This window comes from Panthera onca, chromosome F1 (genome assembly GCF_046562875.1).
Source record: "Panthera onca isolate mPanOnc1 chromosome F1, mPanOnc1 haplotype 2, whole genome shotgun sequence".
Lineage (NCBI taxonomy): Eukaryota > Metazoa > Chordata > Mammalia > Carnivora > Felidae > Panthera > Panthera onca.
The window spans coordinates 48,348,245-48,420,333 of NC_138355.1; the positions used below are offsets into that span (position 1 = coordinate 48,348,245).

At 35.0% G+C, this 72,089-nt stretch overlaps 1 long non-coding RNA gene across 1 annotated transcript; it reads right to left on the minus strand.

Moving 5' to 3' along the window:
- Positions 1-38,930: 38,930 nt before the first annotated feature.
- Positions 38,931-51,895, minus strand: LOC132686495 (uncharacterized). Its single transcript, XR_009613696.2, has 3 exons — positions 51,741-51,895; positions 51,028-51,085; positions 38,931-39,617 (listed from the first exon to the last, which is right to left on the minus strand). It is a non-coding gene; the product is annotated as an uncharacterized LOC132686495 (long non-coding RNA).
- Positions 51,896-72,089: the final 20,194 nt, after the last annotated feature.

Sequence of the window (72,089 nt, forward strand, 5' to 3'; positions counted from 1 at the left end):
CCCTTCAAAAATTCAGCAACCTAGCTTTTCATTTTTCTTTTACTTTGTTTTTGTTTTTGACTTCAAAGCAAAATTTAATATCTTTTTATAAGAACGTTAGAATATTTTTCAGAAGTGACAGGATTGTATGCTACAATAGCTTGGCATGAGAAAGTAACTTAGAAAATAAATTTAGGAGTGTGATTTTTTTTTTTCCAATTACATAAATTGGGGAATCGATGTGGCAGGGTAGTGAGTAGATATCTGTATAGATTGTTTATAATACTATCAGTTAGATGTACTATGTAAAGTCAAGCACTGCCCTGTTTAAATACATTTATAATGTGGTTACACATTTATTTTTAATACTACTGGATTTGGATTTAACCACTGCATAAATATTGGACAATGTGAGCCATCGTTTATTCAGGTTGTTTATTAGAAAAGAAAATGATTTGAAGAAAGGGGAAGGGATGAAAATCGTACATGTTCTAACAATGATCCACAAAGCTTCTTTAATCTTCTTAAATATTTAAAGTAGTCCATTGTAAGAATCTGTACTGATGGTTTTTCTTAGATATATATCCTTAAATCTTGTAAATCAAGATATATTACTTATGCTGATATATAAAATCCATCCCGCTTTCAAATTAGTGTATAATAATGAATCAAAGTATGCTTCTTATAGAACAGTGGTCTCCTTAGTGATTCTTTATACAGATTTTTGATATGACCTGTTTATTTTCTTAAATGAGGAAAAGAGAAGCAAAGCCAATAATTGATTCTCACCCATTACAAATTCATTTTTAGAAAGCATCATCATTCTCAATTTTTTTGTTTTCCATTTGCGAATTATTGAAAGTAATAACAAAAGCTTTCTGTATACATGTTTACTATCTGGTACATTTATTACTAAATGTATACATGTATACATTTGGGGGGAAGGCTCACTGAATTACTCTATGTATGTATGCAACGTCAATGTTAGTTCTGTTTCCCAAGAAAAGTCCCTAAACAATATCTGTTTTTCAACCTTATGGAACTAATTTGGTCTCACCTAGAGAACTTATATTTCTTGTTTTCATGCCCTCCTTTAGTCCAGCTATCTAAGTACCAAGCATTTTTCACCTCCCCGGAACTTGGAAGTCATTCCCAAATTCATAGCAGACCTATGATTTCACATTTATTTTCTTTCTAATTTGTTAAGGACTATTTTTAGTAGGTTCTTAAAAATATTCATTGGATGAAGTTTTGAATATTGAGTAACTTAAGAACTCTTTATGAGACATATATTTACTTATACCAACATTTTAAGATTTATACAAAGAGTGAAATTTATACAAAATGATAGAAATGAATTAGATGACTTAAAGTGACTTACATTAATGAAATTCTAGAAAACGTTAAATATAAATTCGATCTTCATTTCTGGGCTCACCCTATTAATGAATATGGGAACAAGGACAGAAGTAAAGCTATCATTTGGAGAAACTATGACTTACAATGTAAAGGCTTATTTAATATATTTTGCAAACATTTATAGACTTCTCTTGGTTTGAAATAATTTCTCTTATTCCTTTTGTTAGAATGCTAATTTTTATTTCTACTTCTTACACATTTTATTAGTTGGGGTCAAAAATATGTATGGGGAAAATTGGCTTATTTAATTAATGGATGATTCATTTGACTAATTCTCATTTTGCTACTGCCAATCTCATTTCAGAGATAACATTACTTTTCTCATCATTTACTCCTGACTGGTTTCTATTATGTATAACAATCTCTCCCCTAACATTATCAATCTTTATTCTGCTCTATAGTGACATAATTTGAAAATTAACTATGATGCCTAAAATTATGTCAGAAAAAGATGAAAATATCATATATAGGGAAAATATTAAAAAAATATTTTAAAAATCCAATATACCGAGAAACTGTATGTGTGTCTAAAGTGATATGTATAGTCAAGGTTGTCCCTTAATTAAACTGAAGTATGACATTTGTTCTTGGTGCTTTTCTTTATTTTCTGTACTTTCTTCTACACTGTATTACAAAAGGTTTTACTTTCTCAGTTATGAGGCCGTTCCTCTTTTTTCTCTTCCTCCCTCCTTTTCTGCCTCCTTTCCTTTCTTCTCTCTTTTTTTCTTTCTCTCTAGGGTTATATCTTTTCTTATAGCCCATCAGGCTCTAGAAAACTTTTGAGGTAACTAATGATAAGATCACATGACTAAAACCCCTCTTTTTTGAAAACTACATTATATAAAAATTTATGATGGATACAAATTTATTTGGAGGATTAAGTATGAGAGCAGACTTATGTAAAACTAAAGGAATTTTTTTTATGCTCACCCAGTATAACAACAAAATCACATACTAAATAGGGGGATAATTAATTAGTAGTGTTTTATGGCTCATTAATTAGAATTGTTGGAAGTATACTGTTAGCTTTATTTATCATAGTCACATTTGACTAGTTTTTAGAAACTTTATTTCATACAGCTTTAATGTGATCAACTAAACTACTTTTGTTTGCTTTTCTAGAGGTTTGGTTTTTTTTTTTTTTAACATTTTCAATGTTAGATTTTTTATTTTAACTTTTACTTCATAATCATTCAGAATGGTTCAGAATGGCTAGCAAACAATAGGATCTTGATCAAAAATCTTCTCATATAAGATTCCCACATCTTCTGTGGGAAGTTATACGTAGGCAAATCCATGTATATCACAATTTTTCCTAAGGGAAATTTGTGATTGAGGAAGGATTCTTCTGTTACACAGCTTCTCAGTGCTGTAAACTGAAGTGTTCTTAGTATATTCCCTTTAAGCAACACAACATGCTCAGAATCTTTCTCACAGATTTCTTTACAGATTTATGACTTAACTTGATAAACTAATCCCATGTGAATTCCATCTCCATTACATAACACTCAGCCATAGGCCATCGTTTTTTCTTAGCACCCAGGATGAAACTTACATAGTTTTCAGGTTTGATTAGCAGAAGAAATTCTCTGATAGACATATTTGGGCAAAATAATTTGAGTGTGATCTTTGTTGACTTTCAAATCACATTACCAAATTGTATTCTTTATTTTTTCATTAGGGCCGTCTATCCACTATTGTTCCCAAAGATACAATGATACCACTGACTTCAAATTGAAAGTGATTGATCTCAGCCTGATAATGTCCTAACTTAATTTCAATTTTCATAAAAGGCCTAAATATTGTTTAAATAAGTAAAACTTATCTCCTAAATAGCATTGTGAAAATTAATGTTTTTTTAAAAAAGGGTAATTTAAATTCCATTAGAGGGATATCATTCATTCAGAAAGCATTTATTCCCTATCAGGTGAATTGCCACTTCTGCCTCTTTAGACAGCAACTAATTTCTTATAGATTTCAATTTATTATAGTTTTTATGTACCTGAGATATGGAAATTAAAATAATCAGGATGAAAACATTCTGTCCTCTCTAGGTAAAAAAAAAAAAAAAAAAAAAAAAAAAAACCAAAAAAAACAAAAAAAAAACCATCCAAATATAAATTAGGTATATATCCTTTTTTAAAAAAGTTTATTTATTTATTTTGAGAGAGAGAGTGATAGAGAGAGAATCTGAATTGCAGTGTAGAGCTTGATGCAGGGCTCAATCCTGCCAACCGTGAGATCATGACCTGAACCGAAATCAAGGGTCAGACGCTTAAGTGACTGAGTCACCCAGGTGCCTCTAAATTAGATATACATCCTATATAAAGCATGTTTATATGAAAAAAATCATATGCCAGCAACAGGTATGTGACTAAATATTTTATTGCTAGTTCCAATATGTCTTATATAAACCTTACATAGACTCTCAAACACACATACACACACACAAGAAAGAAATTTGTTCTACATGGGCCAATCTAGATTTAAATTGTAGTTGAATTTTACAATATAAGGGCAGTAGAATTTTGGATTGGCAGAAACATTTAACTATGTATTGTACTAATCCTTACTGATGAAATCCATTTGTATGCAGCCCTAAAGAACACTGAATGCAAATCTCATATTTAATCCTCTAAAAGAGCTCAAGGGTAATTGTACTGAAAAGAATACTTACTCTGAAGTATGACTCATTACTTGATTTTATTTTCTTCATTGTCTTGGGTACAAATTATATGTTGATTTCATATTCTTTCTCTTGTCATATATTTCACATGCTTTCTTTGCAGATGATGCTTTAAGAAAATTGAGCTTTAAAGTACTTGGATATGATTTGTATTTAAAAATATGACTGATATTAAAGCTGTGCCTCTTAAAGCCAAATTGTCATGTGCAAAATGATCTTTTAAAACATGAAATTGTCTTTGTGCCTTATGTGTATACCTAGATTTCTAATTGTGAACATAATTTTTCAGTTGTATATTATTTTTTGAGCATAACTGTAGTAGAATATCATAATTAGTTTTTCTATTTCTTAGAGTCACTTGAGGACTTTTTCAGAATTCTGAAATATTGGAAATGCAATTTGTCTACCAAATGAGTTACTAAGAATATAGTATTATTTTATATCTTTCCCAAACGTGAAATTCCATAGCAGTGAGGGCTACTTGACTTGGTGTATCAGCAAAGGTGATCTTGAAAAGAGTAGCACATGGTTACAAGTCATATGTCATATATCTGTATGTTTGTCAAGTGGTTTCAAAGCATCTTAACAAAAGAAGCATCTATTCAAAAATAAAGCAGTGATTCAGTTTTATTCATTATTTCCCCTACCTACAGAGTAGAGATCCATTTTATTATCTAGTATTCGAATAACAACCATTTAGCTGCTGATACTGAAATATGGGGACTACATAGTTCATGCTTGAGATAACATCTTGGTTCAATGGGAGCAACAGTGAGTCCAAGGGGGAAATGCTGGGCTGGATGAACTTGTAAGCCACTCTATTTGGGTAACTGAGAAGAAAGCCTATCAACAAATGCTGGTCACCTTTTATTACATGTTTTCAAGTTGTGCATTCCTAGAATTTTCTAGTCCTGGAAATAAAGACAATATAATAGTTTCATTTCTTAACCCTTGTTTTGCCCACTTTTTCTCAAAATATGGTCCACAGATAATATTTATCAGAATCACCTGGAATTTTTTGTCCATAATGATGTTTCCTGGAGCTTCACTGTACTGAATTATGGTACTCCAAATGTACTGAATTAGTAACTCTGAAGAAAGGAGCCAGGACTCTGAATTTTGAATTAACACCTCTGGTGATACCTATGCATAATTAAATTTTCAAACAACTGCTCCAATATATCAGTCCAGACACCTCCTGACTATCAAAATATACAGACTAATTTTAGACCTAGTGTGTGGGGATGAATTCCAAGAATTCCATGACTAATATCCATTTTTCTTTATCATTAGGAAAAGTCTTTTGACAATCTTTGACCCAGGTCGGAAAATTCTACACTATTCCTATGACCAGGTCTACATCTTATATTTAAATTCTGTCAGGAGGTCCTTGATTTACCCCTCAATTACCAAGTCCCTGGCTTATTCTTTTTATTCCTTTTGGGGAGCAGTGACAATCCTTAATCTTATGAATGTAGATCAATATGATTGATTATTTTTTCTACCTAATGCCTTATTATAGCATTTTTTATTAGCTGACTCTGAACGCTTATATATTTAATATTTCAAGAGTATTTGTTATTGTATTTCCCATGTCTGATAGGATGCATAGTTGTAAATCCTTACTGAATCTCCATTTTATTGACCATATATTGCATGGTGGACAACCTATTAACACTTACTCCTTTACTCTGGGGATATTGTACTCCACATTTCTAACTGGTCTTTCACTGACTGCAGCTCTCTCCGTGGACATATTGTACCCTATAGGATGCAGGTTTTCTTTAATGTTCAACCCTTCTCCCCTATTCCAATCATACAAATCCTCTAGCACACAAAGACACTACTTGCAGCCAAAAGAGACCTACCCAGACATACACCGTTATCTTGTAGGTTGGGTGATCATTTAACACTTCTATTAGATGTATTGCTTCCATGTATTAATACACACCTACTGTATAACTTTGTGTTCTCATCAGCTCCTTCCTGGATTAGAGCAATATCTGCTTCTTGTGTGCACCCTGTCTCCACAGTGGCTTCTCTAGCTTACCTACCTTTGCATAGGTTGATTGTTATCCTGGAATGATCCCTTTTAACAGAACACTCATCCTTATGGGCTAGTACTTTTAAAAAGAAAGGAAGTTGAAAAAAAAAGAAAAACTTGAGAAATAGAATTAACTATGACTATAAAAAAGGGTTGAGACAAAACCAGTGTGCCAACATACTTTTCTTAATCGGAATTTTATTCTGATGTTAGTTATTTATGTACCTTTGTCCTATGAAACTCTGAACAGCTGAGGACAAGGATTGTTTCTTACCTGCTTTTACATTTGCAAGTCCTCACTCAATGACTAAATCCTGAATGAATGCATTTTAGCATATAATATTCAGTAAAACCATTATTATTTATTAGTTTATAAGAACAAATACATAAAATCAATCAGATTTATTAACATTTTCTCTGCATCATTAATTTTCTTTCATCCCCAAATCCAACACTGTATCAATGATCTGATACTTGTGCTTTGCAAAATGAATATTCTGTTTAACCATACTTGGTTCAGATAGACATTCCCCCCATGATCATGGCATCTTGCCATTTTTCTAATCTTCACTGTTACATGATTATTTGGATATCCCACTATTGTAGACTCTCCAAGTACTTTTTTTTCTGGTTGGTTATTTCAATTTTTTAGATTTAGTTGTAACTAAAGACTTCTCATATTTTAAGTCTTATTTTTAAATACCAGTGTTCTCTGACTTCTTATAGAACCTGGGGTTCTATAATCCATAACTTTTTCTGAGAGAATCTTCTCTAACCATTAAATTCTAAATATGTAAATTAAAACACACCTTGTTGAATTAGAGTAAGGTGATACATTTATCACTTCTTCCTAAAATAATATTCAAAACCTGTTAACATGATGTTAATTTCCAACGTGAATAATTACATCATCCTTTAAAAAAAAAAGCCAAGCAAGAATTCCGTTTAATTGGAACTGTTTATTATTGAAATGAGTTTCCAGAGAACAAAAGGGGAAAAAATAAGCCACAGATAAGTAAACCAAGGCAGTTTATTAAATCTAAATGTTAGTTTTCAACAACCTTGGAAAGTACGATCAAGGAAGTATGGATATTACCTAAAAGGGTATTGAAAGTTGCATGTATGTGTCTGTCCTCAGTATTCATGTGACTAGGACCTAATGTCAGTGGACCTTTTGTTTCTCTGGCATGTTCCCTGTGGCGCTCATGTACCACTTGACAGTCACTGAGGTTCTGCGTCTTCAGCATCCTGTGTTGATTCCAGTTCTCCTGAGGCTCATTTGTGCTACCACCACCCTGCTTCATTTTAGAGCATCATCCTTCATGTGGCCCTTCCTGAACTTCTTTTGCAGAATACAGCTTTAGAATTTCATAACATAGTGCAAATCATATTCTAACTATCAAAAGTGATTCACTCTTTCAGTATTTCAGCCCCTTTCCATAAAGAAATGGGGACTTCCTCTTGATTTCTCTTGTTAATAGACCAGTAAAGATTTTAACTAAGTGGTCTGCTAATGAAATTTGCCTCTCTACATGTTATCCAGTCTGTCTGGAAAATGCTATAATTTTTCCTTTATATCCATTCTATATGAGTTTCTGACTAGTTAGGGAAGTACTTGGCAAGTTTGGCATAGTCTTTAAGATCTGACCTTGTTGTAGAAACCAGTCCCTGGCATTTTTGACTTTGCCCAGGGGACAGTGTTTTGTGGAGAGTCATTGAGAACTTATGTAAATATAAAGCTCTCAGCCTGCCTGATAATCAGGATATAGCAATAGCATATCTATAAGTTATTGCCCATTTTGTGGCCTTATTAATGAAGTCTGAGCCTTTAGGAGGCACAGAACAGATACTTAAAATAAAAATAAAGGAAAACTTGACAACGTGTCACCTTGAACTAAAAGTTGAACTTTGCTTTGGTATGATTTAGGATATCAGCATCTCTCACTTTTTGCAGTAGACTTTTAAATGTTTTTCTTCAATTATTCATTCGAGAAAAGATTACTGAATGCCAATTATATGCTAGATATTGTTCTATGCATTGGGAATACATTAGTGAACAAAAGAGATAAAATCATTTACTCATGAAGCTTACATAACTAGAGGGAGTAGAATGATGATATAAAATAAACATAACAAGTAAATTATACAACATTTTAGAGATCGAAATGAGATTAAAATAATAAAAGAGAACAGGGTACAATTCCTCCATTATGCTGGCTGGGAAAGAAGGCTGCAATGTTGAATAGAGTAGTTGGAATAGACCCTGAGAGAAGGTAAAATTGATCTAAGACTTGAAGAGGGAAAGAGTTTATACTTATGATGTCTGAGAAAAAAACAGTCCAATCAAAGGAAACAGCCGGTGAACAGGCCTGAAATACTGTATATTAAGGGATCCAGTATGGCTGGAGCACAGTAAGCAGGGAGGAGAGCAGTATGATTTGGGGAAAAAAGAGATAAAAGAATTAGAGACATTTTTGCAGAAGTTTACCACGGTGCTAATGATAACCAAAGGTGTTTAAATGATATCCATTATTAGAAAGAAACCCCTGGATGTTAGAGAGTATACCAGTTTTCTACGATGGTTGCAACAAATTACTACAGAATCAGTGGCTTTAAACAACAGATATTTATTTTTTCAGTGTTCTGTTGGCCACAGTCTGAAATCAGTGTCATGGGGCCTAAATCAAGGTGTCATCCTCTTTCCGTTTCTGTAGCTGCTGCCACTCCTTGGTTTGTGGCCACATCAGTCCAGTCTTCAGAGCCAGCCTCTGTCAAATTCCCTTATCTGTCTTCACATACATGGCTTCTCCTTTGTGTATGTCAGTCCTTCCCTCTTGTAAGGACACTTATGATGGCCTTCAGAGCCTACCCAGATAATCCAGAACAATCTTCCCATCTCAAACTCGTTAATTTAATCACATGTGGGAGATCTTTTTTCCATCTAAGATAACATTTACAAGTTCCATAGATTAGGGGTTATTCTTTTTAGTGGCCATGATTTAGCCTACTGTAAGGAGTTATGGAATCAAGCTATGCCTGCAATATTAAAAAGAAGAAAATTACCCTAAATTTCACCTATAAATGTACTGCGACTGCTTTGTTGTAACTAACCTGAAATCCTACTTGCCTTAAGGTAAATATTATCAGCCTTAAGAACCTCTAGTAATTTTATGTTTGATTGATCACATGGCATTGCTGCCTAATAAAGGGGATTAAACAACATTTAGCAGAAGACAAGCTTTGCTTTATAGAATCCCAAATTACCATGACTTCTAACCAGTTTGTCAGTGGTTCCTCCCCTGCTCATCAAAAAAAAAAAAAAAAAAAAAAAAAAAAAAAAAAAAAAAAAGCATGTGAAGTATAAGTTTATATTGGGAACACTTTTCAATAGATATAGTGAGGGAATTATGTATTTAACCTTTCTTGTTCTTGTAAACTCCTACAATTTAATCTTCCTTATCCAAGCATATGCATTGAAGAATTTAAGATTTTGCTAATTTTGTAGGCCTTGGGTTTAAAAGGCTTACATCCTAGGGCTTAGACCATATATACTACATATCCTTCCTCATGGACCCTACATCTGGAAGCATATGCTGTGATTTCATTTATTTTTAAGCAGAAATTATTCTAACTCAAATAAATACAGCATTATACAGATGAATGTGTTATGCAAACCATCCTGCTTTGAAGTACTTCTGAAATGAATGAACAAAGGAACAAACTTAGAAGGTACTGCTGATTCTATTTTTATATTGGACTTTCACAAGATTCCTCTCTTCTCAAGAAAGCCTAGCAATGTTCCAAGAAAAGCTTGATTATTCATGGAGACAGTCCAGAATTTAGAGCTACTACCAGAAGAAATTAGTGTTTTCTACTTTGGTAGGAACTTCAGTCTTCTGTCTTGACGTGGTACCTCCATGGCACCTATGCCCATATACAGGATATATAAGGTGTAGGCTATTGTGTTCACCAAGCCCCACCTGGAACCCTGAGGCCATCAATGACTTTGAAAGGTGTTTTCTGGAGATTAAGCTCTCTGGCCCCATGTCCTTGGCTCTGGAGCCATTAGTTCTCTATACTTTGCAAGCATGCACTCTGAGCACAGGCCTGTCCTTTCTGCTCGGCTTTCCAGAAACTTCACAGTGTAGCTAGTGGGCCACAGGAAGAAATTTTTCTCTGAACTTTAAAATTTTAAATGTAATATGTCATACTATTTAAATGTAGTATGTCGTATTATTCAATAACTGCGTTATTTTGATTGTAAAACTCTTGAAATGTTACTTCCTTCTGTAAGACTATATCTAAATTAAAAGGTGGTGGGAGCTAACTCTGATCCTCCTTACTATACTTATTATGAAATATGTTTCATTTTCTCCTTTATTAGTAAGTTACATCAATGCTTGCCTTTCTTTAATCATTTCAGCAGGTTTTTTAGGGGTAATGGGGGTTTAATTCTACATTTCTGCAATCTTGACAATTCTTACTGAGTTGTGTGTGTGTGACAAGAATATAGATATATTTCTTTTACATCATGCAGTTTCTAGCACAAAGGGACACTTAAAAAAATTGCTTCCTGATAACAGTGATTTTGCAAAGAAGCAGCTATTTGATTGAAGTACATGTAAATTCCACTTCAGTTATCAGAACTAGAGATTTAAATGTAATAATTTTAAATGAATACAAATTCTTGGAAAATTCAAAATAGAAAATGAATGACTAGTACTATCACATTGGAAAATTATGTGGTATAAAATTGATGTTTATGGCAGCTTTCAGAATATAATTGCAAAGTCAGTAGATGGCACTATTTGTTTTATTAATAACCACTGACCACTCCCTTTACTTTCATAAAAGGTATCAATGATACTTTAGGTTTAACTATTTTAACAGAATTCCAAAGTTGTTTTTATCTATCTTACCAAATGAATCATTTTGATTACCTATTATGATGGCTTTTTTTTTTTGCTTTAATTGTAGCATAGAACAGTTTTGAATAAGGGTGTGAACATTTTTTCCCCCAGTGCTACCACTTTTAACCTGAAATGAATTTTCAATCAGACAGAAACCAAGAAAAGGTTATTACAAACATATTTCTTTTATTAAAGAAACATATTTCTTCTATAAAAAATATTCTATTTTTTTTGCTATCTATAAGAGATGGTAAACTGAGAATCTGAGATAGATTATCTAACATGTTCTGATTTGACAGAATTCATTTCAACCTCAGAATCTGGACATTCACACAAAATCTGTATTGATTAAACAACAAAACAAAATACAACCCAAAATTTGGGCAAGTGCAATGATGGTGCACTTCATAAAAGACAACTCTGTAGAGGAATCAGAACAAATTGCTTTTATAAAGAGTAGAAGAGTGTGAGAAACCAGAGGACCCATCACATAATAAGCAAAATGCTGTTATTTTATATGAATGTAACAGTAACTGATGTAAATCTAACATATGATGGTTAATTTTATGTGTTAACTTGGTGAGGCTTTGGTCCTAGTTGTTTGGTCAAAAACTAGTCTAAATGCTGCTGTAAACATATTTTGTAGATGGGGTTAACATTTATAATCCGTTGACTTTAAGAAAATTCCCATCAGTAATAAGGACGGGCCTTATCCAACCACCTGAAGGCATTTAGAGCCAAAACTGAGGTTTCCCAGAGAAAAAGGAATTCTGACTTAAAACTGTAACATAGAAATGCTGCCTGGGTTCCCAGCTACCACACTCCCATATAGATTTCATACTTGCCTGTCCCCACAGCTGTGTGAGCAATTCCTTAAAATCAATCTCTCTATGTCTTTAATTATCTATTTTTATTGTTTCTGTTTCTCTGAAGAACCCTGATGGATACATAACATAAACAGAAATTTGTGTTAATTCAATTATAAAACTGAAGAAGACATTGTATCTACGAAATGAGAGCTGGTAATAGTAATGGGAAAAACTACCTGCTGGCCAAAAAAACAAAAAACAAAAAACCAAAAAAAAACCAAAAAAACAAATTGCTAAATTTGAAACAATAACAAAGGAAGAAAGCCACTCAATTATTAATAACACAAAAAGTCAAATCAGGGGGAAGAACAGGCATTAAAGTTTTCCTTAAAACTCATTAGAAATGGAAATGGAGGTTATAAAATTATTAAAAAAGGTGAGACACAGAGAGATCTAGGAGTTCCAGTGTGTGAGTGATAAGATTGTCAAAATGAAACAACTCATTGACTATCAAGAAAAAATTACGTTAGTGAAACCAGATCAAAAGATGGCCTAGAGTCAATGAGGAACAGAACATTATTTACCTGCAGTGGAACCAACAGCAAACAATCTCAGACCTCTCAACAATACTGAGTGCCCAAGGATAAGAAGAAAAACTGCAGAATATTAATGTGTAAAAGATAGTGGGGCCAAGAATTCTATAACCAAACAAAGTATCATTCATGTTCAAGAGCAAAGTAAAGATAGTCTCACCTATGCAAGGCACAGAAGAAGACCCTCAATTGATTCTTTTGTCACACCTGTTCTTTTGGGTATCCTTGCACTCTTGCTTGGTTTCTCCAATGAACCAGTGTTTCTCATCTGTTTCTTGAATTTGTGGTTATTGCTTCCTCTGTCTGGAACACTCTTCTTTCTTCCTCCACTTTGTATAGCCTTGCTATTTTCAGATCCCACGTTCAAAAAGAAAAAAAAAAAAAGAGTTTTGATTCCTGTTCACAGAAGCCTACTTCCTCTGAGCCTCTAAAACCAAATGAGCTATTCCTCTTCTGTGCTCCTCTCTATTTTTTCCCTTTTCATTTTTTTTTTACTGAGGTATAATTTATATACAGTAAATGGGCCCATTTGTGTAAGTTTTGAGAAATCGATATATTCAAGTGAATGTCATAACTATCAAAATACAGAACATTTCCATCACAACCCAAAATTTCCTTATGCCTGTACTCAGGTAATCCCTCACCCTCATTTAAGGCAATCACTGGTTTACTTTCCTTCACATAGATTAGCTTTATCTTTTCTAGACTTTCATGTAAATGGAAACACACAGCATGTATTCTTTTGTATCTGGCTTTTTTTGGCTCAGCTATGTTGTCTTATCAGTGGTACATTTCTTTTATTGCTGAGTAGTATTCCACTGAATGAATGTACCACGATATGTTTACACATTTACAAATGTTTATCCATTTACAAATCCATTTTGTTTGTTACGAATAAAGATCAGAAACATTTGCGTTTGTGTAGTCTTTTTTATGTACATGTACTCTCATTTCTTGTGAGTAGATAGTTAGGAGTGGAACTGTTGGTCTTATGGTTAAGTGTAGTTTTTCTTCTCTTTACTTACAGCTACCCTATGCCATTCTGTTTTAGATGTGTCTTGTAAATACTGTTGAGCAATATGGTTTTTAAAATATCAAATCTGAGGGGCGCCTAGGTGGCTCAGTCAGTCAAGTGGCCAACTCTTCGGTTTTAGCTCAGGTCATAATCTCACAGTTTGTGAGTTCGAGCCCTGCCTCAGACTCTGCTGGCAGTGCAGAGCCTGCTTGGGATTCTCTCTCTCTCTCTCTCTCTCTCTCTCTCTCATTCTCTCTCTGCCCCTCCCCAACTCACACTGTCTCTGCCTCTCTCAAAATAAATAAATAAACTTAAAAAATCTTTTAAAATATCACATCTGAGCACTTGTCATTTAACAAGAGAATTTAACTTAGTCATAGTCATTGAGACTGCTGTGTTTAAGTTTATTCCTACCATCTTATGTTCCTGTTTACCATCATTTTCTCTTCCCTCCCCCTTTCTGCATGTCTTTTCCTTTAAATTGTTTTTAAATTTACATACAGTGAAATATACAGATCTCCAAGATCTCTGGTAGCGCAGTTTAATATGTTTTGACAAACTCTGCTTTAAAAAAAAATTAGATTTCTCTTTTCCACTTCTCCCTGTTGGTTAAGGAGACATACATCCTATATTAGTAAGGATTAGGTCTGACTGAACAATGAAAGCAAAATCCATGTAGACTTTTCCAACGTGGTGGCAAATGTGGTTACTCAATTTTAAAGCTCATTTTACCTTAGTTCTCTCACAGGAGAATACATCAACTGCCCAGTAAAATCTCTGGTTAAGACTAATTGTCTTGACTTCCAACCACCCAGGTGAAAACTAACGACCATGGCAAAGGGAATAAGAATGTCCTGATTGGTCCAGCCAGGAGCATGTGTCCATCCATATTATGGATTGGGGAGGAGTGAGCGATAATCCAGTCCGATGACACTTATTTTCCCTAGAAGGAATTCTGTTACTAGAAAAAGAAAGGCATCGTTTTCAAACCTTCTATCCATTAATATATGAATATTCTTAGATAAACAATTATATGCTTTTGTGGTTTAAAACAGACTTCGTACTATACCTGTTTTTATAACTTTTCTTTCTCCTGGCAATATCTCCTAGAGTTATTCTCATGGAAATAATCCGGCTGTATCTCATTCTTTTTAACTGCTTATGACATGCCACAGACATAGTTCAAACCTTTTTGATGAATATATAGGTTGTTTTGATTTTTTTTTTTTTTTTTTTTTGTATCACAAATAGCACAATGAACACTCTTCCATACGCTTCCTTGGGTATAGGTGTGACTGCTTCTTTACACATTTCCATCACACTCTTCATGCTGAAGTATTTTAAAGTAAGTTACCTTAGGATGACTATACATAACCAAGAAATAGAAATGAGTTCGCAGAACATCTGTCATTTTTATTTTAATGAATCTTGCCAAACTGTGGTCTAAAATAGTTCTATCTATTTGTACTCCTGTGAGTATCACATGGATACCTATTTCCCCAAATCCTTGCCACTTCTTGTTATATATACTGGATAATCTTGTGCTCAGTCATTTGTCTTAATTTGGGTGGGCACTTTGCACAGAAATCCATGATTGTAGTATTTTCAAATTTACAAATCTTTTATGTTTTTGCATTCTGCTTCTTTTTTAAGGAAGCTTTCTCTATCTAAAAGTCATAAATAGTTGTTCTGTATTTTTTCCAAATACGTTCATATTTTTTTAAAAAGTTGAAGTTATTGATCCATTTGAAATATATTCTCATGAATGGTGAAAATTATGAATCTAAATATTTTTTAGATAAATAGCCAGCTTGTCATTATAATAGTATAGTAATCACCAATATTTACTGAACACCACTTGTGCTGTTCGCTTTTCAATTTAAACCCATCTTATTGGCCTTGTTTTTGCCCAATTCATATAGATATTAATTGGCAGATTCAGAATTCTATCCCTCATAGAATTACTATATACTATTTGACTTTCTCATCCAGTTTCCTCTTCCCACATATTTAAAGCACTATCTTTGTAATTTATCAATTCACCATAAATACATAGATTTGTTTATAGAATTTCTATTCTCTTTCAGCAATCTATTTGTCTACTCTCATACGTGTTTAAAAATTCTAATCTGATCATGTTATACACTCTGCTTACAATTTTAACAACTCCCTATGGGTCTCAAGATCAAGTAAATATCCTTTGCCATCCCTCCCTCCTCCTGCCTCTGGAATCTAAGATATGGGTATAGACTGCTTTTCTGTCTTCTAGTCATAAAAACCTTCTGGTGGCTATCTGAACAGAACAAGCACATTTATTCAATGAAACACTCATGTCTCCATGCCTTTGTTCAGGCAGCTTCTTATCCTTCATCTTTTATGCCTCATTTACTGTCCAAGCACCTATTAATTTTTAAACATTAATTCAAACATCGTTACCTCTAGCCTTTCTTCACTCTACATCCCAATCAAGTAGAAATATACCATTCTTTCCTCCTATGTATCCTCCACCTTCTCCTGAGTACTGTATTTATTCATTTACATACTTCTCTTCCCAACATAATGAGTGTCTTGAAGACAGGACTATATCTTACTGAGTACATAATAAGGACTGGATAAATATTGTTGAGTAGGTTAATATAAAACAAAGATCATCAAATTCTGTGAGCAATCATCAGAGCATCTGATTTGTAAAATGACACAGCAAATTTTCAAATGAAGCAAAATATCCTTTCAAACAGCATCAAGAAGTGAGTGAACTTAACCATACTCAATTAGCTCATGACAAAGCGAATGGGTGACTGGAATGATAATTCACACTGCAGCTTGTTTAATGAACTAGTAAAAAGAAAGTCAGTCAAAGGAACCAGACAACTTTATCTTGGAAGAATTGGAACCAAGGGGCTCTATTATCATCTGGCATTCACTTGATGCTGTTCCTATGTTTAGAAATGTACATGAAGGGACTCCAGAGATATTCCAGATTCTTCACTTAAGGTCCTGGTCCTGAGGTGACAATGTGACCCTTGTTCTGAGTCACCCTCTGTGTCAAGCATTCAACCTCATTGGTTCCTTTGTCCATGCACGATAATGATTTAGACCTTGGATCCATGGCAGCCCATAAAGGCGTTGATATTTCTTCCCTCTTCTCCTCAAGATCAGGCATTGTACAATCATATAAATGATGCAAGTATACAAGTCATAAGAATACAAGTGATATGCTTAGCATATAGACAATCCATTATTGACTGCACTAGTCCTGTTTGGCTTTGATGGAACAGTTGTGAAAGTTGATGTGAACTAGGACTAATATGATGTGAACTAATATTGGAAGAAAAAGCAGGAAGATTGTTGGGGGACTTTACTTTCACAGGGATCTTTATATCTCCCCATTTTAGGTTTTATTCTTAAGTATTTGCCTCATGGTCGTATACTTTCTTGCTACCTTTTTTTCCCACCTGTTTATGCCACACTCCTGTGTTTCTTCCAGACCTATAACATTTAAAATTATCCTACATTTTAGCAGTTAGCATGTTACATAGTAATTGACTTTTTTCCCTATTTCTTCAAGCCAGGGTAACCTTCTATTGTTGTATGCCTGGAAACTAGTGAAATAACTGTCACTCAACAGGTGTCTATCTGAATTAATTTACCTTATGAAAAACTGAATGTATGGAAGGTGATATAATCTTACTGGTTAATATTAGAATACAAAGAAAACCTTCACAAATGCAGATGCAATGTTACTAAAAACTTGGTAAGAAGAAGAGAATATAGGTATAGGCAAATTGCCATTAATATTATTAATAGGTTCATATCTATTTTTGTAGGGGTCAGAGTAAGAGACTGGATGTGAAGGTCTAGATGTGTTGTGTACACACTTAAGGCTGAACGCAGCCACCTTTGTGTTTTGTTCCAACATCTATAGTTTTCTATAAAGATTTTAAAAATCTATGTAGTTTCAGTTAGCCTCCTAGAAGAGTCCAGATCTTGTTACCATTACATGGTTTGTGATTCACCTATTCACTTCTGGAAGCCAAGGACAAGGTTGGACACAAGCAGTTGTCACGTATAGTGTATGACTTTGTTGTCTTTCAGATCACTCAACTATAGAAGCCTCAAAAGGAAACAAACAAACAAACAAACAAAAAACTAAATTGGTCAAGTATAGAGAAAAAAGGGCCATGTTTTTTTCTTTGTAAAGGGTTAAAAGCTAGATCCTAAAACCCTGTCTCTAGAGCTAAGAGCAAAGACAACATAGCATACTTTAAGAAGAGTAATTACAACAATTCGATAACTTTGGTCTTCCCATGTACTAGGTATGAGGAACTGTTTGATTTGTAATCACAGTAAGTCTGTAAGTACTGATAATATTCTCAGTTAACACATGAGAAAACACAGTCATCAAGTAAGTTAAACTCAGAGCATGTGACCATCACAAGTGGGGGCTAATGCTCATATTCAGGCACTTTCACCCCAAGACCACAAGATCAATAACCATGCATTATTGCTCTCCAAAAGTAAAGGTATATCATGGAAAATCCATGCTAACAAATAGAGAAGTGTACAGAATTACATTATTAATTCATGTGATGAATTACCAAAATTCATGATTTTTAGAATATGTCTAGACTATAGAAATAGAACTTAAATATAAAATCTACAACAGAATTGTCTAATTGTCTTTAAAAAGGTAGAAAAACAGTATGACAAGACTAGAAGATAAAATAAAAAGGCTGTTTTATATTTTAAAACTCTCTAAGCAGTTATAGTTTTAACAGAAGTTTCTTCAAAATATTCAGGGTTTTTTAACATTCAAGGTACAATTAATTTACTTGTTGTTGAAATTCTATCAGAGCAAATAAGACAAGTGAGAACTTCTAACTGAATTTCATAAAGTCAGCAAATGTGGCAATGATAGAGCATTAAAAAAACAACAACAAAATTTCCTATGGGAGAGAAGTGGAAGAGGCTTTAAGAAATATTTTTTAAAAAAGTAAAAAATTAATCTAGTTTGCTATCTCTCCTTTACTTCTTAAACACTTACCTTTTGCTCCTTGTACCTCGTTCCAACACTACTCCCCACTTAATTGGAGGGTTTCAATATCTGTGCTAAATTGTCTGTTGGGGTATAAGACAGCCCCCTTCTATCCTTTTATCACAAGGACTAAAAAGCCTGCTAACTGCATATCTGCCACTGACATGTAAGGTTGGAAAGGGAAAAGAAGCAGGAGCCAGTATGACTCCATTGGCAACAATGACTAGATTCCTGGCCTTTCAAAAATGGTAGACATAAACTTTTGCTTTTAGGACTGGATTATCTGCTTCAGGGCTGCAGCCACTGAGGTTTTTGGTGAAAATTTCCTGTGATTCTAGCACTTCTGGGCTTCTGAAATGGTCAAGCTCTTCCAACAGTTTTGTATGCTCCTAATTCTGTTTTAAATCAGTTCTAGCCTAAAATATCTAGAATGATTTTTTTTTATTGTTGTTGCTATACTCATGACTGTTATTTGCCCATGAAGTGGTCTTTGCTAAAAGATCTTAAAATATATTTTGAGAAGGTATATGATCTATTAATATTTGAAGGTAATAATGATCTCATCATTAGTCAGGAGTAAATATTGATAATCCATGACATGTTATATAAAAATAGCTCATTCAATTATTGGCTATATTTACCTGGAATAAAGTGTCAATTAAAGGCAAGGATTTTGAAGATAAATGCAATATTATTGGGGAAAAGACTACAAGAACTTGTGCATTGGCTGAAATTTCTCATTATACAAGAGACCTTACAGGAAATAAATAACATTCCTGGATCATACCCTGTATAATAAACTGTTAAGTGTAAGTAAAGAGTGTTTCTGGATTTTGTGATCCCTTCTAGCAAATTATCAGACTGGAGGAAGGCATCATGGGAATCTCAACTTATAGACAGTCAAAAATACAGGAGGTTCAAGAGTACTGAATGGTGTCTGAAGTGGGAGACAGTCTTTGGAGACTGAGACTTTTACCTGTAGGGTCTGCACTAACTCTGGGTAGTTAATGCCAGAATTAAATGGAATTTGTTGGACACCCAGTTGGTGTCTGGACAACTGGAGAATTGGTTGATGTGAGCAAAACAAAAAAGGCAATGACACAACCATTTGCTGTAAGAATTGTTGTGAGCAAAAACAGACTGAATTATATCTTATAAGATGTGTTCTATTCTCTGACCTGACTCTTAGAGGATGTTGCTTCTCCCATAGCTATGGACCTAGATAGAATAGCAGTAGCTCCCTCACAATTACACTAATATGTCACAAAATTTTGTGTTCCAATTTTGCAGTTTTGCTTACTACTAGTTTATCATCCTTGAGTGACAAGGGAAAGATAATTCCCTTTGGGGACATAATGGTTCCATTTGAGGGCAAGTTAAGCTTTTGTATGGATGTTTTATGCTTCTCATTCCTGTGAACAAATAGACCAAAAAGAAGATTAGGTTACTGAACAGGCTGAGATGACTATTCAGATAGTCCCTTATACCACATGGGTATACAGGGTTTTCAACCAAGAGTATTACTTCATAGCAAGTGTTCATTATTAATCACAGTCTATAGCAACCCAACACATCCAGGAATGTGTCAGAAGTTTCATGAACGTGTGGTATGATTTAAAAACATAATGAACTGTGGTGTCCATGGCAAAAGAACGATTGAATGAATGGTGGAAGTTATCAAATTCAACAGTAGCCTAGTGGCCAGTTGCAGAAACAAATACTGTAGTAGTTATGTATGTTTACCTGTGTTATTTCATTTGTAAATAACAAACTGACTTGTACACAATTGACTATTTTCCTCTTCTCCTACTATAACTGTTTCCTATCAAAGATGTTGCTTGTGAACAATCATACAATTAAGTCTTAAATTATACAATATTAAAAAATTGTGCCTAAAGAATGGTCATAACTCAGGTGGATATAATTACAAATGGAAGTGCTTTTCTTCCTTTTGTTCTATGTGAAGGGATTTGTTGTAACAAACATAGTTGTATCACACTATGTGGAAGTGTGATGCTGTAGTTTGGATTTAGTTTAGTATCATAGAGTGTAGTATTCTGGATATTTATTAGGAAAGATTTTTTGGATCAACATCTGTGGAAGAGAAAGGGAAGAAACAAGATGGGTCAGAGGGAAAAGTTGAGCTGCAATGGTCAGAGGTCAGCTCCCAATGGGAATTCTGGATCTGAATGGCCTATCAGGATCAATACAGGTTGGCTCACGATTGCCTGGACTTTCTATCTCTGTGACAAATCCCTGGGTGTGCACCATCCCTGGATGGACAAGATATTGAGTGAGGCAACTCTCTGCCACAGAGGCAATCCCTTGAAGGCCTTGCAACACTCCCAGCATCCCAGGGCAACAAAGTTTGCCTTTGAGGTGAAGGAGATCTGAGTAACATATCTCCACTCCACGTGCACCACATAGGCTGTTGCTGGTGTGGTTATTTAAATTTAAATATGGGTTCAAGGGTATGATGTAAACATTGCCAAAGAGGTAAACTGTACCTATTTTTCTATCGGCAACTTAGCACCATTTATTCTTCATGCTTTCTTATCTGTTGCTGGATCTGGAAGCTTAAGAACTACATTCTGCCAAGTTGGGAAAATTGTGTGAGAATTTGAATGTGGAAGAGAAGCAGAAGCAATCATAGCTTCTATGTCTGCAGCAGACAGATGGGTGGATTTTGTAGGATGTAAGGTTTTGCCAGTGGCTCCCAGCTATTTTCCTGAAAAATACCCACTTTTGTACAGCAGACGACTGAGAATATTGGTGAGAATTGCCTGTGATTCCTGACTTTTTTTGATTTCTTGATGCTTCCTTCCCCAATCCATCCCATAATGCTGCAAGTTCCTATTTCTCTGTATCTTCAAGTTTGCTTAAACTAGACCAGGTTTGCTTCCACCTGAGTGACTCATGTTTTGTCATCAACTGCAAACTTTCCACAGTATTAATACAAAGCAGCTCATTTTCTGACAACAAATTCCTCAATTTCCAGCTGTGTTCTTCTAGTTACAGTGCAGTGACTCCAACTAATCATTGAAGTAAACAGAATCTACAATCTCTGGTTTTACCACAACTCACTTATATCCTTACATTTTACTTAATTAGTTAAGAACACAGTCCATTGTTAGAAGCCTTCACTTGCTTTTGCCTTCAGCTCTCTCACTCCTCTCTTACTTAAAAATCCCAAACCTGATTGAATCTACTTCTTCTGGAGGAAATCCACATTAAATCAGATCAAATCCATGACCAATAGCCTCAAATATATTCTTACCATTACTGGTAAATCCTACTGCATTTCCCAATTTACTCTCTCAATCTTCTGTGCTATTATTTTATAATTTCTGTTCTTCCTTAGAATCTGACATCGTTTCTCATCTGTCCTCATTCTTCACAGAAAAGGTAGGCAGTTTAAAGAGAATTTTTCCACCTGCTTCCAACATCCCCCAGACACTGTGATCTGGGACCCTAAATACTTCCTATCCTCTGGTTACTATGGATGAACTGTTTATTTTATTTTATTTTTTTAAATTTTTTTTCAACGTTTTTAATTTATTTTTGGGACAGAGAGAGACAGAGCATGAACGGGGGAGGGGCAGAGAGAGAGGGAGACACAGAATCGGAAACAGGCTCCAGGCTCCGAGCCATCAGCCCAGAGCCTGACGCGGGGCTCGAACTCACGGACCGCGAGATCGTGACCTGGCTGAAGTCGGACGCTTAACCGACTGCGCCACCCAGGCGCCCCGAACTGTTTATTTTTTGATCAAAGGCAGGACATTTCATTTGTGCTCCAGATTCCATCTCTCCCACTTACTCATGACCATTGCTTCATAAAATTCACTGTCTCTGTTCTGTGTCATTGTTTTTCTCTTTATGAGAATGACACTCACAAGGATCATGCACAACAGCATGACAAATGGCTTTAATTTTTCCCATCATAAAAACACTAATACTCTTTACCTCTCTACAGTCTTCCTGGTCCCACTCCATTGTTCTGCTTCTATTGACAAAAACCCTCTTGTGTCTAATTCCTTTCCTCCTTTCAGCGAGGGAAGGGGGGGATGGTTGGGAGTTGAATGAGAGAGAAAGAGGTGGGGGTGAGAGAGAGAGAGAGAGACACAGAGAGAATGGTCACAAACAACTTCCATGTTGTTAAATCCAATGATCATTTCTCAGTCCTATTTATATTTGTCTTATCTGCTACAATTGCAACAATCAATTTATCCCTGTTCAGTGAAACACTGTCTATACTTGCCTTCTAGGAAACACTCTTCTCCCTACAGGAGGCTTTTTTTTTTTTTTTTTTAAATAAAGGCAGACTGCCACATGTAGCACCTCATTTGATTGTCTCCGGAGTCTTAGAAACTTGACTATCCTACCTTTTCCTACAAATGGACCTTCAGAGCTTGTTTGGACTTTCGAGCAGGGCAACACAGCTTCTTGTATATCTTTGATCAAACCACAGTCCTCCTCTTCCATTGAGTGTGCAACTTTGGGAGAGAAGCATGTGGAGTGGTGAGGGAGGAAGGGGACACCCGCCTAGCCAAACAGATCAGCCAAATCAAACCTGGCAATCCATTAGGTGACAGATGTCACAGCCAGATCGGCCTTACATGCTATGAGATTCTTTAAACATTCATAACTCCTGTATACCTACACTGTTACTGTGATGATGTCTTCAGATTTGAACACTGTCTATATGGAAATGACTCTCACATTTAAATCTCCTGCTCAGACCTCTTCCTTGAGCTGTGTCTAGCTGACCACAATGCATCTCCATTTGGATGAGAAGCTTCTCAAACTTATTTGTCCACAACTGAACTGATCCCCACCTGTGACAAACTTGCTTTTTCACCCTCCTTTCTTCCATTAGAGTAACTGTCAGCTGTATCCTATCTAGTTGCTCATGCCAAAAACTTAGTTTTCTTTGACTTCCTCTTTTTTTTCTTTCTTTCATGCAACACCAAGTACAATCTCTTGGCAAATTCTGTCAGTTTTATTTACAGAATGTATTTCTATCCTAACACTTCTCAACATCTCTACCTCCACCATCTCTGCCAAGACTTCGTCTCTTACTTGGATTATTGCAATGGCTTTGCCTTTGCTTCCCTTTCATCTCTTTCCAGCAATCTTTTAAAAATATAATGCAAATAAGGCCCTCGTTTAATCAAATTCCTATCAATGATTTTGAATCTATACAGCTTGTTCTTTATTTTAATTTTTTTTAATGTTTATTTATTTTTTAAGAGAGAGAGAGAGACAGAATGCAAGCAGGGGAGGTGCAGAAAAAGACGGAGGCACAGAATCAGAAGCAGGCTCCAGGCTCTGAGCGGTCAGCACAGAGCCTGGTACAAGGCTCAACTCACAGAGGACGTGATCATGACCTGAGCTGAAGTCAGACGCTTAATCGACTGCGCCACCCAGGTGCCCCCGAATCTATACAGCTTCTTAATGGGCTGTACTTGATAATCTACCCCCCCCCCGCCCCATTTTAAATTACTTCTTTTGACTTCATCTTTCACTCCCCTATTCTAACTCAGGGGCCTCTTTACTGTTCTCAGAATGAACCAGTACACATTATTTCCTTTTGTGCTTTCTCTGCTTGAGAGACATCTTTCCCAGTTCTTGTATGGCTCATTCTATCACCTCTACATGCAAATATTTCCTTCTCAGTCATATTCTCTCTGTACATTCCGTTTAAAACAAGGAAGCACATGCCACTTCTGGTAATTTCCATTTCTTTCCGCTCTTTTCTTCTTCTGCACAGCATTTAGTACCAGATGATCAACTATCATTTGACTTACTTATTGGTAGTATCACTCCCCTAGAATACAAGCAACATGAGGGCAGGGATTTTCATCTTTTTTCCCCCCACTGTTATATTCTTATCACACATATATTATTGCCTTTAACCATAATGAGTTCACAACAAATATTTACTAAATGAATGACTTTGTAAAATAAATATATCAAAGGATAAAACTACTAGATTATATTAATTTATTACCAAAAAACTCATTTTATGGCATTCAAAATATATTTTAATTTTGAAAAATAATCCCAAGCAAACTGAATAATAATAATCAATTCTAAGATACTGATAATACCTATCTCAAACTGATATGTAATGTAAAAAAGAAATAGACAATGTAAGTCAGTAGTTTATCACTTCTACTAACTTTGCTCCAAAAAATTCTCCCCAATTCAAAAGGAGAAAAATTAACTGAACTAAATACAAATAATGAAATGACAAAACAATCCCTGAATAATAAAGGAATAATCCTATTAACTTTGTAACAATTTACCTAGAAAAAGTGAGACTAGGAACCAAATTATTAATAAATAACACCCAAACAAAATATACAAATAGAATTTAAATCCAGGCATTTTTATTCTAAAGCCCAAACTTGTATTCACTACACAATATTCTCTTGCCCTTAGAACTTTTGAAAGGAACCTTAATACCCGGTGATAAGACCTCATTAAATGAGGTATTTAACTGTATTTATAAATAATATGATAAAAATAATCCTTTTAAAGAATAGGATATATAAGAAAATAAAAAGTGAAAATAGATTAGAAAAACATAATGTCAGTATGACCAAATTTGTTATAAAATAGTTGTTTAAGACTTGAAGAAATTATATGAGATATTAATAGCACTGTCCTCTGGTTGGTGAAGTTACTGTTAATTTTTGTATTTAATTTTTAAAATTAGGATTTTAAAATTTTCTAATATGAATAGTCATTATTTTTAACTTCAGAAATATAAATAGTACATTGTATTAGCCAAAATTTAAAGTTACTTTCTAAGCTCCCAGAAAACTTAGAGAAAAATCAGTTCCCAGATAATTCAATAATCTGTTCATCTCTCTGTAGATAGTTTTGTTTCTGTGTGGCAATAAATATAAAATTTTACAATATGCATTCAGATGTAAGTTGCTTTAGATTCTGTTAAGTGTGGTTAGGGGAAGATAAAATATAGACCATACTAATAGATATAACACTCTTGCTGGCCCTGCAATCATATCAACAGATTCATGTACCACCAATTGTGTGTTAAGCACATAAAAATTGTCGGCTCTGTGTCTTATCTATTGAAAGGGCTATTGCTAACCATACCACATATTTCCTGGACATCTTTCTTATCATCTAGATAGTGTGTACACAGAGAATGCAAACTAATTTTAATGTGCACTGAAGCAAAATATTACCCAGGAAGGTGAAGCTACTAAAATATATAGCATATAAATTGTTTGCAGGCATTCATGACTTTATGATTATCAGGCATTCTGGATGTTCCACGCTACTGCACCTTCCCATTAGTATAGATAACTGAGAGATGAGCATTATGTTGGTACAAAATAAAAAATAACTGACTTGTACTTCCATCTCATCGAAGCAATAGTTATACTTACTTCAAGGTATTCAGAAGGAAGAAAGTCCACTTTTTTTTAACGGATTCTACCACACACCTAGTGTATTTGACCATGACTATGCCTAAAATTGCATAAGTGCTCCCAAAGCACCCAGGAATTTCCCTATAATTTTTTTTAATATATATTTTCTCCCATGAGATTATAGGTTTATCTGCTTTGTATCTGAGGTCTCTGAGAAAATGCCACAGTGTTTGGAACAAAGAGTGCACAATAAATACATGTTGAAATATACCTCTCCACACTCATGTGCACATGTGCATACACACTCTCCAAGGTCATCATGTGTTTTACAGAATTATTCAAGAAGTTTATGTGCTTTTATTTTTTGAAACAAAAAAAAAAAACTGAACCACTTGTTTTTCTCTTTCTTTCTTTCTTTCTTTCTTCTTTTCATTCTTTATTGTTTTTTTTTTTTTCTCAGAGGGAGAGAGAATCCCAAGTGGGGCCCAACAAGGGGCTTGATCCCATGAACTTTGGATCATGATTTCAGCCAAAATCAAAGTTGGATGCTCAACCGATTGAGTCACCAGGTGCCACATTGAGCTACTTCTTTAGATATTTTAAATGTTTATTTATTTTTGAGAGAGAGAGAGACAGAGTGGGCACAGGGGGAGAGGCAGAGAGAAAGGGAAACACAGAACTCAAAGCAGGCTCCAGACTCTTGAGCTGTCAGCACAGTGGGGTTTAAACTCACAAACCTGAGATCATGACCTGAGTCAAAGTGGGTGGCTTAACCAACTGAGCCACCCAAGTACCCCTTCTTTAGTTTTTTTTTAAATTAATTAATTTTGAGAGAGAGAGGGAGCATGAGTGGGGGAGGGGCAGAGACAGAGGGAGAGAGAGAATCCCAGTCAGGCTTTGCACTATCAGTGAGGAGTCTGACGTGGGGCTTGAACTCACCAACTCACGTGAGACTATGACCTGAGCCGAAATCAAGGGTCAGTCGACTAAGGGACTGAGCCACCCAGACATCCTTAAACTACTTCTTAAAAATTGCTACCCTTGCTAAAATGTAGAACATAATAAAATGGTTTATATTAATATCATTGTTCTCTGAGGAGAGAATATTTTCCTTACCTCTTTAAAAACAATAATGTGGGATTCATGGAATGATTTTGTAATGCAAATAATCTGTATCTTAAACCAACCACTGATACCCTCAATAGCATTTCTAAAATAGAGCTAAATATCTTTTCCTTCAAAAGTAGTTCATGAATTAATGTTTCATTTGCTTAGCACTGAGTCCTGTATACAACCTTCCTTGGATTAAAGTAATTTTAAACCCTGGCCTGGGGACCATTGGATCAGGCAAAATGAAAACAATATTTGAGGTGGGAAGGATGTACACAGCAGTTGTAATGTGCATTCTTCCAAACCCTAACTTCCACTTTCCAATTTTAGAAGTTTACTAGCCAGTTTTCTGCCTTAGTTACTCTTGTATTCGGTTATAGTGTACTTGTTTAGCCTTAAAACCTTTTAACACTTACTTTGAGTAACAATTTTCTTGTTTGCCTACTTCAATTTGAAATGAGACCATTGCTCTGAGGGTGATAAGGACTATGGCATCAGTAGGTAATGCTTTTTTTCCTCGCCAATTTCTGTGCATTGTGGCAGTGAAATGCATATTTTGAGGTAGGCCTAAGGCTAGAGAATGCCAAAACTTTAAGTATAGATTATTTCTGTTACCGAGTAAGTGACCCTATAGTAGGATAAGACTCAAATCATGTTTATGGTCCCAAGACTGTAGGAGGTCAAATTAATTCACCTACCAGGTCGACGCCAGCATTTGTCCCTAGAGAATTTTTCTCCACCACCACTTTCATAGCATTTATTTCTTGCTGTCACTGGGTGCAGTTCCTTGTCACATTTGTCATTTCATCAGTGCAAGAGGAATATGCTCCTTCATAGCTCTTTGATGCATGACCTGAACACTTATATGCCTGCTTATTTTTATGAACTCAGGAAACTGATTATAGACAGAAATGTCTACCATAAGATGTCAATCCCTATCTAAGCTGACACCTGGAGGCCTGACTTCTCTCCTTCTTTCCTTCTCCTTCCTTCTCTTTCTCCTACCTGTTTTTCCCTTTTCATGGGCATCTACATAATAAACATTAATTATTTCTCTAAATTCCCCCCAATATTTCCATAACTGAATGTTCCATACTGTGTTGAGTTTGTTTTTGGTTCTTGCTTTTTCACCATAACTGGGTGTTTTTACCATAACAGAATGATCAATTCAAGGGCATTTTTGTTTTTAATGTCCAAGCCTATAGAATCAATTTATTTGACTACATAACAAAGCTATGGGCTACAGATCAAGAATGTGAGTATTCAAATATCTCACAGAGGGTGAGAGCTCCAATCCCACTGTTATATATGCAGCTTTCATCTCCTGCCTTGCCTATTTCCATCAAGAATTAACTATATTAAGAGCATATTCTTGCTGGTTTCCAAATAACAATGCAACCTTCAATACAGGGAATCCCATCAATAGACCAGATTGCCTGCTTTAGTGTGGCTGGGAGAGATCAGTGATTTAGGCCACACAGCTATCAGTGCAGGGAGATCTTGTAAGACCTCTCTATTCTTGACACTATGGACAAATAATACAAATGCTTTGTGAACCTCTCTAAATAGTGTTCCTGAATATATGACTTCCATTTCATGATTCAACCTTTTGATCCATTGTTATGAGGCCCTCTTCCTATTTGAAATTCTCTCTGATACCACTTAAGGCAGGATTAGAATTCTTAGCCTAAAAATCATCTGATGTCCATCAGGGATGGTTTGGATCAAAGTACAGTGGTAATAAGCAAGAAATTGTCTTTTAAGTAGACTATAATAAACATCCAGATTTCCAGTTCAAAACACAGAAACATTTTCACCTAGAAGACCTACTGATTTCTACCAAAGATCCCAGTTTGTATAAGTGCTGATATTTCTAATATCAACAAGAATTTAGATAATAAGGACCTCATATAATAGACTTTTCCACTGTCCTCTCTATAAATGTTAATCAAATCTATAAAGCTATTCCAGGTCACTTTGGCTTGTGGCCCATCCTGTAAGTCTTTAGCATATAGGTGCAACTGAAACAATTGGAGAAACCAACTTATTTAGTCCTGGGTAGTCAATGTTAAGTTCCAGGAATGATCGCCTTACACACTGGCTGGTCTCAACCATTTCTTTAATCAGAGCAAGGATCTCTTGTTTCTTGTTGCCCTCCTGGAATTCTGAATTGCTTTAATATTTACTAACAAAGAGAGATTAAGCAGTTTTAACTTTCACATTTAGCATGGTAAATTGAAAGTGAGTGAAAAGAGTTTTGGTTAACATGCTTAATAAAAAGAGTAAAGGAAACATACTCCATTCATACATAATATCTGTATTATTTACTTAGTTAAAGGCAGTGGCATCATTGGAAATATTCCAATTCCTAACTTAATTCCCACCTTGGTTTCTTCCATCCCTGCATCTCCACACTGACCTGGTTTCATATTAAGACCTTTTAAGTTACCCCTCCTATCTCACATAGGAGCTGAGCTCCCAGTTTTAAAAATCCTAAGAAATTTTTCCTTGTAGGTTCAGGCCAATCTATCCTTGTACATAGCCTGAAAACTCCCTTCCCCCATGGTTGTTGAGCAATCTCATGTCAACCTCAAACTTGTTTTGTTGTTGCTTGCTTCTTTATTCAGTTTTCTTAAAAATGTGGTTTCTCTAGATCAGGATCCTTGTCATTGGATTTGAATTCCTCCAGACTAAAGTAAATAGAACAAATTTACCATGGCACTTTAAGAGCTAAGAGTGGGGCTCAGAAACTATGTACTTCATAGTGAAAATCCCATCATTTCCATTTTTGTCCCTGTTATTCAGAAACCAACTAAATAATCATCTAAGCCAACTTCACCAGATGGGCTGGTTATAATTTTGTTCTCTGTCATTTTATTGCTCCCTTTCCTGACTTCTTTCTTTTGTATGGCATCAATCTTTCTTTCCATCATGCAGCCCTATGCACATAAATAAAGGAGCAGTAAAGTCATTTCCTCTTGCATATTTTCTTGGCTTCATAAGCACAGTCTTTCCATAAGGCATACACATTTAATGAGGCCCCAGTCTGCCACCATCACTGCCCTGTTATCGTTTTTGACAATGGTATTGAAGTGGGTGGGTACTTTTGCTTCTCATGAAAGCCATCAAGGGTCTGTAGCACATGTAACAACTTTGCACTTTGTAAGAGAGTGTTATGTGTATGGTGTAGGGATGGGGATGAAACAATTACCTCTTCAGAGATGGTTTTCGAACCCCACTTAATTCATTGCAGTTGAGCCACTGTCATACTATCTCAATGAGTCTGCTCACAAAAGGTTGTTGCCACATCTTGATTGGTAATCTACCCAAATAGTCTCTTTCATTTAGTAGTATCCAGAATTAGTAATGTGCCATCTTGATTGCCAATTCTAAACATCCGCACTAATAATGACTCACTAGGCTACTGTGGGTCTTTCTTTCTTATGTCCCAACTCTATAACAAAATACCATTATGATTCAGTAGTTCTTCTTTGTCTCTAACTACCTGTATAGCTTTTATTATAACCAGTGGCTTTAATAGGGTTATTTCGAAAGTGAACACAATATTTTTCCAGGTACAACAGAAGCACATAAAGCTCTTCCAGTGACAAGAAAAACCAGTGTTATGGTCACCATCTCCTCTTTAGTTAATGTGATGGTTTTCATCAGGACTGCTAGCACAGTAGAGAACAGAATTGTTCACTGTCTTCCCTTTTGCTTGCACTGCCTGGTCTAAGCAGTTTCTTCAGGTCAGTCTAAATATAATTCTTCCATATTCTATTGATTAAATTTATGCCCATAATCTACCTCAACATTTTTTATTTTCATATCAAGGATGATTGGCAATCATACTGGCTGGCATCTTGGCATCATGCTTTTATATTTTATTCTTTTTCTTGAGAGAAAGGACAAAATTTTTATGATTTGTGGGTTGAAAGCCAATCTAGGTCACAAAATTAATAAAGAACTAAATTATCAAATCAGACTTACATGAATTAGATGCTCCTTAGTATCAGGTTTTATTTATAATATCAAAGATATAACCAATCAAGAAACACAGACAAAGCTGTGATTTCCTTTTAGTAGACTTGAACAACATAGTTAACACATGTAAGTAACTGACATATGCAATCCTTTCCTGACATCTAAGAGAACTCATTATTTTTGAATACACACAGAACTTTTACAAGACTTGACTGCATACTGGACCAAGAATCCAGTTTTGCCAGATTGTAAAGAATCTGTATCATGCACACTTCAATCTTTGACTACAGTACAGTTAAGTTTTAAAAAAGCAATAGAAGGGAAAATATAAGTCCAATATTTAGAAAATTTAAAACATAATTCTAAATAACTCATAACTAAACAAATAAATTTTTTTAAAAATTAAAACAGTAATTAACATAGAGAAAAATGTAGTTTAAATGTTTGTGCATAAGGAAGGAGTTAATGATATAGATGAGAACTACGCAAGAAAAAGTATCAACAAAAGTGAGAGTGGCTTTTTGAAAATAGGTAAACCTGTGGTGTAATTGACTAAGAAAAATTAAGATACCAATGAATAATTAAAAGGATTAAAAAAGGGATATAGCTAAATCAATGCTAGAGATTAAAACAATAAAAATTCACACTAATAATTTTGTTGTTGATAAATTTCAACCTCCGTGTTTCCCTGAAGATGGCAAAGGAAAAAGAAAGACTCTTAAATATATATTACTAACACAATTAAGTATGCGTATTGAAAAGTTAAATTAAATTCCTCCATCAGATCACTCCTATTGATTAAAATCTTAATTGTAGGAAGCAAATTAATAAATCATTTAGAATAAAATCTAGAAAATACAGTTAAGGCATATATTGGCATATAAAAATCATTCATCCCAAAACTTCTAGCTTAGAATTATAAGACATTAAACATGCAGAGAACCAAGCCTTTGTGCAGTTGAATATCCACTCTGGGACTTCTCACTGCCCTTCATTTTTTGAATGTTTCAGCTTCTATCTTGATGTCAACTTTCATGTTTAATGGGTTATTTTAGTTAATTTAGTTTAGTTTGAAGTTTTTATTTATTTATTTTGAGTGGGGGGAGGACAAGAGAGGGGAAGAGAGAAATATCAAGCAGACTCCATGCCACCAGCACAGAGCCCAATTTGGGGCTCGAACTTATGATCCATGAGATCATAACCTAAGCGAAACCAGGAATTGGATGCTTAACCGACTGAGCCACCCAGGTGTTCCTAATGGATGATTTTTAATAACCATTCAAATTATGTGTTTTTATTACCTAAGTCTTATTTTCTCATTTCCCTAACTTTTCTCCATCAACAATCTTGACCTGAATGCTCCTTAGCCTGTCACTTCCATCGTCATATCCTGGACTATTATTTTATGACTAGTAGCTACAATTTCAGACACACCACTCTGGCCTCTAACTCTGTATCCAGCAATTGACTCCACTTGGCAGGAACCTAAAATCCATTCATCCCCTCTACCTTTCCACATCCTTTTGTACCATCACGATTTCACTCCCCTTTTGAAACCAAGTTTTATAGACAACAATGATTGTCTTTCACATGCTTATATTTTCATCCATGGACACTCTCTCACTCTCTTACTCTTTAGCAATGATACTTCCCTAATTAAATTCAAAAGTAGCTTCCTTTACTCTGGCAATTGTGCAGCAAGTGTAACTCAAAAAAAAAAATAAGTCATCTGAAATTCATGATTATCCTCAAGTGGGTCCTTTATTTTATTCATCCAACATGGCACATCACTCCAGTACATCACTCTTCTCTTCTAGATGACTTTCAATCCTTCTCTCCCTTCAAACATCCAATACCTCGGGGTGCCCGGGTGGCTCAGTCAGTTGAGCATCTGACTTCGGCTCAGGTCATGATCTCACAGCTTGTGAGTTCGAGCCCCGCATCGGGCTCTGTGCTAACAGCACAGAGCCTGGAGCCTGCTTCAGATTGTGTCTCCCTCTCTCTCTGCCCCATCCCTACTCATGCTGTGTCCCTCTCTGTCTTAAAAATAAAATAAAAACATTAAAAATTAAAAAAAAAAACATCTAATACCTCTTCCACATTTTCAGTTGGTTTAGAACATTGGTTCCTATCCACTGAAGAAAACCCCCTGTAAAAAATGATAGTCTACAAGTTACCACCTGCATCCATAGCCTTATAACCTGCCTTCTGTCTTTTTAATATTAATCAGATAACAAAGCTCATGGCAAAAGCCCAATCTTCCACATTTTGATCAGGTCATATAATTTTAACCTATTCAAATATTTTGCTCTACAATTTTCCCTTCTCTTCTTTGGGACATCATTTTCCCCTTTCTGGACTTTTCGTATCAGCTGTTTATCTTCTTATATGAAAAGAATCTTTTCTTGAGCACATATTTTCTTCCATTTGCCACTTAATTTTCTATTCCTCTTTTTTAAATATTTGTTTATTTCTGAGAGAGAGAGAGAGAGAGAGAGAAAGAGAGAGAGAGGAAGACACAGAATCTGAAGCAAACTCCAGCCTCTGAACTGTCAGCACAGAGTCAGATGAGGGTCTCGAACTCATGGATGATGAGATCATGACCTGAGCCTAACTGGGACCCTTAACTGACTGAGCCACCCAGACACCTCTTTCCACTCCTCTTTATAGCAAAACTGCCTGGTAGAGTTTTCCCTAATTTCTGTCATCAAATTCTGTTTCTCCTCATTTCTCAAAACCCACCATAACCAGGGCTTAGTCATCACCGATATATCACTGGCCTAACCTGCAAGTAATATCTCCAAACTAGCCACTTCTCATCTGCCATATAATGATGAGTCTGGATTGTCTCTGGAGTGTTGCAACATTTTTCTAACTGGTCATTTACCTCTGCACTCCTTCCATGCATCCTCCAAATGACAACCAGAGTTAAAATGTAAGTCTGCTAAAAACCCATCAACGGCTTCCATGTCTCTTGGAGAAGAGTTAACACGCTTATAAAGATCTATGAAACCCAGTATGCCTCATACACAGATATATAGGAATCATACACAAGAATGTTCTAAATCAGTATTATCTGTAATCTTAGATACTGGGAAAATGGGATGGTCTTTAGAAATCTACATTATTACTCCCTGTTGCTTCAGAAAAAGAAATCATTGTGTTTAGTAAATCGGAAAGGTATTTGTCATATTTAATCCAACCCAATATTGGAGGTGAAATAACAAGAGAGTAGAATCTCTAAGCTGTTGCATCCAGTGTTAATAATTCAAGAAGAAACGTGGTGGAATGAAGGTCAAACCTCTTTTTATCTCTGGTTGAGTCTGGCTTACTATTCCTATTGTAACAAAAAATGTATTATATAATCATGTTCACCATAATTAGAGTAGACATGACACTGGAGGAGAACAAATTATACTAAAAGAAACAGAATCAAGAGTATCCAGTTTTGTGTGCACTGTCATATTAAATTTGTATCTTCTTCCCTTCCTTTCAGTCTATCCCAATATGATATTTTAAATACAGTAAGTATTCAAGGCATTTTTAAAAGAAAATAAATTCTCTGGGTCGCCTCATACATCAGTTGCCAGCATTGAATATTTCTAAGCTCTACATCATGCAGCTTACTTTGTTAGAACTAGAAGTATAATGTTTAGAGTCAATAGACATAGACCTGAATCTTTGTTCTGAAATGTGCTAGTCATGTTATCTGCTTTCTTTGGACCTCTATGACTTCACTTGTAAACTCATCTACATTACAGTAATTGAGGGACGCCTGAGTGGCTCAGTTAGTTAGGCGACCAACTTTGGCTGGGGTCATGATCTCCCGGTTCCTGGGTTTGGGCCCCACGTCGGGCTTTGTGTTGACAGCTTGGAGCCTGGAGCCTGCTGCGGATTCTGTGTCTCCCTCTCTCTGCTCATGCTCTGTCTCTCTCTCAAAAATAAATAAACATTAAAATTAAAGAAAATAAATAAAAAGAGAGTATTTAAAAAAATACATTACACTGTTGGACATTGAAAGATTGGTGGACAGTATATGACTGGCAAACAGTAAGTACCCCCAAATTGTAGCTTCTACAGCCATTTATAAATATGAAAAAAAATGTCTCTTTCACACAGAAGAAGCCATGCTTTCCTTTCCCCACCTTTAGCTTGTACTTTTTACAGACCCACCAGATACTATTTTAAATTTTTAATATGAAAAAACAAATTTAACATGACCTTCTGTGTTAGTGCATTGCATTTTGAGCACTATATACAATATCATTTCTATTCCTTTTTTCCCGCCATTACATTGCCCTATGATGTTAGCGTTTTTTGGTTTTGTTTTAGTGGTCATGATATAATAAAGTAAAAAATGCATTAAATGTTGATATGTGTAAGTACTAAATTACTGATAGCTACTATTATTATATCCATAGGATTCATTTGTAAGACATGATATCAAGATAGTCAACCAAACACTAAACTTGAAATTACAAAGTATACAAGGAATAGAGTATTCTATTAGAGTATTAATAGAGTAAATAGAGTATTCATTTGTCTCTGTTACATAACAAAATCAAAGCACATTTTATTTCCCAGGGTTATATTTACATAAGTTATTGACATATTTTGCTTTTAAGATAAATCTTAGGTACATGACACTTCAAAAGCATGGAACAGCAATGTTACTAGAAAAAAAGTTCATAGTTACCATCAGGGATTTCACATAAGAATTTGTTCTAATCATTAAATAACAGTTATTTGATCTACTTTAGGTTTACTTACAATATCTTTAAAAATTTTATCCTTTATATGTCTCAAAAATAAACACAAACATGCAAGATAATATTATAGATTGTATTACACATGTTTTTTAAACCATATATATCAATTGTATATACATTTATATGTATGTATGTAATATAGTACATTTATATAGTATTTATGTAATATATGGAAAGTATACATATACAGTTATATATAAATTTTAAATGCCTAAGTATCAAATTATTCACATTTTTATGACTTTTATAAAGTATCTTGGCACATATTATATGGTCAAATATAGTTCTTATGTTAGATGTGGTGAAATAATAATTTGGGGAAATAAATTCCATGCTTATATACATAATACTTATATATGCATTCATGCTTATGTATTTAAAATTAATTAGAAAACAAGGTTACACATTCTTTTCTCAGTTATTCGAGTTAAACCACTGCTACTATTTGAGAGAAAAAGTTCTTTTTTTTTAGTTTATGGAAAAGTGTATCATAGCATAAAAATACATGTTGTTTATATGGCTTTAGAATAAACGATGGTGACTTTCATACACCATTTAGAAATGGTTCCAACCACTTGCATCCTGAGTTTATTCATGAAACACATACAGTTCCTGCACTATATTTTCTCCTTCTTCCTTCTCCATAGGGGCAAAAGGACTATAAATTTACCATCTGCTCTAAGACTTTTTGGCCGTAAAGACTGCAGTTAAAACCATGCTAATAGCTCAGTTCAGACAAGAATGATTCCTTAATTTTCATTTCTTATAGAGTAAGTTAATTAAATCCATTAAAACCATTTTTATCACTCCATAAGGCTACTCAGGTTTTTGTTTGCTTCCATTTAAAATTCTAAACAAAATTCTATATATCCGTTATCTTCATAATTTCATCCCTACAAAACCTATTTTTTGTGACATTCTGGCTTATTTAACAGTTAATATAAGTTTTAAATGGTTTATTTTAGAGAGGTAGGTTGTTACTAAGGTTAAAGTTTTATTGATATTGAATCCAAAAACATATCATTGAGGAAAATAACTCACCTAGGGGTCTGTTTCTTTCGTCCAGTACCAAGGTGAAGGCCTGTATATAATGGAGTATACAGAGGACCCCAGAGATGAAAAATAAAATTCTGGAGCTGCTTAATCTTTATTGTGGCAAAATCCATAAGATGCACAAAAATACACTATAACAAGTATACTATAGGGCACACTTATAAATCCTTTCAGGGAAAATACCATCAGGCTTGTGTCCTCAGTTTCCGGTTTAGTGTTAAGCACAGAGTAACATGCTTATGCTTTCAGTTTTGAGCAAAGTGCTTCGGGGAGATAGAAGAGGGACAAAATATGTTTGGGAGCATTGGGAAAGGTTTATTGGAGGAGTCCTTAGTGATTAATAAAATTTGTCAGGCTGAAAAATAAAGGAATGCAGATATGTCAAAAAACCCAGCAGGTTATTCATGTAGTGATTCCCTAAACCCATGAGTGACTCAAAAGTTAATGAATAATTCTGTAGAATATTCTAACATTTCAAACCAAAACTTCCTTCATTTATTTAGCTGACAGGTATTTATTGATTGCTGAATATGTGCCTGGTGGTATTTAACTTGTATTGAGTCTATCATGTAGTGAGAAAGAATAAAAGGGAGGTAGAGTGTGCGATATAGGCAAGGATAAGGTGACATAAGAACACATAAAGGAGAATCCATTGAAGTCCTGATGTTTAGGACAATCTCTCAGTAAAAACAGATATTTAAATTAAATACCTTTTAAAATTATTAAATGCAAAATAATACACAAGGTTTGATTCCATTTGTATAAAGTTCAAAAAAGATGAAGGAAACTTTTTTTTTTTTTTTAGGGAGGCATATTTGTGTAGTAAAACTGTAAAACAAAGCAAGGAAGGAAATGATTACCACGAAACTCAGGATACAAGTTTTCTGTAGCCTTGAGGGAGAGGTCTGTGATTGAACAGGAAACATGGAACCAGGGGGTGAGCATGGGGGCTTTTAGACTGTTGGCAATATTCTATTTCTTGACTTAGGTAATGTTGCACATGTTTTCATTAATAGTGATTGATTATACTTCATGTTTATGCTGTATGTGTTTTATGTATTTTTTTAAATCTTTCCAAAAAAATTTAAAGATAGAACATATAGAAGGCAGAAATCGAAACAAATCCAAGTCCAGTTATATTAGTAATCCCAAAGTAATGGTACTAAAATTTCTACATTAAAAAAATTCAGCCATATATTTTTTCTTCAAGAGATACTCCAATACATGTAAACATGAAAAGTTGAAGTTATAATGTTGGGAACATACAAAGATTGCAAGTTATAATAGAAAAGGAGTGGGAATAGATATACCATATAAAATAGATTTTCAAAAACAATGCCTCCTTAATGACAAAGTTACTACTATACATTTTATAAAATATTTTACTCACCAGAAAGATATAACTACCCCAGGATGATGTGACCATAAAAGAAAAATCACAAATAAAAGAAATATAAATAGACCTACCATCAAAAAAGAAATGGAAAATTACAATAGGGTAAGAGGTTCCTATTAATTTCTGTCAATCATTGATGATGTAAGAGCAAATACAGGTAAAAACAAGAGACTTATTCCTCCTGTTGAAAATAAGGGAGGAGACTTCCCTTTCCTTTCTCTTAGAATATTTTTTTTTTAAATTATAGTTGTGTAAATAAAGTCTTTTGAAAAGTTAAATAAACCTCTTTTCAGCGTTTCTCAAGGACCCAGGAACTATCTGTTTGAGATGTTAATTATCAGGGAAGAAAGTGAATCTACCTCCCAGTGTCTGTGGGAAGGTAGGAGTCAAACTTAGACCTCATTCCAAACCACCTCCTGTCATAAAGATATCCACCTCTGGATAAAGTCAATTAGCGAACACAGGTGGTCTTCTTAGTTACTAGGTAAACCAGGATGAGTCACACGGTGACAAACGGTGACGGAAAATCCTCTTACTTGAGGACTAGTAAGTTATTTATTTTGAGAACCCATATGTAATGAGTTGTGTCTGCTTGGCATAAAGAAGTCACCTTGCTTTCTGTCTTTGTAATCTCTCTCATTTTTTTAAATTTTTAGTGTTAATTTACTTTTGAGAGAGAGAGAGAGAGAGAGAGAGAGAGAGAGACAGAGTGCGAGTAGGGGAGGGAAGGAGAGAGAGAGGAGGGAGACACAGAATCCAAAGCAGGTTCCAGGCTCTGAGCTGTCAGCACAGACCCCAACATAGGACTCAAACCCATGAACTGTGAGATCATGAACTGAGCCAAAGTCGGATGCTTAACTGACTGAGCCACCCAAGCACTCCTGTTTTTACAATCTCTTAATGAACTTCTATGATGAACATCATGATTGCTTTAATGCTGATTCAATAATTACACTGACATTTTTTTCTCTTCCATCTTGGTAAAAAGATTTCCTGGGATGGGAGGAAATTTTGCTTTTAATTATATTTCTCCAGATACTTGTAAGAAGCCTTAAATAGCAATAGATATCAAAACCAAAGGGATTAAAAACACCCGTAAATTTGGGAATTTAAGATAAACACAAATAACTCCAGTATCAAAGAAGAAATCATAACAAAAATAATAAAGTTAGAGCTAAATTTTAATGAAAACACTTCTTATCAAAATGTGAGGTTCAATGCAAGTGATTTTGAAAGGGAAATATGTAGTTTGTAGAAATAAATGGAGACCAACTAAATGAGAACAAGCAAAGGTTATTTATTCAGAGCTTGCTGTAGCAAGGAAGTCAGCTACCATCACTTACACCTTGGCAGGGACTCAAATGCAGGAGAAGAATGGGAAAGCTTTAGCGTGATCCTGTAATTTTTGCCTTCTGGAAAAGTAGAGCCAAGAAAAAAAAAAGTAATATATCACAGCAACATTATGTTTATGACAGGAATGCAAGTCAGTTAACAATTAGCGCATATATATATATATATATATATATATATATATATATATATAAAACTAGAGGTAAAAACAATATGATCAACTCAAGTGATGTGGAGAGAGCAATTTAAGAAAAAGCACACCTTGTAATGATAGAAGCTATTTAACAACTAGGGAGAGTAGGGAATTTTCTTATCTACTATAATCCTCCAGTCAATGTTCTGCTTGTAATATTGAATCATTAGTAGCTTTCCTTTACACACCCATATGTACTATATAATATTGTACGGAAATATAACGATTGAAAATATAAAAACCAAAACATACATATAGGAGATACAAAAACCAACAGAAAACACATGAGGATGTTTAGAAAAATTAAAAGGGTTTAGTTAGGTATATTTCTGTTAAGAGCAATATATAAAAATGAAATGTTTATACTGTGACCACAAATACTTAAAAACATGACTTTTTAAAGAGACATCACTTATTGTTGATACAATTACAATGCAAATACAGTAAAATAACTTGCTTAAGGATGAATGTAACAATAGATACGCGAGACTTTTACAGAGAAGTTTATAAAACTTCACTGAACAGCATTAAGAAAACAACAAATCAGAGACAAACTATAGTCAGGAAAACTCATTTATAAAAATGATACTGGGGGTGCCTGGGTGGCTCTGTCGGTTAAGCGGCTGACTTCGGCTCAGGTCATGATCTCGCCATCAGTGAGTTCAAGCCCTGCGTCGGGCTCTGTGTTGACAGCTCAGAGCCCGGAGCCTGTTTCTGATTCTGTGTCTCCCTCTCTCTCTCTGGCCCTCCCCCATTCATGCTCTGTCTCTCTCTGTCTCAAAAATAAATAAACTTAAAAAAAAAACAACCCTCAAGGGGTAGGTGTTTAAAAAAAAAAAAATGATACTAGTCTTCCTGAAATTGATCTGTAGATTCAGATCTTATTTTTTCTGTATCTTGAAACATTTAGCTCTTTCATTGACCTAGGAATTTCATTACTCATCATTATTCCCAACTTACACAATAAATGACTTTATAAACAGCAAATGGAAGAACGATGGAAACACAGAAACAGATAGTATAGAAGTGAAACTAATTATTGCTATTATATCAACTTTTAGTTTTCTTATTGTGTTGTTCACAGTATTGCACCATCTTGACAGAAAAATTGAGAGTTTATGTTTGTAGTCTTTTTTAGTTATTTATTTTATTTTAGCTTTCATTGGACACTGTTGAGAATTTTTATTTATGTATTTTTTGTTTTCATCCCACATGGACAATAAGAAGAAAATTAATGGAGGAAGAATTTTTAAAAATTATGAAATGAATCAGAAAATGAATGGAAAGAGACGAATAGTAGCAAACTAGATGCTAATGATGATGGTGAACTTGACTTTGTAAACAAAATCTGCGTCTTCAGTTAATAATAACCTAAGTGGATTTTATTCAAATAAACAAGCATTAATCAGTAAACAACTATTTATAAAAACAAAGGGAAAGAAGGCATCTCACACAGTCAGTCATTGAACAGCAAGGACTATATCGGTTAACTTTTGGGACAAGAACTTAGATCATTCCATTTTGCTAAAGATGTAAAATACTTTCACTTTCTATGATGTCTATGTACCAAAATTGATGTGGTGCAGTTTGTAAGTAGACAAATGTTGCAGGCAGGAGTGTACAAAAAGGTTATTGAAAGGAGATAGATGATGTAGAAATTAAAAATATATATATTGGGCTAATCATTCATAGCAATTATTTGCAGTCATACGAAGTTGGCCTTCAAAACCAGTAAAACATGGATCAAAAATTTGGTTGTGCTTTGTTTAAATTTCTATTAAAAATTCTAATACAGTTGCTTGTTACTGTTGGAAAAATACTTGTAAAATCTTTAAAAAAATTTTTTGAAGATAATTTAAAATGTTAACTGGATCCAATTAGTTAACAGTGTTAACTATTTTCCCAGTTAAGCTGAGGATGAATAACCAAGGATCTGTAAATTAACACCAGTATGTGGTAGCATTTTGCACTGATTTAGACCATACCAAGTTTTGGGAGGTTGTGGAGTTACATAAGTACACACAAGGCTTGTGGAATATAAATCAGATGACTGTCTTGCAAAAACAATTTGCAATTATATTTAAAGCTTCAGATACACCACGAGTTAGCAGTTCCTCACCTAAATGTGTATCTTAAAGAAACTCTTGCCTGTATTTAGCAGACAACATATGCAAGAGAGCTTATAGCAGCTATTTTCATAAAAGCCAATGATTTTGTTAATTAATTAATTTTAGAAGAGTCACACAGCAGGATATTCTGCAAGAGTGAAACTGTATTGAACTGCATCATCAGTGACAACATGGGACAGAGCTGAGAAAGGTAATGCAAGGGAGAAAACATTCATATAAAGATGATTACATTTTAGGATATCCCTTCAGAGCTCAAAAACAATCAGGACTAAATTAATATTATTCAGATGTGTGTGCATGTGTATAGAACTAGCCCAACAAAACATAAAGCTGATAAACACATTACTGTTCAGGTATGTGACAGTTTTTTCTTTTTTTTTTTTAAGTTTTCTTTTTTCTTTAAGTTTTTTAATTTTGAAAGAGAGAGAGAGTGAGGTAGTGGGACAGAGAAAAGGAGAGAGAGAATCCCAAGCAGGCTCCTTGCTGACAGTGCAGAGCCTGATGTGGGGCTCGAACTCATGAACCATGAGATCATGACCTAAGCCGAAATCAAGATCAGATGCTTAACTGACTAAGCCACCCAGTCACCCCAGGTATGTGATAGTTTTGAGGTGTTTCAGGAAGATGGGTTGGGAAGAAGCACATAGGTAAATCAATCATGATCTACTACTTAAACTGTGGGTGAATTTATGTGTATTTGTTTTATTATCCTTTATAAATTACTTAAATTATAGACATGTGAAAAAGATTACATATAATTATTAAATACTAAGAATGTTTTTGTTTGCTTTAAATTCCTCTGTCCCAACCCATTTATCCAAATACTTATTTTATGCTTTGTAGAAAATTAGCGATAAATTCTTGTCACCCATCTTTCTGTAAGCAACTTCATTGCTTATAATGGGTTGTTGTTGTTCTTTTTCTTATTGACATTGACATCCTAAAATTTTTTAAAATTTTTTTTAACGTTTATTTATTTTTGAGACAGAGAGACAGAGCATGAATGGGGGAGGGGCAGAGAGAGAGGGAGACACAGAATCGGAAGCAGGCTCCAGGCTCTGAGCCATCAGCCCAGAGCCCGACGCGGGGCTCGAACTCACGGACCACGAGATCGTGACCTGAGCTGAAGTCGGACGCTTAACCGACTGAGCCACCCAGGCACCCTGACATCCTAAATTTTTAATGCATAAGCAATCTAAGAAACAGTAGGTATTTTTACAGGGGGATATATACCCCAATAATATTTTCAAAAACTTTAGCGATCTCTAATTTTTTGGTGACAATTTTCAAAATTTGAAAATGATAATATATTTCAAGTAACTATAGAAAACGTCTTTTGTTTTTAATATCAATTATTTTACTTCAGTTTCTATTCAGTCATGTTTACATTGTAATTCATTTTTGAGGTATACTTGGTTTAGATACATAATATAGGCTTTTAATTTCCCATCTAAATATTATATGCTTTTTAGTTGGCCTAAACAATTGCTGTCTTTATTCCTTATCCAGAGTGGCAAAAATTTAGAATTTATAATAATTATAAAAGGAAGAAGATAACAGGGCAATTCTCTCTCCTATAATTCCTGTTCAAATATAGATTCCCAAGAAATAATCACTTGAATATATTAGGATATTTAGAATTTAAAACAAAAAAGTCTTGTATTTAAATTGTCCTTTATGAAAACATGATTATGTGTTGACAAAAATTATGAAATAAAGCCAATGAAACAAAATGACAAACTTAACAGTGCTTATAGAAAAATGCAGCACAATAAAACAATTTTGTATTCTGCAAAATTATAGGCAAATTATATATTTGATTATTTGAAATCTAATTTTTCCTTTATAATCAGGTGTGATAAAAGAAAAATTAAATTGATAACGCAGAAGATATGTAAATCATAACTTTATTGAGTCACACTTTTTTTAAAGTTTATTTATTTGTTTTGAGAGAGAGAGAGAACATTCCAAGAGAATCCCAAACCGTGAGATCATGACGAGTCAGATGCTTAACTGACTTGAGCCACTGAGGCGCCCTGAGTCTCACATTTTTAAATCAACACAAATCTATATGAGAGACTAGACAATTAATGTATTAAAATTTACACCTGCAGTACTTAAGATTTTTTCTATTTGGAATTTAGTACTTATTTGCTTATTTGTTAGAAGTTATGTTTCTTCTGTGTCCTGACCATTTAGACACATGAACTATCATCCTACCAAAAAATCCTTATCATTCTGTAGTCAAATTAAAACTAGAATGTTAACAGGTCATATTTTACAGATTTTAAAAAATTTACCATTTTAGTCTTCTGAGTTTGAACACTAATTTCAGAATATTTTGACATGCTTTTTAAAGTAAACAACTTTTGAACACTTTGATTATTAAGTACAAAGCAGTCTTTATAGTTCCTTTAAGTACAATCACTCTCCACATTTCAGTAATATATAAGGATATATATATAGTAATAGTACAGTATATTTATATATGTTTATGTGTAGTATATATAGTAATGGTATATAGTAATAGTAATATACTAACAGTATATACTAATAGTATAGTATAGTTACATATGTTTATGTATAGTGTATATAGTAATAGTAATATACTAATAGTACAGTATAGTTCTATATGTCTATATGCACTAGAAGACCTCAGCTACAGGTGATTTTATTGTAGGATTCTTTAGTTCAACACTAGGGGTTCGTTGTCTCGTTGCTTCAAAGAATGAAGAGATGGATATAGAATAAAATGAGCAGCAGGCAAAAGTTTATTAGAGTATAAGATTAGATAGTAAGATTAGTATGAAAGCTCCCTTTGCAGAGAGAAGGCATTTCAAGGCGAATACTCCCGACCAGAGGCAAGGGTCTTTGTTTTAGAAGGTTCTGGTCAGCCCCCTCCCCCCTTCCTCTTTGTTTTTACTCAGGTCCTACCCTTATTAGCTTGATAACTCTAGGTGCTGGGTTGCATATTCCTGATTGACTTGACTTCATTGTGTGAGAAGTCAGACTATGGTCATATTGTCCCTCATAACATAAGTTTTATGGTTTACTTATTTTAGTTAGGTATTTTGATTGTCAAATTCCTGAGGGGAACCTGAGGGGGATTGGTGGTGTCTGTTACATCTTTAAGGGAACCTTACTCCCAAGGGGGTTTGCTGTGGTCAGATGCTCCAAGCATTGTTCCAAAATATGTGTTTTTTCCTATGCAGGCATCTCAAGTTCTAACCTTTCCCACTCCGCTTATTTTATCCTATCTTTTCCCTATCATAATCTGAATTACAATTTACTTTTGATAAAATGGCAATCCAGATAAACCTGAAGATTTTGATTTATTATTTTCTCTTGGCATGAAAAAATCATTTCCCCAGTGATAAGTTGGATGTTTTGTGGGGTGTGTACAGAATGTGTATTTGCGTGTGGGGGTAACATTTTGTCGGAGACAAAATATAGTTTTATGCTGTTGTGTGTGATTCTAAAACAAAATAACGACCTAAACACCATCAATTCGGACATGTAATTTTGTACCTGAAACAGTACTTAGCCTTTAATCAGCAATGGCGTCTTCTGGTTCTCTCTGCTAAAATCAAGAGACCAAGTAATGTACCATGCACTCAAGATCACCTCAATACTTGTTAAAGTGTGAGATTTCAGATGTTCTGAGAACTGAACAACATTAGGGCAATTTAATCGCCAAAATAACAAGTTTAATGGTTTTCGGTAGAAAAATCTATAATAGAAGTAAATGATTGTGATTAAAATTAAAACCTCAGATGTTATTCAGCTTCAGTATTTGTCTCTATAATAATAAAGGCTACTATTTCTTTAATATTAACCAACACTTGGAACACTTTGTATATTCTTTGGAGTACTTTGTGTCTGCTTCAGAGTGTTTTATACTATAAATTTATCTTCCCAAGTAGATTACAAGTAACCATAGGAAAGGGACACAAAGAAACAGCACATAGAGGGATTATCTCAAGGGATTTATATTTGCATAGGTGGGTTGATTTATTTTGGGGACAATTTTGAATTCTGTTATTCTAAATAATTAATCTAGCTAGTGGCTATTTCAATAATGTGCCCTTACTAAAATTTAGGCCTGGAATCAAAATCGAAACTGCTGAACATTTATTCTCATGTGCTTTTATGTTTTTAATCCATTGCATGCTTCGCTACATTTTGTGTCACCGAAACCCACGAAATAACATCAAAACAATGAGAAACAGGCACGTTTTAAATAATAAATGGAACTAATAGATATTGTATTAATTTCTATTATACATTGGCAGTTTCTTAATATAGGTATTTTTTGACCAAAGGAACAGGTATCAAGGTATTGCAATCTATTGGTTTGGTAAAAAGATCACATTCCTTTAACATTAACAACTACTGTATAATTGGATTCAGTATATTCTGGTAGTTGTTAAGGCCATCTGTGGAACTGAAATAGAACCTTAAAAACTGGATTAGTGGTCAAAATTTGTTTTTAAGTAGTTGTTAAAGTCGTTAAAAAAAAAGAAAAAAACACAGAAAAAAAAAAAAAAAAAAAACAACTGCCTAGACCTCAACTTTTGTTTAGAAACGCTTTTGAGTGAAGTTTGGCTTCAAGATTTATAGATCTCTAATGCTATTTGAGGTTAAAAACCACAAATGATAGTAATGATAACACTGTTCTTAAAATAATCATTACTTTATATGATTTTTTTTCTACACAACTTAGCTTGCAACCTGAAGTATAGAAAGTAAGAGCAATGTTACAAACCTAAAACTGTAACCACTCCTGTATGTTAAATTTCACATTCTTTTTCTTAAAGTATAATAGCCAGGAGTGTGTCTGTTTCACTGCCAGTAAATTGGTCTTACCTTGTTTTCCTTGTGCTATTTACAAAATCGGAAGATTTTAAACTTGTGATTTTATCTTGTCACCAAAGTTTCATTTGTTCAGATTTTTCAAATACTTTTATTGAGGTGTAATTGATATACAAACAAAACAAAACAAAACACTGCACATGGTTAATGAATATAGTTTGATGAATTTGGACATATGTGTATATCCATGAAATCATCATCATAATCAAGATAATATAGCTTTCACCTCTATTTATTTATCTCTAAATGTTTCCTTATGTCCCTTATGTGTATGTGTTTGAGATACAGAGCATTTAACATGAGATCTAACCTCTTACATTTTTAGCACACAATACCATGTTGTTAGCTAAAGGCACATGTATAGCAGATCTCTAGAACTTATTTAAACTGCATAACTGAAACTTTATACCCATGAACACAACTCTCCATTTCCCCTTGTCCCAATCACTGGCAACCACCGTTCTGTTCTCTAATTCTATGAATGTGGCCATATTAGGTAGCTCGTAAAAGTGAAATCATGCAGTATTTGTCCTAATACAGGCTTGTTTCACTTAGCATAATGTCCTCCAAATTCACCCATGTTTCTGAAATGAAAGAATTTTCCTATTTTTAAGGCTAAATAATATTGCACTGTATGTATATATCACATTTTTTTTTAATCCGCTCGTCTGTGTTGTTTCCACATCTTGGTTGTTGTGAACAATGCTGTAGTGAATAAGGAAGTGCAGCTACCACCTTGAGATCCTGATTTCAATTCTTTTGGATAAATACCTAGGAGTGGGATTGTTGGATCATATGGCAGTTCTATCTTTCATTTTCTGAGGAAACTCCACGCTATTTTCCATAATGGCTGCACCATGTTACTTTCTCACCAATGACGTACAAGTATTCAAATTTCTGAACAACTTGACTAACATTTATTATCTTTCATTTTTTGATAATAGCCATCTAATAGGTGTGTGATGCTATTTCATTGTAGCTTTGATTTGCATTTCCCTGAGTGAGGTTGAGTGTCTTTTCATACACTTGTCAGCCATTTGTGTGTCTTTTTTTTAGAAATATCTATCATGTCCACGGCCCATTTTATAATTAGGATTTTGGATTTTCTTTTTTTGTTATTGCATTGTAGGTGCTTCTATATATTATAAGTATTAAGCCCTTATCAGATAAATGGTTTGCAAACATTTTCTCCCGTTGTGTGGGTTGCCTTTTCATTCTGTTGCTTGTTCCATTTATCGTGCAAAAGTTTTTAGTTTGAAGTAGTCTCACTTATCTATTTTTACTATTATTGCCTGTGCTTCTGATGTCATATCCAAGAAATCATTGCCAAGGCCAGTGTCAAGAAACTTTCCTGGTGATTTCTTCTAGAAGTTTTAGAGCTTCAAGTCTTACATTTAAATCTTTTTTCAGCAGATTTTTGTGTATAATGTAAGTCAAGGGTCCAACTTCATTCTTTTGCATCCTTGAATGCTTCACCATTTGTTGAAGAAATTGTCCTTTCCCCACTATGTGTTCTTGACATGCTTATCAAAGATGAATTGATCATATATTTTTAAATTATTGTAGTGTTGTGATATGTTCTGAAATCAGGAAATCGAACGTCTCTAGTTTTGTTCTTCTTTCTTAAGATTGCTTTGGCTATTCCGGGTCTTTTGGGATTCCATATAAATTTTAGGAGTTTTTTCTATATTATTCAAGAGTAAAAAATAAGCCATTGGGATTTTGATGTATAGAGCATTGAATCTGTAATTTCATTTGAATAGTATGGACATTTTAACAATAGTAAGTATTCCAATCCATGAACATGGGGTATATTTGAATATATTTGTGTATTTGTTTTTTTAATACTTATTTTGAAGTGTTTGGTATACAAATATCTTTAGTTAAGTTTATTCCTAAGTATCTTATTCTTTTAAAACCTACCAAGACTGAATCATGAAGAAATACATCTCAATAATGAATGAGAAGATTAAATCAATAATCAAAAACCTCCATCTAAACTGCTGGTTAGTATTACAGAAAGTGGGGGGAAAATTCAATGTTTTTTTAAGGAGTAGGTATTTTACGTTAGTATAAGTAACTGACATTGGTCTTTAAACAAGCGTGATTTATTATAGGTGTTATTTATAACATTGAAGTAAAACAGGATACCTAACGACTAAGGCCAGGCACTTGTTTACCTATTTTGATATTAAAAAATGGACCCAACATTTGTTGACTACCGAAAAACATGTGTGTCCTTATAAATGTCTCATATTTTAAATTTGTTTTTTGTTTAACAATATTGTAAAGTGAGCATTTTTTCCCGTAAGTCAAAGTGAGAAAGTTAGAGCTTAAAATGCTTATAATTGCTAAAATTTGTGATTTATAAAGTGGCACATTTGGGATTCATTCCAGAGCCTCCTGATTGCCAATCTAGTGCTCTTGTCCCTAACGTACACAGCCTTCCTACGTGGATTCTAACCACTCTCATCACCTTCCTTCTGCAACTGTCCCCAACAGATTGATGAAGTACATTGTGCAAAACTCTAAAACTGCAACTGCTCACAGTCCTCTTACCTGTCCGCTTTTAAAAACTTTCCCAGTTCTAAGCCATCTAGATCAGGTTAGGAAAATAACAAGTTGTGAATCAACAGGGGAATGTGGAAACTAAAGGCCACTTAATGCTCCACACTTTTATCCCTATCATGGCAGCCATAAACATAAACACACACACACACATTTGTGTATGTTATTTTGTACTGTATTAATTTTTAAAACCCTATATTGTGATAACCAATGTGCTACATTTAAATTTGGAATATAGATAATATTAACCATAGGCTATTTATTTTATCACACTGTAGTGATTAGAGCATTAGTATTATTACTGATATTTAGAATGTACAATGTGCCAGGCACTATCCTACATATTGCACATACATTATCCTCCCTCAATTCTCATACATATGCTATAAAGCCATTAAAACAAATATGATAAAGGGTTATACCCCAAATATATAAAGAACTTATACAACCCAACACCCCAAAACCAAATAATCCAATTAAAACATGGGCAGAAGACATGAACAGACATTTCTCCAAAGAAGATAGGTTGTCACCAGACATATGACAAGATGCTCAACATCACTCATCATCAGTAAAACGCAAATCAAAACCACAATGAAATGTTGCCTCACATCTATCAAAAAGGCTAAAATCAGGGGCACGTTGGTGCCTCAGTCAGTTCAGCATCCGACTTTGGATCAAGTCATGATTTATGGTTTGTGAGTTTGAGCCCCGCATCGGGTTCTGTGCTGACAGCTCAGAGCCTGGAACCTGCTTTGGATTCCGTGTGTCCCTCTCTCTCTGCCCCTTCCCTGCTTGTGCTCTCTCTCTCTCTCTCTCTCTCTGTCTCTCTCAAAAAATAAGTAAACATTGTTTTTTTTTAAGACAGTCTAAAATCAGAAACACAAGAAACAACAAATGTGAGTGAGTATGTGGAGAAAAAGAAACACTGGTGCACCGTTAGTGGGAACACAAACTGGTACAGCCACTGTGGAAAACAGTATGGAGGTTCCTCAAAAAATTAAGATTGGAATTACCATGTGATCCAGTAATTCCACTACTGAGTATTTACCCAAAGGTTATGAAAACATGTTTATTGCAGCATTATTTACAATAGCCAAATAATAGAAGCAATCCAAGTGTCCATTGATAGATGATGAATAAATGAAGAAGAGTGATGTGTATGTATATATATATATGTATATGTATATATATGTATATCTATCTATACCTATCTATCTATATCTATATATCTATATATCTATATATCTATATCTATATCTATCTATACCTATCTATCTATATCTATATATCTATATATCTATATATCTATATCTATATCTATCTATATCTATCTATATATATATCTATATCTATCTATCTATATATCTATATCCATATCTATCTATCATCTATCTATCTATCTATCTATCTATCTATCTATATATAATGGATTATTACTCAGTCATCAAAAAGAGTGAAATCTTGCCATTTGTAACAACATGGATCAATCTACAGAGTATAATGCCAAGTGAAATAAGTTAGAGAAAGACAAATACCATATTATTTCACTCATATGTGGAATTTAAGAAACAAAATAAACAAAGAAAAAAATGATAAACCAAAAAACAGGGTCTTAACTATAGAGAACAAATTGATGGTTACCCGAGGGGAGGTGGCAGGTAGAGGAGGTTCAGTGAAACAGGTGAAGGGGATTAAGAGTACACTTACCATGTTGAGCACTGAGTACTGTAAGAAATTGTTGGATCACTCTATTGTACACCTGAAACTAATATAGCACTGTATGTTAACGTTATAGGAATTTAAACTCAGAAAAAGATGCCAAGAATAGAGCTAACAGTAGGGGCAGAGGTACATGGTTTGCCTTCTGCTGCTGCAGATCCCAAGTAATCATAACTAATTACACAAAGAGTACAAGAGCATCTGCAAATACAGAAACCAGGCAGGCTCTAGGGGCCAGGTTTGCCCCCAATAGTGAGTCTCCCATACGCCATATAGGACATTCAGCAGTTAATATCAATGTCATTGCATACCTTTTGAGGGCGCTGATCAGAAGAAAACATTATATTGATATATGAACATAATTCTTGAAATTGACTCAACTGTTTATGTATGAATTGTCCCTTTGGGACAGCCTATAGCACATATTCTGTCCCCAGTTTCCTCAGTCTATTAATTTTCTGAATAAATCATTTGCATTGGCTAACTCTGGAATTAATTATATTTCAAAATATAATTACAATAGTAGTACACAAAACAGGATTCCCCCCCCCTCAGATACTATGCTTGAGTATAAATGAGTAACTAAAAAAAATCGTCAGAAGTATCTGTGGAAACAATCACTTTAAAGATTCTAAACAGCCCTAAGAAGAAAATACTTTGAAGGAAACTACCACAGGAAACATGACTTTGCATATACTTACTTTTTGCTCTCAAGAAATGATGGCATTTATAGAATACGAGATAAAAGATTGTAAAGTAAAACTTTCAGGTGAAACACTCACTAAGATAGCTATAATCAAAAGAATGGAAAATAACAGGTGTCGGCAAGTAGGCAGGAAAATAGGAACGCTTGTGTACTGCTGGTGGAAATGTAAAATGGTTCTGCTGCTATCAAAAATAGTTGGTGATTCCTCAAAAAGCTAAATGTAGAATTACCATACGATTCCAGCAAATCGACTTGTGGCAATACAGCCCAAAGCATTGAAATGCTTTGTACGTCTAAGAAATGCTTGTATGTTGATGCTCACGGCACCACTATTCACAAGCCAAAATGTCAGCATGGAAACAATGCACATGTCAATGAATGGATGGACATAGAATGGAATATTGTTCATTCAGAGAAGAAATTAAGTACTGTTTAACATTGTGCTAAGTGAAAGAGACAAGACACAAAAAGTTCCATATTGCATGATTCCATTCATTTGAAACATCCAGAATATGTAAATACATAGAGACAGAAAGCAGTTTGGTGGGGTCAGGAAGTAGGGGGAGGGATAAATAAAGAACAACTATTTAATGGGTATGAGGATTTATTTTGGCATGATGATAATGTTTTGGAACTATTTAGACGCTGTAGGTGCACAGCATTGTGGATGAACTATGTGTGTTTGTGTGTTTGTGTGTGTGTGTGTGTGTGTGTGTGTGTGTGAGCGTTTTGCTAATTGAGATATAAATGACATATAGGATTGTGCAAATTTAAGGTATAAACTTGTTGATTTAATACATGTATATATTGCTATGTGATTACCAGCATAGCATGATTGGCTAACACCTCTATCATGTCATGTAACGATCATGTCTTTTTTTGTGGTAAGAACATGTGCTAGTTTCTTAGCAACCTTGAAGATAATAGGTTAGTTTTAATTCGGCCTTATTCAACCTGTAAACCTAAACTTTGGTGCAGAAGGGTATGATGACTTAATAAAATGAATTCTAATGATATAGATAAAACTTAGTGTCCCTAAATTTAGATTTCTTAAAAGCTCATTTCCAATTCTTCCTTCAATAAATAACAAGAAGGGATTCAAGTGTTTAATTCCATAATCAACTGACAAACAACAATCTACATGACACATTTAAGGAGGGGATGAATCTTAGCATAGTACAAAAATGCTAACATTAGCTTATTTGTGAGTAATTGTTTAGCATCTTGTAAATACAAATACAATTACTAATTTTGCTTGACCTTTCTGATTATGGGCTTTGAATAAGGATATCCAATCTTCTATTAGAGAAAAAACATTCTTCGTATTGGATTACGAGTGACATTTTAAAATTATGTTAGAATCTTTATACTAATGATAAATGATTATTTTGAAGGTAAAAATAAACCCATATGATAGACAAAAATGTGAAGAATAAAGTATCACTTTATTTTTTTAATTTTTTTAATGTTTACTTTGAGAGAGAGAGTAACATAGCGTGAGCAGGGGAGGGGAAGAGAGAAAGGGACACATGGAATCTGAGGCAGGCTCCAGGCTCTGAGCTGTCAGCAGAGAGCCCAATGTGGGGCTCAAACTCGAGAACTGCAAGATCATAACCTGAGCTGAAGTGGGACACTTAACCAATTAGGCAACCCAGTCACCCCAAGAATAAAGTATCATTTTAAATGTTGCTATCAAGAATGTTAGCTTTGGGGAAACATGATTTCAGATACTATGGTATGAGAGTTACAAGAGTAAGTATCATGGATTAATAAGAATTACACAACTAACTAATTTTAGTCTCAGAATCATCCAAAACTGGTTTCTCGGAAGACCTTAGAGCATATACATACCCATTTGCATTTCTGATACGACAAAAGTGGTATTTTTAATTCATTATGTTCATTATTTTTAATTCATATGTATTAATAAATGAACTTGTACTTGATTTCTGAAGTCTAACAACTTTAGTGATACTCTGGCAAACAATCTAGTCTCCTCTCATATAGATTCAGAGTTTGGGAATTATTTCTCTATTATTTCATTCCAGGTATGAATTGGGTATTTTAGGGATACATGATGTCCTGAAATTAGTGCTTTTGTTGCTATTTGGGTCAAGATTACACAGAATACTTGGAGTAATATGCAACCTCAAAATCTCAGTGGTTTCATTTCTTCCTTACACTACTTAAATATATTTGTAATATATACTTATACTATTTACACATCAAGCGTGACCCTAAAATTCTGCCTAACATTGTCATTATCCTTTCTCTGGTACCCAGGATAACAGAGAAGTCACTATCTGATGTGTTGCAGTTAGCCATGGCAGAGGGGGAAAAAATACTCTGGAGAGCCACACGCTGGCAATTAAGTGCTCATTCTACACATGGACCATATCATTTTCACTCACAACTTATTGGCCAGAAGTAGTTACATAGCCCCATCTGGGCACAAGTAGTGAGGAAGTACGATCTTACTCTAAATCTAAAGGGAGAATTGGAACACTCAGGAGTCCAGCAATATTGATAACCACATGTGCCTCTCTCTACTCACTGGTCTCAGCTATGCTGTACTTCACCTTGCTTGATTCCCTAACATTTATTGCTTTTTCTGGTCATCTGAGGCTGCCCACAGATATACCTGCCTAGACATAGTTGTCATCCATCATGGCCTTACTCCCTACATGCCATATTGAACTCAAGTTTCTTTTGAGATGGATAGTTTCTATGCTACACTGTAGGAAGTCCAGAAACTATTCTTTCCACTCTGGAATTCTTTAGAACTCTGTGTAATGTTTATTTTCCATTTTCCCCTTAGAATTCCAATCCACAATGAATGTATAGTGTTGGATAGTTTTCAGAGATCCTTTTAACTGTCACTTTATTACACCGGTTAAGACTTCAGTAAGAATACTGAATGAGGGTGATGGGGTGAATATACTTGACTTTTTATTGGTATCAGGGGAAAACATTCAGTCTTCCACCATAAGGTGTGTTGTTCACTAAGGTTCTTTTAGTGTGTCTTCATTGGGCTGAGTGATCTTAGCTTTTGAGTGGGCTCTAGAAAAGTATGGCTTTTACAGATTGTGTGTGTGTGTGTTTTTTTTTCTTGGTGATTAGTAGGAGTGATGCCCTTTTTAGCTCTCTATGTACTTAACAGAAACGAGAGCTCTAAGGGTATCTTCTTGAGTCCAGCATGTTGTTGCCTTTCCTCTCAAATATATTGAATATTTGTAGACTGTACTGCAATTTATTTTAAAACATATCTTATAAATTTTTAAACTGTGAAAGTTGTAGAAGTTACTATTAAATCTTCTTCAGATTTCAAACTAGAACTTATCTTGAATTTACAGGGCAAAAATAAATTTTAGAGACTTTATTTCTGAAGAAGTAGAATCAATTCCAAACTATTTTTCCTTAATAGGAAGCTATCATTTGGACACAATATAAAACGGAAGTCTTAAAAAATAACTTACCTTCAGTAGTGTATTTGCCACAGACTTTATGATAGTGCAAAACAAAAACAAAAACGCAAAATCACCCAAACCAAACACATCTTTGGAGTCCTGAATTAGGAGCAGATGAAACATTATTAGTTTCTTAAAACTCTTTCCACTTCCTTTTTTGCTACATGAAAATTACTTCTGTTTGGTAATGTCAGTTAACATTTTATGCTAACCTGCTATTTTTTTTTAGTTTAAGTTTTAAGCCTTCTCTTAATTTGCAGATTAATTTTTTTTCAAACTTTCCTCTAATAGTTACTTTACATTTCAGTAAACAACATTCTTGTATGTTCCTTATTTTGGTATATATGAACTTGAAAATGAGTTTTGTTTATTATTTCTCTGGATAAATCAGTGGCTAACTGAACAAAAAGGCTTGAATACCATATATCAGACTTATTTATATAAACTCAAGCAGTTCAGCTTCAGAGACTATTGTCTTTATTTTTGTTTTTTGAAAATATTTTAAATTTTATTCATTTTGACAGAGAGAGAGAGAAAGAGAGAGAGCACAAGCAGGGGAGGGGCAGAGAGATAGAGGGAGAGAGAGAATCCCAAGCAGGCTGTGCAGAGACCAATGTAGGACTCGATCCCATGAACTATGAAATCATGATCTGAGCCAAAATCAAGAGTCAGACACTTAACAGATAGGACCACCCAGAGTCTACAGTCTTGATCATCATGCTATCAGACCTCCCTTAGGGTCTGTCACATCAGACAGGTTAATGGTATTCACTCACTTTTAAATTTTTTTTTAAAATTTTGATTTGTTGTCTCTAGCCATGATGTATTTTTCAAATAAAAACCTAGAAATTTTAAATAAATGTATATAGATAAAAACATGTGTAGCTCTTGTATTTGAAGTAGGGCAAGGGCCCTGGTATCTGGGGACACGTGTTTCTCTTGCCCCCATCCTCCCTTGGCATTGTACAGCTTGTTAAAAGGATAAGTGAAATGCCTCTTTGGGTCATATTTTTGAAAACCCTAATCCAGGTGAAAACTATTTTTTGAAAACATTGAAATAAAATCTAGAGATATAAACATTGCTTTATTCATATATATATTGCTATTTAAATATATAGAAAAATACGTAGTTCCATATTTGTTGGTTGTTGGTTCCCTCCCCTCCCCCTCCCCCCAAATATTAGGTCTTACGAATATATGAACATTGGCACGTCCACCAGGTAGTCTCTATTTCCAGTAGTCAATTCTTAGTACAATGATGACTGGTTATAAAAGAGCAAAGTACGCCCTTTCCAACATCAGATGTTTAGACTCCATCTTTGAAACCTTGCCCAGATTTCTGCTGGGTGCAAGTTTCCAATCACCCCTAAGAAGCTCTTCTGGTTAACTTGTGCAGTAAACTCCTCAAGACTGGTGAGAGAATAAACATGATTAATATTTAAGGAAAACACAATGAAACTAAATAGAACAATGACATCTTCAGGACACACAGCCATGTCTTCCTTCTAACACTGCTGGGCCTGTGTCCATTCTGCTCCCATCTTGTTGGAACATCGCTAAAAGATAATAAAACTGTACTGCTTGGAAATGTTCTCAAATGACCACATACCCCTCCCTCTATACACAACATCGAGTTAAGAATAAACACAGTAAATGCCACATTTTGCCAAAACTGTTTTGGCAAATGTAGTTTCCTTGACCAACTAACTCTCAGATTTGTGATCAAGGTTAGTTTTAGGTAGTGTGTAATAATGAGTACTCTTCCCCGAGGCGATATTGGACTAGCCAGCACAGGTGAAATCAGCCTTGGTCTTGTGTCTGTGGCCAATACCACACAAGTAGAATTAAGCTATTGTACTTCTGTGTGTAAGTTCCTGCAGCCTGCATGGCCACCCACATGCTCTCCTTCCCTCTTCAACGTTTCTAGTGACGTCCAGAGAGTAGATGAGTCCTGAGGAAGGACAAAAATAATGCAGGGAAATTGTGAAGAACGTGAACAGGAGTGGGAAACAAGCTCTCTGCTGACGTATCAGTGAGATTTGAGAGTTGTTTTTACTAAAGTGTAAACAAGCTCACCCAAATGGTATAGGAACATAATCTTATTTTATAAACAAAGAAACACTGGCTTTAAATTCTAGCCAAGTAAGATTCTATCAGTGACCACTAGAGGATACTGCTTCTCTTCAATCTAGAAGTTTCCAATCTTGATTTACAAAAGTCCAGAGTTCTCTAGAGGCTAAATGAGGTGGAGATAGGGCAGGATAGCTTGTGACGTGGAGAAAAAGTGGACCTCAAGTCCATTGCAATCATTTTGGTGCTGCTTGGGTCAGCCACTTAATACATTGAGATTCTGTGTAAGATTTTTTTTAAAATATTTTTTAATGTTTATTTATTTTGAGAGAAAAAGAGAGCACAAGTGGGGTAGTTGCAGAAAGAGAGAGAACCCCAAACAGGCTCCATGCTTTCAGCACAGGATGCAGGGCTCAAACCCACAAACCATGAGATCATAACCTGAGCCAAAATCCAGAGTCAGATACTTAACCTATTGAGCCACCCAGCGGCCCCAAGATTTTAAATAACCAAATTTGGCTTCTCTAAATTTATTATAATATGCCCTGTCTAAAAGAAGACTGTGTAAACAGAAAGGGAATAGTAAGCAGAGGATCTTTAGAAAGGTAAAACTCAAAGACTAAAAGTGTTTAATTGTGTCTGCAGTCTTGTCCATTAGGAGAGCTCCATTCAGCCGACACAGACACCTCTGGTCACAAGTGTTAATTGCTGCCATTTACTCAACTGTAAGTTCTTTGTGCTTTCCAGGAAGATTTTTCTCATGGGAGCATCTGTCCTGATTAAGGGAAATGGATGTTACATTCTCCTTGAGCATTACATTTCTCTTTACACATTACTGATTTGTCATTTTACATTTCTCTTTACACATTAATGGTTTGTCATTTGGTCAGCATGTCAGTCTCCTGTGAATTTGGCTAATGTGAGCCATTTCCACCAGGGTCCCACTCTTTCAAGTACGTGGAAACACTACAAATAGATCCTGGAATGTAACTAACAATCTCTCAGTCGGCTACCCTGAGGCCCTGTTTGGGCAGGGAGCCAGATTACTGATATGACAGGCATCATCTCAGCCTCACTGATCTGTACCTTTAACATAAGGCTGTTTTGTTTATTCTTTCGTGGGCATTTTCTCTACTTTTAGCACAGTGAAAAGAATTGAGAAGCTTACTAGTACTGCTCTCACCAGAATATAAATTTCATCAGGAGAGTAAGTGTTGGACTTTGAGAATATATGCTTTTTTTTCAGAGTACTAAGCCACACTTTAGGAGAGATTTATGGTATCTTTGTGCCCTGAACAACTACTGGCACTTTTAAATGTTCCTAACCTTTCAGGAAGGCAAATTTAGCATCAGGAACACTGGCTGCCTCCTTTGGAAATTTCAACTGTGCTGAGACTTTTTTATTAAAATTAATATTTTAAGTACTAAAAGTGATGTTATTATTTCCTACAGTGCTACACCTAAATAAACCATAATTGTAACATTTAATGATTCAGAAAACAAGCCATAAAAGAAGATACATCAATACCAGCACACATTATGAGATGGGACTTTTTCACGGCAGAAATCCAGCCATGGAGCTGTTATGTAAAAAATACAATAATTATGTGCTACTGTTTCTGTCTCCTTCAGGTGGGTTTTCTAAAGACTACTTGAAATTGGAAACTCAAATATCACTCAGCTAAAAACTGCAACCAAATCCTAAATTCAGCTGCTTATGAATTAAAATTTAAGAAATCACTTGAAGACTTTGGAGGCCGTAACCACTTGAGGAAACAAATTAACACGAAAGCATAAATATCCTAACTTTTTTCAATAATCCTTTATCATAACTCATTTAAACTGAATTTAAGCCAAAGAAATTTGTCACTGCAATGTCTGGGGAGGAAAAACACCCAGATAAATCAGTATTTATAGACTTTGGTTTTTGTGTCTTAAGTCTCCAATAAAATTGCTTTCTCTTTTTCTCAAAAGTTCCCAATTTGGGACACCTTTGCGATGATATTGTTTTAAATATTTCTCCAGCAGGACATATTTCATTAGTGACAGTCATGGTCTTAACTGACAGCTGAGCAGCACTGTATTTTATTTAAAAAATCATGACAGCAAGCAATAATAAAATCACTCGTCCTGGACATATAATGTTCTCTCATTTTGTCTCCTCTTTTTTTCCGATTCTCTGCTATACAATGAAAAGGGTTTTAGTTGGTCCATGTCATCAATTGGAATGCTTTGGTCAAATTCTCCAAGTTTGTTTCTTTTTTAAAACATTTTGGTTGTTTCCTTTCATTTTGACCACAATCTTTTATTAATAGATCTATTTCATTTTTAAGATATGGCATGGTCAAAGAAGTTGAAATATATGCCACAAAATTAGGACACACAGGCTCAGATGCATTCCCAGCTTAACATATCCTGTCGAGGAGGTAGCCCTCTGAGGAATATATATAATCATAATATGTTTAAGTCTTTCTTTAAAACCTAGAAATAAATCTAGTTTCTTTCTCCATTGTTTCAAATTCATGTGTATCTCTGTGCTAGGTCATTTGATTCTTCATACTTTGAATCTTGGATTCAGATTTTTTTCTTTTTCTGATATTGACTCTTCGATTGACTTTAATTCTATTACTTATACCTCAGCTAGAAAGACAGTTTATTTTTTTCTGGTTGAAAGATAGGCTTAACCTTGCATATGAAATATGGTATTTTTCAATAGGAACCTTCAATAGTAGATATGAATTAGACACAGAACCAGCTCTTCACACCCTGCTTGATGAGAATTGCAGTCTGTAATACAATGCACTGTATTGCTCTACATCCAAAAAAGAGCATAAATGATTGCATTTGCAAGTCAATGAAGAGAGTGACATGTGAAATTCTTTGTTATTAATGTTCTGCTGGATGGTCATTTACCTTAAAGAAGCAAAGTTTTAGAAAATTGAAACAGTAAAAATGCAATTCAGAAGAATGACTATTTCATCCAAAAGTTGCTCAGGAATATATTTATTAGAAGAGCCTAGGGATGCATTAAAAAAGGTCCACTCCTCCTGATACAGAGAAAAATCAAATACTTTAAACCATGTGCAAAGAAACATTTTTCCTTGTACATAAAATGATCTTTTAGTTTCATCATGCTGTATTTAGCAGCTTTAATGTTTGGACTTTATTACCCAAATGTAACAAGCATAAATTAAACAGGAACTGGCCACAGAAAGTCGCTCAGTTGTTTCACAAGCATTGATGCAACAACTGATTACAGAATCTCTTGTTCAGAAGGATTATAGAGGTGGATAAATGTCCTGTAGTTGGTGGCAGCAGAGAAAGGAGATAGAGCTAAGGAGAAGGGTGTAGGCTTACAGGTCTTCAAAGGAGAGGAAGACAATTCACAGGAAGATGGGAAGAGTAAATGTTTGGTAAACAAATGTTTGCCAGGTCATGCAGATAAGTCTTTCTGATGTAAAAAGTTATCTCTGGCAATAGCTCCTTCCTGGTACAGGCCCTTGTAGTGGGCAAGATGGAGTCACTCATGTTAAGCAGTGACATAAACAAGCTAAAAGCATTGCAGCTAGACTGGCTACTGCCAAAACCAGCACAAAATGACAACATCCAGAACTGGTAACCAGGAGATCCTTTAAAAAGGAAAGACTTTTGGGATGCCTGGATGCCTCAGTGGGTTAAGTGTCCAACTCTTGATTTAGACTCAGGACATGATCTCGCGGTTCGTGGGCTCAAGCTGTATGTCATGCTCTGTGCTGACAACATGGAACCTGCTTGGGATTCTCTCTCTTCCTCTCTCTCTGCCCCTCCCCAACTCAAGTGTGCTGTCTCTCTCTCTCTCTCTCTCTCTCTCTCTCTAAGTAAACATTCTTTTTTAAAAGGGAGGACTTTTGCAACAAACTGTCAGACTCCCCAGATGCTGACCCTCTCCAGATGCTGATCACATCAAAGAGGCAACTACTACTGAATTCTCTGCCCCACTACTCTCTGGTTGCTGCAGTGCGATTCTCCACTGCTTGAACATAATAAACAACACTCGTCAAGAGCTGACCAGGACTGGACTGAGGCCTCATCTCATCTGTGCACTCATGGGCTAACTTCTTGTTTAGTTTGTTAATTTCTTACTCTTTATTGTATCTTGTTTGTTGTGTAATTTTGTGTTGTTCTTTGCTTTGTATGACATGAATGAAGCCAAGTTAGATGCATAATGAAATGGCATTCATTTTGAAATCCTGAACCTGCCTTGTGATTATGGTAACCTTGCTTTATGACTGCATAAAGCTGACATTTGTGGAAGGATACAACTCATGTGTGTGCCTTCGTAGCATGCTCGCAACAGCCCCCTATCTAAATTCTTTCAGGTTGTTAAGGGGGAGGTAAAAAGCTCTTCTTGAGTCTGTACGGCCTTGATTGTCTTCAACTCAAAATCCCTTGTCCAAGTGGCGTATTCTGGGTGGCCTGCCCTGAACCCTGTCATAAAGATAAATTGATATAACTGAAGTAAAAAAAAAAAAAATATATATATATATATATATATGTGTGTGTGTGTGTGTGTGTGTGTAATAAAAAAAACAAGCAAATATTAAAATCTTCGGGGCGCCTGGGTGGCGCAGTCGGTTAAGCGTCCGACTTCAGCCAGGTCACGATCTCACGGTCCGTGAGTTCGAGCCACGCGTCAGGCTCTGGGCTGATGGCTCGGAGCCTGGAGCCTGTTTCCGATTCTGTGTCTCCCTCTCTCTCTGCCCCTCCCCCGTTCATGCTATGTCTCTCTCTGTCCCAAAAATAAATAAAAAACGTTGAAAAAAAAAATTTAAAAAAAAAAAATAAAATCTTCAATATAGAAATTTAGGATATGTGTTCATTCCTACGCCTTCCTTTTGTCTGCATAACAATATAATTTTATACATATAACCCTGCAATGTTGAGTTTTTTCCTAGATATTGTATATTTTTATTGCTATTATGAAGAGGATTTATGTCCATTATACTTCTAACTTGGTCAAATATGCTATATATAGAAAATAACTTATTCTATCTTTAAGTATTTTTTAATCAAATGTACAATGAATTATTTTATTAATTCTAAGGGTTGTCATGTAATTCTTCTGGATTTTATAGGTAAGTAAGCATCTCTTCTGTAGAAAAGTTAATTTGCATTGTTATTTTCAATATTTATAAGATTATTATTTTATAACTGGATTGTTTTTGAAATATCAAAGCAATTTTGAAAAAGCCATTACCATTTTGTCACGGTTTCATTTTCAACATTTATATGGTATTTGATTTTCTTTACAACTGAATTTTTGGGACATAAAAGCTAATTTAAACAAAAATGGTGACTCTCGCCATCAATGTCTTGTTTTTAACTGTCAGTTTTGTGTATGATTTCAGCTTTAGTTGTGAGACAAATAGTCTTTGTCATATTCTAAAATTTTCCTTTATTCGTAGTTTATATGCTTTTTCTTTGCCATTTGTATGGTTTCCCTGACAGCAGTCTGATGTGATTAACCAAAAACAACTCTAAAATAGAAATTATACATTTTTAATAGAAAAGATTGTAAAAATTATGGAGATTATTTCATAAAGTGGACGATTATACAACATGCTCCCAACCATGTGTAGGATTTACGAGTTTCCCTAAGTTGACTAAGGGAATAGAGAGTAGATTAGTTTCTTATTTCTGTCTACAAATTACTAAAAGCTTATCTTACAGCAAGACACATTTATTATCTTACCTTTTCTGTAGGTCATGGGTCCAAGCATGGAACTGGATCTGCTCAGGGTGTTAGTTATATGAAGACCATGAGACTCATAGTCTTCTAAGCTCAATACTTGTTGGAAGAATTGATTTCCATGTAGTGATAGAATTGAGGCTCCCATTTCTCTGTTGTTCAGACACCATTCTCAGTAATAAGAGGCTGCCTGTGGATGGCTTGTGGCTCCCATAGACAGTTCCAATAGGAATGTTTACTTTATTCTCGACTAGACAAAATATGCTTCTCTGATTTACTCTTCTGTAACTGGTTGTAGAAAACTTTCCACTTTTAAAGGAATCATGTGATTAGGTCTGGCCTATCTGGATAATCTCCCTATTTTAATGTCAACTAATTGTGAACCTTAATTACATGTGCAAAATCCCTTTATAGCAATACTTAGATAAATGTTTGATTGAATACCTAGAAGAAGGTGTGTGAACACAAAAAGCTGGAGATTTTAGGGTATTACCTTAGAACTCTGCCTATCTCAAAATGCACTGTAGGATGTCATATCCACTGAATGAGGATCCTGTCATGGATGAGATGCTCCCTTTACCATTCTTATGAGAGTTTTATGTATTCTTTGCCTTGTAAGAAGTCACTCAATAGAGTACTTTTCAAAATTAACATATCTAGCATTTTCTCACATTTGGTCTGTAAGATATACTCACCTATGTTTCCTACTATTTATTGTTAGTGATATTAATATGTGTCACTTGTTTAGGATTTTTTTTTTTTTGCCAGATTTCTCTTTAAATGTACTCCCCCCCCCCTTTTTTTTTTTTTTTATCATATTGTCTTTTTTTTTTAAATTGAGTCACTAAATTCAACCCACACTCAAGAGGAGGTGAATTAAACTCTACCTGGGGATGGGTTGGAAAAATGTATCTACATATATTATTTGTAATTTTTCTGTGTAGATGATTTGTCCTCTGTTCCTATTTAGTTATTTAAATCAACATGGACTCATAAGTGTTTATTTCATTCTTTGTGTTATAATCCATTATTTTAATATTTATTTTGTTGCTCACGTTGTTCTAATTTTGGCAGTTGGGAACTCATTCAGGTTGGCTTCTGGGCAGAACTGGCCTCTTGGGCATAAGAACACTGTAGTTGCACCTGACCACACATTTGGAAGGCCTTCTTTAAGTTAAATTATTCAGTTCTTCTTAAGTCTTAAGTTAAATTATTAAGAATTTTATGTTTTGGAGTTGAAGGCCGATGGGACAATGAGGCATGTGCTAGGGGTTTTGAGACTCAACTCAAGTACATTCCCTCTTTCTTCCTTCTCTTTCTTGGGATATACTCTCCATGCCCTATTTTCACATTCTTTGAACCGTGGACATGATCTGTCTTCCTCCATCATCTGGGGGTTATCACTCCCAGGGTGCTAACCGGGGTTCTACTTGGCATGAGAAAGCTCTCTGCCCAGCCGGGGCCTACATCCTAAGAAAGAGGGAGTTGAAATTGTGTGTCTGTGCCCTGCAGTGTGTCAGTGGGACATAGCAATAACTAACCCCATCTGAGCTGGTAGCACCGCATGTCTGACAGGCAGACAGCCTGAGACTGTGTCCTGGGTACAAATGTACCCTTAGAAATGTCAGTGTCTCTAACAAAAGGGTAAATTCTACTTAGTTTTCAGAGCTCCCCTTGTGTCTGCAGTTTCTTCAAAGCAATCAGCATAAAATAATCAGTACGCTAAAGACGTACACACATCTTGGTGTGGCAAAATATGCTCCCCTTCACTTCTCATAACTGGCCTCCTTCTCCCACTCCTGATATCTTTTTTTAGCTAGAGAGGATTTTTTTTTTTAATTTTAATGTTTATTTATTTGAGAGAGAGAGAGAGAGAGAGAGAGAGAGAGAGAGAGAGAGAGAGACATCATGAGCGGGGGAGGGAGACACAGAATCCAAAGCAGGCTCAAGGTTTTGAGCTGTCAGCACAGAGCCGGACGTGGGGCTCAAACCCAGAAGCCATGAGATCATGACCGAAGCTGAAGCTGGACGCCTAACCAACTGAGCCACCCGGGTGCCCCAATTTAGCTGGAGAGGATTTTAAGACGGTGGCTCAAGCCACTTCAGGGAGTTCATCTCCAATGAATACAGGAGGTCTACATGTTATTAAACTTTTGTTTTTCTCCTATTCATCTGTCATATATTAATATAATTATTGGACCAGCTGAAGAACTAAAGAGGTTGTTTTTACAATATGATAACTTCTACTTGTTTTTGAGAACTTCTCTCATGCTGCTGTTTTTTAAAAGATAATTGGCTTAAAATAATCCTTATGCCAAAAAGGTGTATTTTAGGGTGACAAATTCTGCTCCCCTTCAACAGGATTCTGTTTTTAGTTTAAAATTAATGAACTGGCATATCATTTGGTAGTCACTTGGCTGTATGTAATAGAACTTCTATTTAGAAGTGCTTAAATAATAGAAGCTTCATTTCTTATCCCACACACAATTTCCAGATTAGTAGGTCTAGGAGGTATTCAGGAGTTTCAAGATGTCCAGGCTGAGTCGGCTTTTCTAGGATTCCTTTGATCTCTTCATCTCTGTCTCCAGCATCCAGTCATTCTTAATATGCAAACCATGTTAAGATGGGGAAGAACTTGTGAGATTTCTCTCATTTTATTAGGAGATTTCTCCTCGTGCCACATGCCAGGATTCTGCCTGTATTTTAGCTGAATGGAGGCAGAGAAAATACTTAGTATTTTCAGCCTCTGTTGTGAGAGGTAAACACTGAGAAGTAAACAAGGAAAACTGCTGGGGAGTATGGGAAAGATGAGTATGCAATGGACAGCACATACTGGCTTGTGTAACAGACCCAGTGGTAGCTCAGAGTATCTGAGCATCCAGGGATTCCGGAGCTGGAACCAAGAGGTACTACCTAGTAAACTGTCTTTTACATTCTCTCTTTCAATCCATCTTTTGTATCTTATCGTGCATTTTTGATTTTTATTCTCAGAGAAGAGAATCCTTTGTATGATTGTTAATGCAACAATAAGATTTTTGCTTGCCAAATGCCGTTGAAGTTTTTTTTTTTCCCCCCTAGGCTTCCAAATGAGAATTCCATAAAAGACGTTTAATGGTCCCTGATGGGATGATGTTTGCATAACTCCTAGCATTCATTTGTGCCAGAACAGAGTATTGTGATTGACTAGGCCTGTTACATGCTCACCACTGTGGGTTAACAGGGAGGGGAAGCCTGGATAGAGAAGTAAGGGAATAAAATTCACAACTTTATCAGATATATTGACAAGGTTGAGGATGTTTTCTCAAAAGGATTTTTTCCTAATACACTTATTGATTCTATTTTGTGGATTTCAGTTGTTAGATTTTTTTAACGTTAGATCTTTAGGTTCATTACATCCCTTTTGTCTCAATCAGCATGCTCTTTTTTGTTTAATTTCTCTTCTGGTTCATTTCATCTGTTTCAGTTGTCTTTCATATCAGCATATTTATTTCACAGAGCACATAGAAAAGAGAATTTTATGGGAACACAGTGAAGAAGTGTAATAAAATTGTATTCAGCTATCTCTCTAGTTTATAATCCACATCCTTCTCATTATGTCTTGAGTAAAAAGTTCTCTGTTACTTCATGTTTCAAACTGCTTTCACGGATCCTGTCATGGTGTTTTTGATTTGCATTTCCTCTTTTAAATGAGGAGAGTTCTGACCTTAACAGATGTGGTGACTATTCTCATCTCTGCATAATAGCATTTAAAATCTACTTCAGATTGAAATCATTAGCGAGAAGGCAAGCAGAATAGTATCCATGTGGGGAGAGTCGGTGAGTAAAGTTGGTGCGAAGACCAGAGCAGGTGTTGGAGATCCAACAAGCCCAGGAAGCCTTGATAAAAAGGCTAATGGATGCAGGTGAGGTGGGATACCATGGAAGGAGGCAGTCTTGCAGGAGTGTCAGAACTCAAGCAGGTAAGCAAGAGGTGGAGCATGGGGGTGGAGGACAGGCAGTTGGTGCTGAGCGTGGTGAAGAGGGTAACTGTGTTTGCGTAGGGGATTGGTTATACACGGAGGGATTGATTTTAGGAAAAGTAACTATATTAACAGCAATGGGAGTTAAGTTTCTCACTTTCAGAAAAGGGAGCTTAAATATGGAAATGAAGCTAGCTAGATGAACCCCGTGATGTTTTCAATGTAAAGGTAAAAGATATGTATTTATAGACCTGATATCACTCAAATGTATCTCTTTAAAAATTCAACTAACCAGTTAATTTTCTCTTGACCACTCTTTCTAAAATAACAGTACCTCCTTTTTATCTTTCTTATAAAATTTCATTTTTCTTTATGATGTCGTTGGAGGAAGAGGTTTTAAGGAAGAGAGAACACCAGTTACAAAAATCTTGAGTAGGAAACATGCTTGCCCTGTTTGGGTAAAGCCAAGAGGCAAAAGGTCTAGACAAACTGAGAAGGGAAAGAAGAAGGGGAGGGGGAGAGGGAGAGGGGAGAGAGGATAAGGTCAGAAATCTGATGACAGGCTCATCATGGAGGTCCTCATAGACCATGGACAAGTCTTTTGAGTTTTATGGGAAATAAACCATAGCTTTGACCATAATTGTGGTCATTATGGTCTATATCTATATCTAAGATACTTATATTTTAAAGTATCATTCCTGTTGCTATGTACAAAGTAACTCTCTATGGCAAGAAAGGAAACAAAGCCAATTTAAGGTAAGTGATAATAGTGGTTTGGTCTTGAGTTTATAGTTGTGAAATTCTTGAGAGGGCAGCCAGTATTTCTTGGCTGCCTTTTTGTGGAGACCGTGAGAAAGAAACCAATTAGGGATAATACCAAGTTTTAGGAATTGTGGTATCACTCGCAGGAGCTCTGATAGAAAAGCAGATTTGGAGGCCAAAATCTAGGTCTTTTTGGTATACTTGTTTCTAAATGCCTATTAGAAATCCAAATGAAGAGGACAAATAAGGATTCTGGAATTTATGGGAAAGTAGGGGTATAAAAGTAGGAGTGACCTGTTTCAAGAAGGTATTAAAGCTTGTGTCAGATTACCTATGGGATAACAATAAATATAGAAGAAGAGTGGTTCTCAGACTGAGTCTTGAGTTACCCCAACATTTAGAGGTCTAAGAAATGGGAAGGAACAAAGGACGTTTAGAAGGCGTTGATGTGAAGAAGCAGGGTGTTTTTTTTTTTTTTGTTTGTTTGTTTGTTTGTTTTTGTTTTAAAGGGAGGGGGTGAATAGTGCTGGGGAAATGAGAGGTCCCATTTTATGAGTGTGCCCCTCATGTCTGTCTATGTTTTGTATGAGTTTAAAATGAAAAAAAAATCTGTATATATTTTTTTCTTGACCTTTACTGATGCTTAAAAGGCTGTTATTTGCTGAGAGAAATTATCAAGGGAGGGGAGGTTGAGGCTGTCACCAAAGGTCAACGATTTAATCAATCATGCCTACATCATGAAGTCTCCATTAGAAACCCAAGGGGCGCCTGGGTGGCGCAGTCGGTTAAGCGTCCGACTTCAGCCAGGTCACGATCTCGCGGTCCGTGAGTTCGAGCCCCGCGTCAGGCTCTGGGCTGATGGCTCGGAGCCTGGAGCCTGTTTCCGATTCTGTGTCTCCCTCTTTCTCTGCCCCTCCCCCGTTCATGCTCTGTCTCTCTCTGTCCCAAAAATAAAATAAAAAACGTTGAAAAAAAAATTAAAAAAAAAAAAAAAAGAAACCCAAAAGGACTGGGTTTGGAGAGCTTCTGGGTTGGTGGACATCTGGAGATTTGCTGGGAGTGGTACACCAGGTGAGAGTGTGGGAACTCCGTGCCCTTTCCCCCATATCTTGTCCTCTGCCTCTCTTCCTTCTGGCTGTTCCTGAATTGTCATTTCATAATCTGGTAATCTGCAAATAAAATGTTACTGTGAGCCCCTTTAGCAAATTAATCATACCCAAGGAGGGGTCAATGGAATGTCTAATTGTGTAGTCAGTCATCAGAAGCATGGGTCACAAGCTGCACTTGTACCCAACATCTAAAGTGTATGTAGCAGGGAATCAGCCTTGTGAGACTGAATCCTTAACCTGTGAGATTTGATGCCGTATCTAGTTAGATAGTGTCAGATGGGGTCGAATTGTAGGCTACCCAGCTGGTGTCTGAGAACTGTTTGGAAATTGGGTACCAGAGTCATTTTCAAACTTCAAATTTTATTCAAAATAATCACCCCCTAGTTTTACTGATAGCTTCTCACTGAAGATTGTTTTAATTTTCTTCAACATGTTTACCCCCATGATTCAACCGATAGTATCCTCTCTTTTCTTAATCTAAATTACAATAGCTTAACTATTCATGACTATGCTTGAATCTTTTAATCCCATTTGTTTTCAGGAAATGTAAATGTTATTAATGGATGGATTATGACATTAGGAATTTACAAAATTTAACTCAGTCCTTTAAACTAGCCTACCAGGGTTATTAATGTTTGCAAAACACAAGGCTTTATTTTTCTTGTATGAACATATTTTTTTTTAATCTCTGAAAACTATTTTGAAGTAAATGTATGCTAAAATAGTTTGAGTAAAATTGCTATTTTTACTAATCTGGGGAAAACCCATATTTATAATAAATATTCTAATTCTAAAAAGAGTCTAGTTATGTTATGTTTGGAAGTGTTATTTGATAATACCATACCTAATAAGCACCTACTATCAGCACTTTCAAAAGCATTTAAGTGCACAATATTATTTAATAGTCATAAAAGCTCAAAAGAGTTTCATTTAGAGGATTTCATTTTGTTAAAAAGACATGTACTGAGACCCTAATATGGGCTGGACTCTAGGTTCTTGGGATATACTAGTGAGCAAAACAAACATTCCTGCCCATCTACAGCTTGCATTTTAGAAGGATGGTGAGTAAATCAAGGTTTCTGGTAATCAGAACTTTTCCTGGCATCACACAAGAGATAGAGGCAGAATTGAAGAAATTCTAATCCAATGAAACTAGTCAGATAGGGTTCAAAGAATGTGTTCCCCTTGTATTATCTGTTTCTAGGACAAACAATGAATCACAGACTTGAAGAATTTGTTTTCATGGTTGTAATAACTAAGAGTCCTGGGTCTGTCACAATGTAACATTTTCTGATCTGTCACAAATATAAAATGTTAAATTATGCATGCTATTAACTACTCCATATTAATTTTTCCTTTTGTAAAATGATAAAACAGTGTAAGCATTGAGGCGAATATATATGGTTTCTACCAAAGGTAGCAATCACTGTGACTGCCTTTTGAAGATGAATAATATTCAAAGTAGTGTCATTGTAAGTCCCATTCAGTTGATAATTCCAGAAAGATTTCATTATGCTATATTAATATGAATATAAAAGCATCTTTCAAATCCTAATAATTAACATGCATAATTTTACTGAAATCACAAGACAGCAAATATTTTCTATTCGTAAATTTTGCTTTTTGTCATGAGTTTGACGCTTCTCCAGCTAACAGGAAAAAATAGGTATATATATTTTAAAATAGTATTATGTTACGCATAAAATATATTGCATCAGAAACCAAAAATTTAATAAATTAACTTTAAAACTAAAGAACTTTAATTTAAATTTAAACACAAAGAACTTTATGATTTCTGATCATTGAAATGTAAGGTTTTTTTTAATTACTTGCTCTGTAAACATAAAAGTTCATTCCTCCTTAAGATTCATTGCAGAGAGTGGTCTCTTACAGGGATGCTATCCCCATTCTTTACATAGTGAATAGTGTTAAAGAAAAAATATATATTCCATAGCATTATTAAGGCACAATAGGACAGCCTTTTTTCAAAGGGAGAACTATCATGATAGACATAAAGACTGCAGCAGTGGAATTTTGCAGTGGGAAGGAGAGATTGTGTTTAACTCTGAATACAGGATGGCAAGTAGGAATGAATGGCCAAGGAGCAGGGCTGGGTTCAGTGGATGGAGAATTACTCAGTGGAATTACAGAGGAAAAAAGGCGTAAGGAAGGATTCTAGCTAAACTGGCCTAGGTGTTCTTCTAGAAGGCATGCCAGGTGATGAGACATTATACAGAAGATGGTGAAAAATGGAGAAACTGATCAGATATTGAAAGTGAGAGCTTCTAGTCAAAGTGGCTTATCAAGAGTCTGGCTAAAATTGGACAATGCAAAGAGGAACATGAAAGTAGACCTTGTTGACAAGTTCAGAAAAGCCTGACTGTAGTGTTTGGTCAAGGGGAGAATGTATGTCAATCCCTACTCATCTTTCAGGACTCAAATGCCATTTTCTTAATGAGACCCCCTCAGAGCCTTCAGATCGTACAATCAAATTTATCTCCTCCCCTCAAATATTATTCTTTCTTATCGTATCTGGTCATTTTCCTTCATTTACCTTAACTTTAATTATATCTTTATGTGTATATTTATTTAATGCTTGGCTTATTGCTTTAAACTTATTAGCATCATATGTCTACTGTATGTGTTTTATTCATCAGGGTATAGTTAACACCTAGTTAACTCAGGGATGGCATTTGGTAAATTACAAACTTTTGGATCAAGTTAAAGAAAGATGGAGAATGAATTTTAAAAAAAAATATGCATTTATCTCAAATTTAACTAATTCTCTTATATTAATTTGATTATATTATAAGTTGCTTTAGCAAGGTCTAGCATTATTCACCTGTATACATGCAGTTTGATTATGTACAATGTAGTTCACAATTTTTGAAGAAAAAGATGTAGAGATGATTATTCAAGCAGGCATTATTGCCTAACCAATGTTCATTTCCTTTTTCTTTTTAGTAATATAATCCTCTTGTTAATAATTCATTCATCCTTTCATCATGTGTCTGGGGGAAAGATGACTCCTACTTTTTGTTCAGATGTAAAGCCTGGTTGCTTCTAAGGCAAGGATGTTCCGATTCCCTTTGTCAGTGATTGCTTTCGGGGTTAGCATATGATCCACTTCTGGCAAATGAGCTATACATAGAAGTCTGCCAGTATTTCTGGTAAGATTTTCCTCTCTTGTTTAAAGAGAGACCTAGGAAGGGGCGCCTGGGTGGCTCAGTAGGTTGAGCATCTGACTTC